A 65,976-nucleotide genomic window follows, 5' to 3' on the forward strand; every position below is an offset into this window, starting at 1 on the left:
ATGAGGTCTTCATATTTCTGTCACAAACAAAGCATACACTTTTCATTATGTAGTAGTATATACTTTGCTTTGCATTAGCAGACACAAATGCTGATGTTGCATTTTCATGTGTGTTCACCCTATAATATCCCACTTCAGCTTTACTGCTTTTATTTGTATCATGCTACTATAATATAAATAGCTATATGATACAAGATTAGTACTGTTTGTCACTTTGCTTTTAGATTAATCTGATTAGTCTTCACGGTGAGCTAATAATACTAATCAGTTAATCATATATTATTATACACATCTGATACTCTAAAATCATACAAAATAAATGATAAATGATATTGTTCTCTGGACAGGTTCGCCAAGTACTTACCATTAACTTAACCTTGGAGTTAGTTATGAGATTAACTCGATTAATTCAACATTAATTTGAAATAATCGCTTAATCTTTATTACTTGTGTTAAAAACAAACACTTTCACATGTCAACTTGTTACTATGAGTGCCTTTCAAATTACTTGGATTAGTATAATAAACTCTTTATTTTATTGGTATTTTATTTGGCAATTTACACATCCTTTTTCATTAACCCGATAGCTCCTAAAACGCCCTCAGCCGCCTTGACATAGGCGATTTTCCAAGCTTTGTAGCTCTCATAATATTTGAGTTACAATCTTAAAAGCTAGCTCAGTTTGTAGGCAAATCTCTATTCTAAAAGATACAATTTTAGATTTATGTCCCACTTACAGTGAATTATGTTTTATAAGTAAAAAGGCAGAGGTATGTTTGATCTTTGAGAAAATTTTTAGGAGCTAATGGGTTAAAATGTTGAACATTTTAATCATAAATTGGCCCAAATTCAATGATTTATCATGATAAAGCATCTACCGAGTCACAAATTTACAAGGGGTGTGACTTTTTTATTAAGCGTCTCAGCTAAAGTGAAAATTCGCATAAAAAAGAAAAGATGTTGTACATTAATGAGCTGTAATCACACTTGCCTCCCAAACATGTTTGCTTTCTATACACATGAGAGTGCCATTGGCATGTATACTGCATATAATAGTGTGGCATGCATACTGCATATAATAGTGTGGCATGCATACTGCATATAATAGTGTGGCATGCATACTGCATATAATAGTGTGGCATGCATACTGCATACAATAGTGTGGCATGCATACTGCATATAATAGTGTGACATGCATACTGCATATAATAGTGTGGCATGCATACTGCATATAATAGTGTGGCATGCATACTGCATATAATAGTGTGGCATGCATACTGCATATAATAGTGTGGCATGCATACTGCATATAATAGTGTGGCATGCATACTGCATATAATAGTGTGGCATGCATACTGCATATAATAGTGTGGCATGCATACTGCATATAATAGTGTGGCATGCATACTGCATATAATAGTGTGGCATGCATACTGCATATAATAGTGTGGCATGCATACTGCATATAATAGTGTGGTATGCATACTGCATATAATAGTGTGGCATGCATACTGCATATAATAGTGTGGCATGCATATTGCCATTGGTATCAGCTAGAGCTACCATATAATTATAATATAGCCTACCTATTTCCACACTCTTATACTAAGATAGAAACAATGCACATGTATACTGCCTGCATTCAGCTGCTTACAATACACTATTTTAATATAATATACATGTAACATTTAGAATAAGCAAAGTTTCAAGCTTTACTTTTTACAAATCATTTGTTAACCAAATTCAGTTCTATATTTCTCACTGGCCCTCACCTATGCTAATATTTTTGCAAAGACATTTATGACATAGAGATATATACTACAGTAAGCTAGTTATACGTATCTTAGATAAAATAAATTTACTGCAACGTTGTGATTGAAGAAGAAAGCGTGAATCTGGTTAAAAAATGATATTAGCAGAAGGGATTGTGAAATTGGTTAAATATGATTCGCAGAAATTTTTTAACTTTCCTGTTACAAATCATGACAAATTAAGGCCAATCATATTTAACCAAATTCTCTCTTCCTTTTGATATATTTTTATGATTGAATTGTACAGCACACTGATCACGCAGCAGATATTTGCGAGCAATACACGTGTACTACTATGCTGTACGTGCGCCCAACATCCAGTTGTTATCAAGTAACATTCTTCCTTTAAAGGGTGCATATCAGTGTGCTGTACATTTTAAATGCAGAAAAATACACATCGGAAGCAGTAAATGCATAAAATGAAACCTTAATTTTGTGTTCTATTTACACTGTGCTTTATACTAATGTATGTAGATGGTACAAGCCTAGTGAAAAATTCCCAGTGAGTTTGTTTTTATGTATCATGTCTACTTGTATGACTTTAATAAAAGAAGTAAATTCATGATCTAGTTTCTTGGTCTTACCATTCCAGAGAAGTATAAGGTAATTAGTTTAGTTTGTTATTGTGTTGAATAATGAATTATTTATCAGTTGAACCTTTAGCTAGTTAATACAGGATCATCAGCTTCTGAGCTCTCCCCAAGTTTTCTTGATGTGTATTAATGGTTGGTATGAGAAAGTCAATATTGTCCTATCGACTTTACTCATGGATATAATATTTCACTAGCTTATCCTGGGAAGCTTTGTTTCTCACCCAAGAAACAAAGCTTTTCACGATAGGCCAAATTTCTCCATGTATGTATTTAATTAATATATCATAATGATGTTGATCTACATTAACACTGACACATTATTTTCCGTTGACATCAAGACAATTATAATCTGTATATATACATGTATATATTATAATATATACATGTATATATTATAATATATACATGTATATATTATAATATATACATGTATATATTATAATATATACATGTATTATATATATATATATATAATGTATATATATGTATATGTATATATATATACATATATATATATACATATATATATATATGTATATATATTATAATATATACATATATATATTATAATATATACATGTATATATTATAATATATACATGTATATATTATAATATATACATGTATATATTATAATATATATATATTATAATATATATATTATAATATATATATATTATAATATATATATTATAATATATATATATAATCTTTACTGTAAGCAGTTAAGCCTGATTAATTTTACGAAACAAAAATTTATTAAATAAAACAGTGCCTTGCTTCGTGTCCAGCTTTTTATCACTTCCTATTCATGCTCTTAGCAGCATTGCAATTGTTAAGCAGAGAAAGCTGGTACAGTTGCCTAACAGGCTAATCAATGAGTTCTCGTATTTAACTGCTTGGGCTAATACACTTTTGCTCTCTTGTCACAATAAATGTAACCGCTACTCTTGGCAGCTTTGATCTAAAAAGACATGTATGCCTACTCGGTTCTCAAAATACTAACACTCCTTATAGACTTGTACCTGTTTCGGGAAATTTGCAGTCGAATGCAGCTCTGATATTAATAAAGCTAATCTTCAATATGTGATGCGTAAGTAAATATGATAAAATCCACATACATGTATGTTTTTATGCCCAAATGAGTTATATTATAATCAGCTCATCAAATTGAACATTTAGCCAACTGACTGAACTGCTAACAGCATGTATAACATTAGAGAAAGAAATGAATAACCATTACGAAACTAGTATATCATATCACAAACATGATTTTAATCCCTTCAAAGAATAATCTTCGATTAGAAGACAGCACTAACAAAAAAATGTTTTAAATTGACTGAATTGGCATGAGTATTTTACCACTTGCAAATATAAAACTAATACCAAAAATATGTACATATAGTCCTTGTACTATGTAATGTATAATAGCCAAAGATCTCACGATATAAAACCATATAAAAACTATATTAAAAATCAACCTAATGAGTAAGATGTGTTTACAGTCCAGAGTTCAGTCCCACGTCCAACCTACTCTATAACTGCACGGGATTGCAGCCAATGAAGCCAGTATTTCCTGGATAAAATTATGTTTAAGCTGCTTGCAGGTATTTCTTTTGTGCATAACACATCTTTTGGGCCCCTCTACAAATACATATGCATTATAATTAGTGACTGTGGCTGCAATAGAATGAACTATTAAATTAATGGTGGTAAGTCATCTAGCTTACTATTCTTGGCTCGCGAAATGCCACATAAGGATGTCTCCAATTTTTACTTCAAACCAATAATACTCTAAAGCTCTGGATTCCATGTCGCGCGGGCAACATGAATATTAATAATACCTAATAATGTAATCAATATTCGGGAGAAGTAAGAGCAGCAGCAATTGTTACAAAATAAATTAGATTAAACATGTTCATCATAATACAGGATTTGGTAACATAACATGTTGTCAAGACAGGCTAATCTTACGTGGGAGATCCATTTACTAAATGCCATGGCATACACCCCACAGTCAAACCCGTTTGGCTGTGTTGGTACCTGAAAGTAATAAATGCAATATTTTCCACTGGGCGGATTGAATAGGAAAAAGTGATATGTTGAGGGATGGACACAAAATATTATTTTATTGTCTAAATGTATATTGTGAATGATATACGGTAGAAAATTAAGGCAAGCATAGTAATGATAACATTAAGCGAGACAACCAAAAAACACTCATTTAATATTAATGCATTAGAAACATTGCATTTTTCATTTATCAACTTGTAGAATGTATTTGTAGAGTGCAAACTTGATTTATTGATACAGCTAGTATAATATAAAAATAACTAATGATTACCTTCTTATTGATCAGTGAATTGGCCTTGCTTCATAGCCAAGTTTAGTGTATATACTGAAATAATTATAAAATATACATTTGATAACCATAAAATAGAGAGAGACGGCACACTTTGAACAATGTATTTATACTATCCTAAAAAGTTCTCAATTTTATTGCAGTTATCGGTCCCAAAAATAGAAAGCAAAAAATTCAATGATCGGAGACGAATACTAATGGCATGAACTTGTCGCAGAAATAAAAAAGAAAATATTAGAGCGATAGAGGAGATGAGGGTGCAGGAGGAAAATAGAAGGATACCCAGGCAAAAAGGTTGTGATACAGTTTAGAGAAAAGGCGAAGTGTAGCCTGAAAGAGGAAGACACTGACAGAATAAGATGGCAATAGATAACAGGAATGCCACCAATCTCAAATCATGGCAGACTAGATGAGAAAAGTTAAAAAGATGCTCCTGCCGAATTGAGGCATTTTCAAGACAAAGAAGACGGGCCATACATAATTTGGGGCCACTAGACATACACAAATACTTCAATATATAATAACTGCAGTAACAGTTCACAAACAAACATTTAAACTCTCACCTCATTAGTTTGGTAGACTTCTCCCGTTCAGGATTTAAGCTATCGAAAATGACTACTGTGCCTTCCATGAGAACAGCAACAAACCAGTAAAACCTAAAATCGTAGCATGTAATTGCTTTAAATCATGTTTACCTAGTTTACAGCAAAATAATACACTAAAGCCATAACTTAAAACAAACAAATAGGTCAATCTGTAAATACTAAATAGTGACTGTTTCACTTTTACAAGCAAGAAGCAATCACTATAACGGCTCAGTAGCATAGCTCACACTGGAGTGTGTCTAAGCCTGATCAAAATGCTACAAGAGGAATGCACTTGGCACAAAGCGGCAGTGGTCTAGGTACGGACTAGCAGACTAGCAGTCTTGCGCCAAGCGGAGTTTTGTTTAGTTTACTATACGTGGCACAAGCCTGATGGACGCACCTAAATTTAAAATTATTTTTGCAGATCAGAAGTTAGTTAATGAAAAACGATAAACAAATATTGTAGTATATTCATCTTTACCCTGGATTGCAGATTATCACTGCTCCTACTCCTTCACAGGTCAGATCTGGAATTGCATCACTGCTGCAAACACAAACATACAGCTATCCTATGCGTCTGAGGAAACATTGTCAAGATACTAACATATAGGTTTATTTTATTGTGTATTTAGGACTATCAAAGCCTCATACTCAACCTCACCCATACCCGAGAGACTAAAACCAAAATTCTGGAACAGGACCAAATCCTGACCCATGCCTAATAATGATGTACTAGTCTAGTAGCACACATGGTAAATGATTATACACCATACTGCTGTATTCCTTCCATATACTTGCATTGACTACAAAAGGAGAAAACAACGTCATCATACCACTACAATAAGATAGCCACAAAGGTTATTACAATGTCAACTTTGGTTTGATTACTTACTTCTCATAGTTATATATATATAGGGCGATAGAAATTTCCACTGGCAACTCCTTTGACCTTGCAGCAGACTACAACCCACACTCACAAGTCACACAGCTATTTATGATAATTAACCAAAGTGAAAAAAGAGGTTATTTTGTCATCGTAAAGTCATATACAACAAGTAAATACATACACAAAACTTTGATTGCAAATAACAGCGAACATCACCTATGTGTCACAGAGATTCCTACATTCTCTATAATAATTTAGTAAATCATTCAAGATAGTTTTCGTCATTTTACCGAAATAGAAACTAATAATGTCATAAGATACTGACTGTCATTGTTGCAATTTAGGATAGCAATAAGCTTTGTTTATTCAGTCTAACGTTGATGTCAGATCCATGAGGTCACTGTCAAGCCACTCATCAGTGTCCAGCAAAGCCAGTGACTTGCTAGGAATGGAGAAGCTTCCGGGAAACCTGATATTATTGGATCAGAAAAGTAGTGTACGTCCAATGCGACCATAGAATGATAAGCTATACCTAAGGATTTCTATGATCATGCACTAAAGGATATCGGGGTCACCAGGATAATGGCACTAAACTAGTGGATTGTATCATAAGTCGTTCAAGGACAGTAACGAGAACAGTAAACATCAATAGAAATGTAAAGCAACTATATGAAGTAGCATAATGAGAATGTTAACATTCAAATATTCTAAACTTCAAAATGATACTCAGTAGAAGCAATAGCAACTTAGGTAATGCATGCATACATACCTTACATAACTAGTACTACAAGTTGTGAGCTTAAAGCAGACAAAAGCACAAGTAGTACATCTTACCATACAATTCTATTCGGAGTATAAGACAGAACATCATAACTCTTTGGTCCAATTTCATTTTTGTATTATTCTTGGTGATTGGTTACCTAGAACTGTTTCCATAATTCTTGTAGTTAAATAAAAGTAATCGCGACGGAACTTGACTAAATTTCGGATTGATTGACGTAGCATGACATAGTTTCAAATATCAAAACTTTCAGTTGCAACACACATTCAAATAAAGCTGCCAATCATCACCAAAGTGTGCTAATTAGACACACTCCGTCAAGATTAACAGCGTTACAGGAAGCAAATACAGCTGAAGACATCAAGTGTACAGGTGTCCCAAAGTCTGAAGCCTGAAAATCAATGCGCAGTGCCCACTACCTGTCAACAAAGAACAAAAACAAGAAAATATGGCATTAATTACAAGAAAGTGTCGTACCATTAGATCCTTCTGGTCAGTATCAGCAATAACCTCAATTGGCTCATCCAAAACAACTTTAGGAGTTTCTAACTTCTCCTATAAAATATGACAGACAAAACGATACCATTAATTGTCCCCTGAATGCACGTATCTGTATTCAGACTACAACATTATATATCACATGTAGGCCTATTAGGAATTACTTATATCTAGATATATAAAATAAACTATAAATAACTATGGATTTGTATTACTAAAATTAGAGTGCTCAACAATATGAATAATACTGGGGCAAGCTATATACTAATAATGTATTTTATTAGTATAAAGTAAAATATATTATTAGTATATACATATCAAATATATATTTATATATATACAACTTGTTTCCTTCAATGTCAAATGTCATGAGATAAATTGTCGGATTTCACCTTAGTTAGACTAAATATATGAAAGTCTTGTAACTCGCTGGTTTTGTAATTCGTTATGGAACAAAGAAAACCTTTGCAAAAGTCCTATATTATATACTAATATTTCGACTATTGACTGTAACTGTACTAGTCATCATCATTTGGATTCTCTTGATGACTAGTAGTATCTCACTAGTCAAAATATTAGCATAGAGTATATATACATGTATAAATACAAAAACAAAAATGCTTCTAATTAAACTTGTTATCTATTTGATACGAACCTTTCTGTAAGTGGAGTAAGCTTTGAGCACCATAGCCAGAGTTTCTGCATTATGCACATATTTACCATCTAGAAACATGTCAATTCAAATACATTATTTGTTGAAAATATTATTTGTTGACCATTGTAAGCTAAGAAATAAGAAAAGTATTTGTTTGAAACACAATATTCTTTCAGAAAATCTTAAAAGGCTAGTAACTTTTTATCTAAAAACATTATAGAATTTGTTTACCTATCTTCTCTTTAGGTTGAACAAAGGGAATGATAACAGGCCACCAAAATGGCCTACACTCCTCCATTCCCCAGATGCTCTTAGCTTTCTCTGTAAAGTAAACAGAAAAAAATTACTACCATCTTAATGAAAGGCCGAAGCTTTACAAATGGATCACCTTGCATAATTATATATGTCTATGTATTGATCGTAATGTATCCATTGTTATAAAATAATTATCCCACGACCAAACGAGCTGATGCGAAGTTTGGGAGTTTTTATGATAAATGCATGTGCACACAACTTACGAAAATTATTCATCAACAATGAGACGAACCCTTGTAATAAAATTTCATCAACAAATTTAACCATCGTTTTGTAGATTAGTTAAAGTATAATAACGATACAAAACACATATAGGCCTATTTAAATATGTTACCAAGTATTTGTATATTCTCGAAAATCTCTTAAAACTTACTCATCTGATCGGATTATACACAAATAGACAGATTTATTAAGACGAAAATCGTCACAAAACTCTTGAAAAGCTTGGTTTAATAAAAGTTGAGACAGGAAATTGAAACGGCGGGTGACAGAGAATAGAACGATTAAGTCGTGCGCATTTCGCGAAAAAATAACGTGCACATTTCACCAGCCTATGGCATTGTTTACTTGTAATCGGATTTATTCGAAGGTTTCTGTAATAAACGTGGACCGTTTGAGGCATTGACCGATTTATAGGTACGAAATTGTGGTACACAGTTTATCAGCCTATGTTTTTTTGTCCAATCACCGAAGGTTTCATTTTTTAAAACGTTAGCCAAAATTCTTGACAACCTATGTACAAGCTAGGGCCGAACTACAATGCCCCTTTATGACGAGGACATTTTTTATTTTGCTGCAGTTTGCATGAAACTTTCAGACGTGTGAATGCTCATACTCGCTTTCTGTTAAAGATCGCTATCAAAACCATTCTACATTCAACGCAACCAACCTTCAAACTGTGCATAGTACACAGTAGCTTGCCATTTTACTTCTAATTTTGCATTTCAGAGTTATAATAAACATATTTCTTTATTGTTGTTGAATTACATACATTACAGCAGATTAGGCCTACAGCTTTATAACAGCTTTTATTTTGCTGCAGTTTGCAGAAATCTTCCAGACGCATGAACGCTTGTAGGTTTTCTATTATTGCTGTATTACTATATTAATAAGATTGGTTATTCTAATAATATCAGTGCATTTTACTTCTAATATTGGCCAATATTGCATTTCTCCTATTGCAGGGGAGAGATTATAATAGACATATAATATTTTCCTTTCATTATTGCTGTTTGTCATGACCAAGCACTTTTTTAAATAAATTTTCTAAAAATCTATATAAATACCACAACTTCTCGATATTGTTAGCTATGACGTTTTTAAATGTAAACAAAATTGTGCATTGGTTTTCTATTATTACTATATTAATAATATTGATTATTCTAATAATATCAGTGCATTTTACTTCTAATATTGGCCAATATTGCATTTTTCCTATTGCAGGGGAGAGATTATAATAGACATATAATATTTTCCTTTCATTATTGCTGTTTGTCATGACCAAACACTTTTTTAAATAAATTTTCTAAAAATCTATGTAAATACCACAACTTCTCGATATTGTTAGCTATGACGTTTTTAAATGTAAACAAAATTGTGCATTGGTTTTCTATTATTACTATATTAATAAAATTGATTATTCTAATAATATCAGTGCATTTTACTTCTAATATTGGCCAATATTGCATTTCTCCTATTGCAGGGGGAAAATATAAACATCTTTTCCTTTCATTATTGCTGTTTGTTGTGTATAATAACACCCACACCCAGTACATCACAGCTACCATTGCAGTTATCCTGTTGCGCTGCAGTGCCATTTGACTGCTAATATTGCATTTCTCAACCATCAGTACCCTTTCTTTTTTTCTAATATCACTTTGGTCGTGGGCTGTATGACAGTGAAATTTCTAGTAAAATAAAATAATAATTATATTCAATATATAGAAAAGAGACATAATGGATTGTAAAATATAACAATGTGGCCGTACTTGGATTTACTGCCTGGCTGACCAAATGCCTCTTTGTGTCCAGGGATAAAACATCAACCTCATGATTAGAATATATGTGTGGATGCTGCTCGGCTCTGCCCGCTCCATCATCACCACAGGTTGAAACAGCTGATGCAGGTTTTGACAGATGTACCTGATATGCTGATGCAGGTTTTGACAGAACCTGCATCAGCATATCACTTTGTGTGAGAAACTCCTCACTGCCTGTAAAACAGTACAAAACAGTTAGCTTATACAAAGATTAGAGTGATATTTTGAAGAACTCATAATTGGCCAAACACAATGTAAACTAGATATAATTAGCTTCCGGATTAATTCCTAGAAAAAAATAAAATGATTGCTGATAATGAAAATTTAATTGACAAGAAAATCATGCAAAATTTAAAACGACATTTTTTCACAACAAAATTGAGAGCCATGAGAAAGAAAATATGACAATACCAAGGATTGAATGCCAAACATTTAACTTCAGTGGCAAACCCATTTAGCCAGGGTCTGGCTATCCGGAGCCAGAGAGCCAGACCCTTGCTAAAACCCATTACTAATTGCCAGAATGGGCCCAAAATAAATGTAATTGGATTATTTTCAAATCAAATCACCCAAATCACGATTTGATTGATTTGGTGAGTTGATTTGGACGTAAAAAACCATCGGCTTGATTTGATTTGTGAATAAATCAATGATTAATCAATGATTTTAAAATGGTTTGATATTTTGTCCAAATGATGTTTCATACAAACTATACTTTTTTAAGCTGCTAATAGCAAGCAAGCATGGCAGACTTAGGTTATTATTACTCAACAAGAGGCGAACGTTTTATGAAATAAAAATAAAAGCATTTTTGTTGCTTTGTATCTGCCTAACCACTTAGCTACAATGTTTTATTTTTGTCAGTATTCTTTCTAAGTGGTTAGGCAGATATAAAGCAACAAAAATGCTTGAGGTACCAAAACTGTTTCTCAAAGAGTAACCGTAGTTTAATAAGAAAATAGCCTTGAATAATCTTCAGCATAGATAAACTCTTACCAGACATCATAATTTGGCCGCCTAATCTGACAATAGCTAGACAAGGCAAGTTCCTCCCTAGCACCTGAAACTATAATAGCAATAAGATCAAGAAATGTATTTTACTTTTTAACTCTCTACAGAGGAGAAATGAACAGTTACAATAACATTTACATGCATATGAAAAAGATTACCTGTTACTAAATTGTACAGCAAATTTATCATACATAGTTGTCGTTAAAATGGTAATGGCGTAGCCTATAGAGGCTAGGCCTGTAACGATTTTTTGACAAACCGATCTGATTCGATACGATTCAATTCGATATTTGTCCACTAGAAATAGAGAATCGAATCGAATTAACAAACCTCAATAACACAACTGTTTTTGTATAGTTATTGAAAAATGGGCTATATATTTTACGTTATCTACAACAAACTGCCACGCATGACATACATAATGCAATTTTTGTTATAAAATTGAATTGGTTTTTGAATCGAATCGATAAGATTTTCTCTTTATCGAATCAGATTGAATCGTTTTCAAATTTGGTGAATCGTTGCAGCCCTAATAGGGGCCTATAAACTCTGAAACAGAAATACATGTATAATAGGTTTCCATTAAATGGCACCAATGGTGTAACGAATAGCCCACCGGGGCAAAGTACTGTGAAATACCCCTGACAGTTCTAATCTTCTGCTGCCCATAGAAAAGCTAAAAATATAATTCCATTTTGCCATTTTATACAGCAAAAAGACGTTATGTGGCTTGCCATATTTTTGTAATATGATTAATGATTGATGATTAATGGTGAGCAAAATGAACTTTTCTATTATTATTATTACCTGTGCAGTTTTCAATGAATATGAAACATTTTCTAGGAGATCGTTGCTGCAAGTGGTGTGCTCCAGAGTGAAAATCGTCATTGGAAAACCACATAGTTACAAAAAACTTACACTAATCGCTTTATTAACTTCAATTTTTTCACTTTAACCATGTTAAGACCAAATGTTAGACCGTTACTATGCTGTTTCCAATGCACATACCGTAGCCTCCAAAAACTATCTTCACTTTTTAAGCAGAATAAAAAATTGGGGCGAATATTCCGGAGACCATTCCGGAATGGTGGAGACATGTCTATATAGCATTCTGGTTTATGCTCCCAACTGGGCATGTTCCGGCCTGTGAGAAACATAGTCCTGGTCAAGATAATTGCATTTCCATACGTACCCGCTCTAAAACAGCTTTCAATGTCCGTTTTTCTTTCTTTGACTGCTTGTTCTACCATGAAAAAAAAGAAATATATAATTGTAAGATTTCCATTAATTCGAATATGTTACTGTGAAAAATGTTATATCAAATGACCTATATTTTGACCAGCAGGGTGTTGGTCAAAATATTAGTCTTTTAATATAATAACCTCGTGACTATAAATATACATCACAAACTAGCAATGCTTCCATCTATATTCATATTTATTTGTAATAAAAAAGAAGATTAACAGTGAGGTCAATATACTGTTAACATACCTGGGTGCCAATAGATGCAGAAGAGGCAGCCAATCTCTTGCGGTACCTATTTTCAGTAGCCATATTTCTGTCAAAAGAAAGTTTGCCACAGTTAACAATGAACACAAATCCAACACTGGATAGGTTTTATGTTTTATATAAACAGCATATAGCTAAGGGCTCACCAACCAGAAAATTACCAAATATATGCCAAGATCCTGATGAGTATAATCTCCCTATAGAGAAGGATTTAAACACTAAAACTGAACCAAATAAGTGTTAAAACCTGAGAAATAAAAACTGCACACAGCCAAAGACCATACAACCAGAAAAGTACCAAAAATGTCCCAAGATCCTGATGAGTATAATCTCCATATGGAAAAGGATTTAAACACTAAAACTAAACCAAATAAGTGCTAAAATCCTTATAAATATTAACTGCATAGGGTCTATAGCCAAGGAAGGACTTTACAACCAGAAAAGTACCAAATATGTCCCAAGATCCTGATGAGTATAATTTCCATATGGAAAAGGATTTAAACACTAAAACTAAACCAAATAAGTGCTAAAATCCTTATAAATATTAACTGCATAGGGTCTATAGCCAAGGAAGGACTTTACAACCAGAAAAGTACCAAATATGTCCCAAGATCCTGATGAGTATAATATCCATATGGAAAAGGATTTAAACACTATAACTGAACCAAGTAAGTGCTAAAATCCTTATAAATATTAACTGCATAGGGTCTATAGCCAAGGAAGGACTTTACAACCAGAAAAGTACCAAATATGTCCCAAGATCCTGATGAGTATAATCTCCATATGGAAAAGGATTTAAACACTAAAACTGAACCAAATAAGTGCTAAATCCTTATAAATATTAACTGCATAGGATCTATAGCCAAGGAAGGATTTTACAACAAAAAAAGTACTAAATATGTGTTAAGATCCTTATGAGTATAAGCTTTATATGGAAAAGGATTTAAACAATAATAAAAAACCAAATAAGTGCTAAAATCCTGAAAAACATAAACTGCACATAGCGAAGGACTCTGCCAACCAGAAAAGTGCTAAATGTGGGCTAAGATTCTGATGAGTGTAAACGCCATATAGAGAAGGATTTAAACACTAAAACAGAACCAAATAAGTGCTAAAATCCTGAGATAAGAGTATAAGCTCCATATCGAGGAAAAGTTAAACACTAAAACATAGGCTAGGCCTAACAACCCGAGAACAAGACTGATATGATAACACAACAACAGGCCTACGGCCCTTACAACGAGGCGAAGGTAACAGCTAGCCACTGACACCTAAGCGCAACTATTAATTTGAGAGCCCTAATTACTACTAGTTGTTGCGCTTAGTTGACTGTGGTACCAACAACTGCTGTGCGACAACTGCTTGGACCAAGGGAGTGGATCCTGAGTGTCTAGCTACGTAGTAGGCCTACCTTGTTAGTTACTAGACCATTATTATGCTATAACCACGGGCATCCAGCAGTTATCCCCGGCAAGAGAGAAAGTAACTATTGGGTGCCCGTGTCTAGAAGAATACCCATTCCATTTCAAGAACTGCTGGATACCAAACTAGCGAGAATATCCCGGCAATATTATAATGTTAAACCGATAATAAAATTTTAAATCTAAAAACGTATATTTTTCAACATGTTTCCAATTGCATGACTCATGTTGTTATAAGTTGTGATAATTACCTAAATGTTGTCTGGTTAGTTGATGATGAAACCTAATGGCTGGCCAGCCCTAAACTATCTAGATGATGTCAATCGTTAAAGATTAAAGTTACAGTCGTAATTTATTTAGCGTTCTAGCATTTTATCAGATCCTCAGGAAGTGCTGTTCTTGGTTGCATCATGGGAAGGTCTTGTAGCATCATGGGAAGAAAGGTAGACAACTCTTATCCAAACTGATTATCAATTACTAATTAATAAAGATATAATAACTCTAACAATATACAACATCCTTCCTTTCCTCGGAAGTTTAGATCCAAAACATAAAGTCTTTAAACGATTAACAATTAATACAAAGAACATATATACAGTTAAAGTAGCAGCCGGGACAGCTGCTAATACATTTTGTAGGAGTCGTACTTTGAAGGAAGCTTGCCACAATTGCTACGTGCACTTGTTCGTTGCGTTGACTTTGGAGTGTCTTGCTTCTTCGGTGTGCTACCGGGAGCTAAGTCTTGTGATTCATCAGGAATAGCTCGTTCATTCATGGTTGTCATTTCATCTGTTTCATCGGGTATACTTTGGACTGGCTTGATATGGGTTCTAGTTCTACGAAGGTGTGATGTGCCAGTGTCTACCATATAAGACCGTGGATGTGGTGTTTTACTTAACACTTGTCCTCTGCTCCATTCATTTTCGTCATCTGTTCTGATGACTACCTCTTCTCCTTTATGTAAAGGAAGCAAGTCTCTAGCCTGTCTATCACTGCTCAACTTTTGACTTCTTTGTCTCTCTGATAGCAAGGGATATGCGTCAGGAATCAATGGTTTTAAGGTCCTTCTAGTGTAAGGCAATGGACCGCGAATACATCTGTTAAAGAGCATTTCAGATGGACTGAAAGGTAGACCTTGGACTGGAGTTTGTCGGTAGGCTAACAATGATTGATAAATGTCCGACTTAAATTCATCAGCAGCTGCCTTTTTCAAGAACTGCTTAAATGTTTGAACGTATCTTTCGGCCATACCGTTGGATTTGGGATAACGTGGACTAGAAGTTGTAATGTTAAAGCCCCATTCGGATGCAAACTGACGTAGAGCCATACTACCAAAAGGCATGTTGTCTGCAACTACATCAATAGGTACCCCATGAACAGCAAATATACTTTTTAATGCTAGTGTGACATCTTTGGCAGTCTTCCCTTTGATGATCCTTAGTTCTGGATAATGAGAATAAAAGTCCACCACTAGTAAGTAGCTGTTGTTTTTAAACTCTAGTATGTCCATTCCAACTTTATTCCATGGTAACTTAGGTACTTCATGTGGTAGCAACGGCATTTTCTGTTGTCTATTAGAAAATCTCAGGCATATAGGACACTCAGCTACAAGTTGCTTAATCTGTTGATTCATGCCAGGCCAGTACATGCTTTGTTTCGCTCTCTCGATGCATTTATCCATTCCCAAGTGTCCTGAGTGAAGCTTCGTGAGGTATGGGCGTTGCTGAGACTTAGGGATCACTAGACGCTCACCTCGGTAAATCAATCCATCACTGAGATATAACTCATCACGTACACCCCAATATGGCTGTAACTCAATTGGAACCTGTTTTTTTACAGCCCAACACCAACCACTTAGAATTGCCGATGTTAGGAGTTTCATGGTATCATCCATGGCATAATGCATCTTTATTTCTTCTTTGGCGGACTCTTCTAACTGAAGTGAGTGAATCATGACAACATCATCTTCAATGTTATCGCTGATGCCCTCGAGATATGCCCGTGACAGAGTGTCAGCTAAGTATAGATATTTGCCAGGCACATAGTGGATCTTTTCAACTCTGTATCTTTGTAATCTTACAAGAAGTCTCTGTAGTCTAGGTGATGCTTTGCAAAGTGGTTTCTGAACAATGGAGACCAGAGGTTGGTGATCTGTCTGAACATCAATTCCACGTCCATAAGTATAAGTGTTAAATTTTTCACACCCATATACTATAGCTAGCAACTCTTTATCAATTTGTGGATAGCCCTCTTCAGTCTTAGTTAGAGCCCGTGAGGCATAAGCTACTGGTTGATTCGCTTGAAGCAAAACTGCTCCTAGACCACCCTGAGAAGCATCAACTTGCAAAACAATGTCTTTTTCTGTGTCAAAATACTTCAGAACTGGTTCATTAGTTAGAACAGCTTTTATTTTAGTCATAGCCTCTTCTTGTTGATTGCCCCATACCCATGGAGTGTCTTTCTTTAGTAGGTCTCTAATTGGTTGAGTTTCCTTTGATATATTTGGAATATATCCTCTCAGAAAATTAAGTGATCCCATGAGCCTTTGAATTCCTTGTCGGTCTACTGGGTTTGGCATCTGCTTGATTGCTCTGACCTTTTCTGGATCAGGTTTTAGCCCATGCTTGGACACAATGTGGCCCAAATAGTTAACTTCCGACTGATTATGTTGAATTTTGTCCTTGTTAAATTTAATGTTGTTCTCTCTTGCCCGTTGTAGCAATCTTCTGAGTTTTCTATCATGATCTTCTTGGTCTGTACCAGCAATAATCAAGTCATCAAAATAGATGCAAACATCAAGGTCACCAAATACTTCTTCGACTCTCTTTTCAAATACCTCTGCACTAGAGTTAATCCCAAAGGGTAGACGCTTGTAGCAGTACCTGCCAAATGGCGTATTGAAAGTTGTAAGTATCTGTGATTGGCGATCGATTGGAACATGCCAGTATCCTGCTTTCATGTCTACAATGGTGAAAACAGATTTTCCTGTGAACTTGAATGATATGTTTTCTAGCGTTGGAATATGATGATGCTCACGAAGAATCGCTTTATTTAACTCTTTTGGATCTAGACATATTCGGACACTGCCATCTCGTTTCTCTACCACCACCATACTGTTTACCCATGGTGTTGGTTGGTCAACTTTGGCAATTATGTCATTGGCTTCCATTTTGTCTAGCTCAGCTTTCACTTTGTCTACCATACTCAGAGGTATGCGTCTTGCTCTGTTGATAACTGGTTTCACTTCAGAATTTACCCTAATAGTATGTTCTTTTTCGAGACAGCCCATTCCCTGAAAACAATTTGCATACTCCTCTAAAATGGCTTGATTGTTAACACTGTCAATTCTCTTGACTATATTCAGTTCCACACATGCTTGAAGGCCTAATATTGGTACAACATCCTCGTCAACGAGCTCAAATACGAGTTCATCTTCTGTTTTGTCAGTATTTAGCTTTAGCGTGGTTTTGCCAGCATTTGGTAGGACATCATTGGAATATGTTATAAGTCTTGCAGTGCTTTTTTGTATGATAGCCTTCAGATCTTTGGCATACTTCAATGGTAAAACATTTGCCTGTGCACCAGTATCTACTTTAAAAGTGATTTGTTTTGAAACAGAATCATGTGAAAGTTTGTATGATTTATACCATCCTTTTTTCGAATCTATATCGTTGGCTATCATTCCAATGAATAGGTCACTAACCCCAATATCCGATCTTTTTACCGTGACTGAATTTACTTCCTTCTTGGTACCAGTACACTTTTTTCTAAAATGATTTTTCAAGCCACATTTATTGCATGTCTCTCCATAGGCAGGACATTTCCCTTTAAAGTGGTCATAACCACAAAATTTGCAGTCAATAATTTTCCTAGGCGCTGGTATAGGAGGTCCTTTACTTGTTCCGTTGCTTCTGTTTACAACTGCCACCACTTTTTCACTAGCCATTTCAGCTAACTGATTTTTTGTGACTTCTGATGCTCGGATCATATCAATGGCATTGTTCAGGTTTACGTCTCTATTTTGCAACAATTTTTCCTTGAGCCTCTGATCTTTTATTCCAAACACACAGCGTACTAATATCATCATGTCTCGTTGCTCAGCAAATTCACATTTATTAGCTTGAGTTTTTAGCCTTTTAACAAACATATCAATAGGTTCACCTTCGGTTTGAGTCAAAGACATAAAAACATACCATTCATACAGTAGGTTTCTCCTCGGGTTGAAGTAACCTTCAAATTTTGCCAAGACATCAGGAAGGCGAGTCCTAACTTCAGGTGGCTCTGCCTCCTCATCAAATTCAAATTGATCTAATATTTCCACAGCATCTTCGCCAATGCAATGTCGTAGTATAGCTATTTGTCTCCTCCATATTGCATTATTTGCCGGCGGCCAAGCCCCATTTTCATCAGCAGGCCCAGCAATGAGGTTTATTGCATCCAAATAATTTTCAAAATTCCTCCTCCATTTCCTCCAGTTTTCCGCCAAATTTCCATCCATGCACAGCTCAGCCGGTGAGGTTAATCCAAAACCATCCATAGCAACACACAAGCAGTACACAGAAATTGGAAAACAAATAAGAAGCAGGCCTAATCAGCTGATATTCAAAATATATTACTTGGCTGGGTTCTCATCAATCAGCAAATCTTGATGTATTTTGCTGCCACCATGTTATAAGTTGTGATAATTACCTAAATGTTGTCTGGTTAGTTGATGATGAAACCTAATGGCTGGCCAGCCCTAAACTATCTAGATGATGTCAATCGTTAAAGATTAAAGTTACAGTCGTAATTTATTTAGCGTTCTAGCATTTCATCAGATCCTCAGGAAGTGCTGTTCTTGGTTGCATCATGGGAAGGTCTTGTAGCATCATGGGAAGAAGGGTAGACAACTCTTATCCAGACTGATTATCAATTACTAATTAATAAAGATATAATAACTCTAACAATATACAACGCATGTCATATATGGCCATATAGTAGAACAATGTTATCATCAAACAATTTATTAATTGGCACAGAGGGTTATTAGTTGGCAGCCGGAACGCCCACGGTCGGACTGACAAGCATACCCCGACCGTGGGCGTTCCGGCTGCCAACTAATAGTCCTCTGTGTTAATTGGCAAAGTAGAAATTTACCAAAAGCAAGGAATCACAAGTGTGGAAAATCACAGTGATGAAAGAAGAAATACGGAATTAATAACAAAAATGCTCAAAATCCGTGCATGCACAAAATGCAAATAAATACTTTTACTTTGAGTCGCTGTACTTAGGTTGCTAGGCAACGGGTAGTCAACAATTTTTGTTTTTGGGTAAAAAGTACTGTTTTTGAGAAGAAATCAGTTAAATATTTAATTTTATTTTTTTTAATCAAATAACATTTTAATTATAAATTTACTACTTTGTTCATTAAAAATCGAATTGAGTTTTATTATTGTGCTAGAGCTATATACATGTATATATATAATTCGAAACCGCGTACACTGAGATAACTCTAGAAGGATCTTACCAAGGATCAGCACGAAAATTGTTACCTTATATAACTCTCCAATGGTAATCATAACGAATTTCGCGCAAAAACTTATGTAGAAAAAATAAGATTACAACGTTTAACCAGCGACGAGCCTCTGCGGTAAACTTTAGTAGAACTTGAGAACTTAAGCAACAACAGCGACTAAACATGTTGTTATTTGTGCGCTCTGTCAGTAGGATCGACTCGTGGCGGGTTTGGGGCGCTGCTCGCTGTCCTTTGCGGTTGGACTGTGACCGGGGAATGACGGGGGCGTGCAAATGCTACTTGGTGCTCCCAAAATACTCCTTTAACAAGGATGGCCTTCCCGGGCAAAACCAAATCTTGAGTACTCAACATGAAATAACATAAAATAAAATAATGTACATGTCCTATCAGTAGAGACAAGTGTAGAGTAACTCTTTACACAATCATTATTACAGGTTAATATGATTTCTCAAATCATACTATATAAGATCATTTACTCAAGTAAAGTATCGAGTTTTCGCGCTCGCATGGATGTGTAACAGGGATATAACTTGTGCCAGACATCCAGGCACACATGGAGTCAGTGCAATGGTTCGACCCTCGTCGTTTGTTGGTCTCGTGTCCTCCCGTATTGGACCTTGCTGCGCTGCAGGCTTGTCTCGGGTGGGTCTTGGGGCTGGGCACCGCAATCTACACTGACGCGCAAATTCAAGGATATTTTAAGAAGACAATCTGTCATTATCATTTATCCCTTTATTGCATTTATATCTATATTTTTAAATACTGTTAAGGTCTTTCCTCTGCCTGCAAAAAGAGGCTCTTTGTTTAATTCAATAAAGAAATATATATATATATATATCAGTCAGTTTTATTTGTGAGAGAGAGAGAAATCTTTATTTTATGTATAGAATTAAGAAAACAACAACGCCTCTATTTGCAGGCAAGATAAAAAGAAACTGTTATATTATATTATAATATATATGAGTATTTGTACTGTAATGTATTACTCTATGTGGCATTTGATAAAAATGCGCTAAGTGATTGTCAGATAATATGCTAATAAAAATGAATATATTGTTGCACTAAAGCTATATAATGAAATTGTTCGGTTTGAGTATCTATATATATTACTACTATGTTGAGTATTCGGGTCTTTGATGAGATTTCAGGTCCTTCTTATTGGTCTGTGTCCGCGGCCGTAGTCACCGCATACCCAAACCTCAAGCACCCGTTCATGACTATGTAGCTGATTTCACTGATAGCCAATCCAGGGTGGAGGTAATAGTCCATTTTTTGCCTGACCAGGGCACATCTATGTGGGGTTAGTCAAGGTGATAATCTTTTAGTAAGACTTATGTATTCAATAACTGTTTGCCAGTTGTTTACATCTGGACTTATGCGAGTTCTGACTACTTTGTAGTCCTTACAGTGATAGAGGAAGTGTAATACTGTTTCCTCATCTTCTAAACATGTGCCGACTGGGCTGAACGTTAGTTTAGCTCTGTATTGAAACAGTTGTAGGGCACAGTGACCTGTCAATAGGTCACATAGTGTTCCTAGTTCTTCTCTTGTTAATTGGAAGTGGCTGTAATGTCAAGTGATCAATGGGTAGATGTGAAATAAGCCCGTAAGGACAGAGTCCGTTTGCCATTTGTGTTTTATGTCGGCGTGTCCATTCCCGTTGAATGCATTTTTTAATGTTATTTTTTGAAAAAAATTTCGAATTGATGTCATCCGAAAAATTTTTCTTGTTTTTTCAGTTTAATTTGTATTTTTGTATCAGTTAGTTTTATTTGTTCGTATGGATTTTATTTACAATTTATTTTATTTTTAAATTTTAATAAAGTTTACAACAAAAACTGGTTTTTGGTTAAACACTGTAATCTTTTTTTTTTACAAAATTTTTTGCCCGAAGTTCGTTATGATTACCAATGGAGCGACAGTCATAACATCGCAGCCGAGCCGCATAGACGGAAGAGAACAACTCCCTTTCAGTGCAGCTGATGCATCAGGTGCAGTACGTCTTGTGACAAGCTGTTGTGTTGCTCGCCCGTTCGACGGGGAACAACTCTGCAAAAACAACAGTTTGTCAAGACAGGCTATGCACAAGCTCATCTCCTCAACAAACTCTTTTCAGTAATCATCACCATGCTTGCAACAAACAAGCTTCAGATAATAAAACTCCATTACTACTAGCTACACTGAATCACTTCAAGGCACTGCATAACTCATTTCACGACTTTCATTCAACTATTTTTTAGTTCTCACCTTCTCCACCTCTTCAGCAAGAATAAATAAACTTCAATACTCCAATGCTTATCCACAACATCTATACAGATTCTTGTCTACACTAGCATTTATCCTACTCTAACACCTGTCCTTTACCTCATCTGTCTGGTAAAGGGTACCATGAAACACTAATCCTTATAGTCTACCAGCATCCATAAGCCTACTCATTAATTAACACTCACAACAACAATTCCTGTTAGGTCAGCTGCACCGTGTTAGATAACTCGGTTAAATTGCTTTTCCAGTTGTGGAATTCAAATACCTAAATGGAGTCATTGTTCATTTAGCTACATGTAAGTTATTTATATTGTTTGCCCACTAATCTCCATGACATCACGCAACTTCCATGACTTTCAAAAGTTTCTTATAGCTGACTTGGCCTCAGGTGTCAATGTAGTCAAAGTTCACCCTACTCAGATTATACAAGTAGCAAGTTTTAAATAAGGAAGATAGCATTGTAGTGCAGATAAATATGAATATAGTGCTAGAGAAAATGGAATTCTTCCCAACTTTGGGTTAATTCTAAGGTCATTTATTTGGTTAGAATGGAATTTGCTTATTTTATCTAAATTGATTATCTCTATTAGCAAGCATTAGCTGGCGTGCAACTCTTATTGCTTGGTGAATTAGCAGTCAGGTTCTATTGATGTTTTTCGATCAAAGAAACTAGTCTACAACAGGCCCGAATTCCCTGGAGTGGCTGGCCGGCTGAGCCGCCCCAACTTTTTAGGAATTTTCTGCGGCTAAGTACAGTCAAACTCGAATAACTCACCCTCGGATAAAATGTAACATTTCATCTTGAACGCCAGGTTAACACAAACAGATTTGTTTGATCCGTTCCCACGCAATGATAAATTGCTTTAGATAGCATGACCTCAACTTCGTTAACTCGAACAGTTATTTTCCCAACGGCTATGGAAACGGTTTTCATCGCTGTAGAATATCACTTTATTCCAAGCCACAGAGACAAACATCAACTGTAGTAGTTCTAGGCGTCATTATTATCGTCATCAGTAGTAAAATATTCTTATTAACGACTTTTATAAAGGTTTGCAAAAGGTCAAAGTTTTACCAAACATCTGCTTTGCCATGTCCCATCGAAAGCGTGGAAACCTCCGGATTAACTTAAAATAAAATCGGCAAAATTGATCTTTGTTAAAACACCAAAAAAGTCTTTTTTCTGAGCGTTTTAACCGCGGTCAAGTTTTGCCTATTTTAATCTAAAAACGTCTCAGCAGTCACATCAACTAAAACAAAACAAATCTCAAAAAATAGAAAAATGTTTATGCTTTCCAATTAATTTTTTAAAGACTTTACATGAGAGGCCCGGCTGAGACCTACATGAGAGAAACCTGTTGGGGGCTTACCTTGCCCCGCCTCCACACCCCCAGGTGTTTATAACTAGTCGCCTAACATTAGCCGCCCCAACTTGCAATCAGTGAATACAGGCCTGGTCTACAGTCATGACTCAACAAGGCGTTTTCTCTGTATCTAAGAGTTGAGTGAAACGGCTGATGACTAATCAGCTTCTTTTATCCACCTTTCCATGTTAAAGCATGAGTTAAGTTGTTCAACATCGCAAACCAAAAATAAAAAAGAGGCAAAATATAAATGAAACTATTTATTTTTTTAATCTCGATGTATCTTAGACAAAGTGTTCAAAGTGCAAAGTTTCGTGTCAATAATTTCACTCTTGAAATTTAAGTTTTGTATTGCTATGCTGATCGATTAGCATCTTATATGATTGAATGTAAAGTCACAAATAGTTCATTCAATGTTTTTTATATTCTTACGAAGATTAGAAAGAGATGTACACTATGTACTTAACTTTTTGTTAGAGTAAATTTAGTTAGAAGCCTGATTAGTAGAGGAGCATTTATTTTGTTAGGATGCCATTTTGTGTTATTATCGTCATTGTGCAAACAAATTTTCTATCATTATATGACCTTTCGTTTTAGGATATGAGTTGTTACAATTTTGTCTCGTTTACCTTCATAACCTTGGTCACATGACTACTAAACTAACACGAAATACCGTAATGAGCTCGAAGAGTCACAGAATAAGACAGTTTTAGTATATCAAACGATCGATCTTTCGTCAAGTTATTTTTTGTCTTTCAACATCTAAGGTAACAAAAAAAATGGTATTACATTTAGTTGTACATATTGTTAGGTGAAATTGGCACATAGCACTGTAAAGAGTTGACACGCCGTTATTATTAAGAGGATGTGTTAATACAAGGTAGGGACTCACAAAGATTAAGGCAGAAAAGAGAAAAAAGTAGAACAAAGGGATGGAGAGACGCGAAGGTAAGATTGAACAACAAGGGAGTGACAAACAATAGGATACATGGATGCGGACTGTGAAATGGTTACAGAAAAACGAAATTGATAGCCAATACTACTCAGAGTCCAGCTATAGGAAATGCAGGCAGCTCCTCATTGACAAACGAGACTAACCCATATATTTGCATGATGGTGTTTCACCACAATCACATATAATGCATTGGTATACTACATAAACTCACAGACTGTAGGTATTTTCAAGGAAAAAGATTATTTTACACACGAGGGTTTCTAGCAATCTCTTTTTTAAGTTTCTCTTTGTGTTTTATTGATGAATAAATAATTTTGACTTAACTTCTCATGCAGTAAGGAAAACTAAAAACATATTTAATAATCAAAGCCAAGCTACAATTTGTTGTGCTGATTGATTGTTCTATTTGCTGCACCACGCTCAGTTTTTTTTTACTAGGGTTCGCCTAAGCCCGTATCGATTGTAAACATTGTGAAAACTACAATGAGACAATACAACAACTCTGAATAGCACAATTTAGACCACCCTGGCCAAAAGCCAAACTAAATACCTATTAAAAATGTGGCAAAGCTCCAACCATAAAACCTACAGAGACTATTTTCTCTTAGTCAAGCCAGTCAAGACTGTCTAAGTTTGTGGTTTTATTGTAAAAAATGTCATTCATTGCCTAGGACTGCCTGCAAGTGTTGCGGTGATTTCTGGTTTCTGCTGAACTAGATTTACTCTCTTGACTGGAAGGAAATGACATTGAGCCGGCAAAAACTGGTGACGACAGAGTAGCCTTTTTATAGCGTGATGGCTGATCAATAAATAGATTTGTTAACCCTCACTCTCTAGATGCTGCCATGGTATATCACTGGTATGCTGCAATGGTTTACAGTTGTTTTTGGTTCTGTAAGGGTATCCAGTTCACCATTATCTTTATCAACTTTTCACCCCTTCTGAAAACACTTTGAACTAATAGTTTCCGCTAAGAGACAAATCAATGAGGAAAAAGCTGTTCATTTTGGCAATGCTAGCACAGAGTCTGTTCATGCTAAAAAATAAGCATTTCTGGATGTCTTGAAGTAAGCATCTTGATAAAGTATACTCGATTTTCAAAATAATACCTGAACATCAATCATGTAACATTGTTATGTACGTGCTATAACAATTTCTAAGACGGAAAGTCAACAAAATTTAGGTGCCCTATCCTATAGCTCACAATACTGTGATTAGACAGCTGGCACACTCCAAATGTGAATAAACAGAAATCCAGAAGAAGATAGCACAAGTTTCGCAGTATGTTGGGAAAATACAGGTGATGTGAATCATAGGAAAGATAGCATCTTTGATGAGACAAAAACTGCCCACAAAGGCCCAGATAGTGTTGCTAGGCATGGAACCTAAAAATAATCAGTGTAAAACTTGAGAAGGCAGTAGATTATAAAAATAGATAGAGATTATTCATCAAATCGGTATTAGCCCTTAACCTGTGCTGGATGTGAGCCAACACTATAATGCCTACGATCTTACAAAATCAATTGTTGGATAAAAATTGAGCAAGGTGGAAATTTGAAAGCAAATTCTGTTTCCACAAGTACGTAAACTGGTTTAGACGCTAGCTGGTTAACAGTTGGAATAAAAGGAATTCATCTAATATGATGACTTTGCAGATTCTGACTGTCTATTCACAAGCTTTAAGCACCACAGTCCAGCATCTAGCATGTAACGACAGTTTTGTAGAGTTGCCCTACCATAAATATGCATTTAAGTGTAAAACCTCTATTTGCGCTAGAAAGTTCAATCTTTCATCTACACAGTGGTACAAGATCTGATTGGTTTACAGCATGTCATGTGACATAGCGGCCGTTTTTATTTAGTTCCCTTCAAATTAGAACTTCTTAAGCATACCAGAGCTAGCAATCGCAAAACATCATAAGAGATGATGTGATGTGAAAATGCAATTTTTATTTTCATAGTACATAATATAAGTAAAAATTGTTGCAAATTGAGGTGAAACATTAAATATGGCAAAATATCTTGATTTTTTGCCTGGATACCACGGGGTTAAGGTCTGGAAACAAACTTGTGAAGCTAGATATGTTCTAAGACTACATGAGGTGAGGTACTTGAACGTTATTCTCCACCATGTTTGTGTGAAAGAACCAATAAAAATCTCTAAATTGTTGTTTTAGTCACTAAGATGATAATACACTTTTTATATTACATTTATGCGAGAGCGTATAATAAATGATGAACAATATTATTTTGGTATTGTAAAGGAAACTGCCGGTTCCCTTTACTCTCCACAAGACAGCCAAACAACAACACTGAGTGTTAAGAGCCAATGAAATATAGTTACTGAATAAATATACAAGTATGCATGCATGACAGGCAATCAACAAAGAACATACATGCAGAGAGCATGTGCGCAGTACAACTCTGCTTCAAAGAACGATTCCTCTTTCTTTTATATTTTTATGGAGTCTAGGCTCTATTTTTCTCAGTCCCTTGGCTTTCTTCTCGGTTCCTCGACTGTTCTCTCAGTCATTCAGTTTTCCTCTCGGTAGTCCGAGTTCTTACCAGAAGCTGGGCCCTCCTCAGTATCTCAAAGACTCGATCCAACGACCATGGTGGCCAGGAGGTCTCGTGCTATGTCCCTGGTCAAGGTGCTCTGCTGTTAGTGTACACATACAAAAAATTGTTGTGGATTTTTTGTTTTACGTTTCTAAAAACTATATCAAAATATATTTTTTTGTTTGCAAATGAATAAAAGTAGTCTGTAATTACAAGTAGCGATCTTTAAACTATAACTATGTGACGGCAATTCTAGTTAGGATAGTTTAATAGTTCCCATGCCTTCAGTCTATGCATCTCAGTATGCAGACATGTTCGCTACAAAAGCAAATTACAGTATTAGGAAAACGGGTGAGATGTACATTACCAATTCTCATGATTTCTATCAGTAGTCTGGTAATACTGCTCCCCAAAATGCAATAAAGAGTTTTACACAGTGAACTATTTTCCTCTTGTTGCTTTGTAATCTGTCATACTTGCAACAACTCTTGTAAAAGGTATGATGTCAAGTATTGCCCTATCATTACTAATTAAAAGCATTAGAATCTTTATATGAGATGATCTTGGACGAGTTGATAAAGCAATGCTGAAATACCTCTATGAACCCAGCTAATCCTTTTTTGAAATCATACCTTTCAGCTGGTGAACGGTAATTTCAATGTGCATAACACAATTAACAAGCACGCGTAGGAAGGGTTAGATGCCGACTTCATAGACAACTCCTTACATGTGTAAGATGCAAAGTGGATGTGAACAAGAGGAATAAAAAACTTGCTGCATCATACAGATCTAAACCAAATTATCCTTTCTCCTATGTCTGCTGAGATCTCCTGTTGCATGCAATCTGTCATACAAATTTTTTAGGATAAGATATTATTGCGTTTAAGAAAATAATTATTTGATAATTAAAACTTTTGCCAGTTAAACACAGTTAAAAGAGGAATGATGGTGAGTTCTACGTAGCTCCTCCCAGTAAGCCGGAATGTACCAAGATTGTATAAAAAACCAAACAATTGGTTTGACAACATAAATCGATTGACATAACGTCTTGGAATGTAGAAAATGAAAAGCGTAAAAAGTTGCCATCACAAGAAAAATAGTATAATGCAAGGATCAACCTGAGTAGCAAATCCAATTATAAATAAAGCGGCAAACCCAGGGTGCGTGTGCACGGCCACGCCTTCACTCAGGTGCATTAGCTGAAGGGCTAATGGCTTCCGCAGAAACATTCCGCATGGTAAAAAAATAATCAGGTCAGTTATATAAGCCATATGTCTAAAAAGGGCTGCCTAAGCATTACACAAAAGCCAAAAGAGACTATTTCAATCTCTAAAATATCAGCTCAGACATTTGTGTCAGTTACTAAAGAAGGTCAACTAGCGAGATGAAAAGCGTAGTAGAGATATATAGGTCACGTCTATGAAGTACCAAGAAATGTTTTCAGGTTAAGACGGACTCAGTAGCGTAGGAGCTATTAAACTGTCGTCTGCTGGTAATAATATTATCCATTTCAGTGTTGTCTTGTTCGAGGGCATCTCTGTAGTCAGAGAGCTCTTTGGAGGTCTTGATACGCTGGTAGTTGGCACTGACAATCATCAAGAATGAGACCTACATGGTAAAAAGAGTTGGAAATTATCAGAATAAAGTTTAATTATAGAAAACTCAAAATCCCGAAAAAGGGTAAGGAGCAGACAACCATAGCTTTGATCATCTTCATGAGTCATATCATTCAGCTACCTGTTCTTTAGATATGGGAATGCACAAGTGTGGTATGCAAGTGTGTATATAAAGTATCAATGCTATAAACATACATACTGTGTACATTCACTATAAAATTATTCGAATAACTAAATTCCCTACTTACTGCATCTTTAACGATGAATGTCATATTTAAAAATTCATAGTTTTAGTAGATTATATCAGAAAGTATCACAGTATTCTTCTATCGTATGCGATTGTTTTTGATGTTTGGGGTGATCTAACCGCCAGGATGTTTATAGATTAAAATTTACAAACTTGATTACAGTTTACAATGCTTAAATTTTTGCAAAACAGACAGCTTGAACTCAAACATACCATAGAGATACTGACGCACCATAGAGATACCAAGATACCATAGAGATACCGACATACCATAGAGATACCGGCATACCATAGAGATACTGACATACCATAGAGATACCGAGATACCATAGAGATACCGACATACCATAGAGATACCGACATACCATAGAGATACCGACATACCATAGAGATGACAATGAGGAATGAGCCAGCAAAAGCGGCGCTCATCAAGGGAATTTCTCGAGCAACGAGGTCACACATGTCTGTCAGTTGAGACTGTCGGCAAAGGTGTGGGCCGTATATGAACAAGTCAGGGAACTCCTTGTTGTATCCCGGATAGTATATGCCTAAATCACCAAAGGTAAGATACAACACAAGAAGGAATAAATGACCTCCTTTAATACACACCGGGTGGTAAAGCCGTAGTCCTTCCTGACTCAGCTACAGCAGTTTGTTTGTAGTTAGTACTAGTACTAACTAGTACTAGTACTAACTACAACTAGTACTAGTACTAACTACAACTAGTACTAACTAGTACTAGTTAGTACTAGCTTGAAAAAGAACAAAACGTAAAACACTGGCTTACAATAAGGTCCATTAAGATTATTTGATGAACACTATTTTGGGTTACAAACCAAAACTCAAAAGACACTTATATATAGGTCAGAATTTTTATATTGAAACACGACAATTTTACAGTTTGAACAACATGTTATAACATGATAGTCTATATCATGACATAACATTTTATACATGACATATCAACTTGTCTAAAGCCCTTAAAAATGTAGTTTCTTTTCTCAATTATCTAAATTTTTGTGCATTTAACTCGCATTTGTCAATCTAAAAAAGCAAGATTTAGATAGCTGGGGAAGAAATAAAAAAAACTGAATATTTTTATAGCTATTTCATACCATATATCTGCAGCCACTTGTTAATATGCAAAACAAAATTATTACACTAAATACTAAAACAAGTCTGTTTGCATTTCCGATATTTTACCCTCGAAATAAAATAGATAAATATACAGTCAAACCTCAACTTACCCTAGGACACTTATGTATTCGCGTCATCTAACTTTAGCATTTTTGCGGAGTCATCCTTTCACGAAAATTTCATGAGCGAAACTAAGCTATCATAACGAACGAGCGAAAACGGCAAAGTTAAATGGCTTTATTTATTGATATCCACAATAAAATCGTCATAATAGAAATGCAGGTAACTGTCGTGTGTGGTGGGCTCAATGGGAAATTTCTGGTAAACTCATTATAGCTAATACACCGACTGAGCCGCATGGCAAAGCAAATTAAGATGATGATATCAGTTTAGTCACCGAATTTGTAACTGATGAAGATGAAAGTCTGGTAGGTGAAGTCATAAAATTGAATAATAATTATTGTAGTGATGAATTTTATTATCAACCAAAACAATATCAACCCTCACCAGGTCCAACCACGTTATACAGTTTTGGTTGTGAAGTTGGTTGTTATCTATTTTCTTCTTCTTGGAACTTGAGTGTGAAAGACATGTGAAATTCACGGCAGGAGGGACCTAGACGTCATTGATAGTCCAAGAAACAAATGGCAGCAAGTGATCAAATTGAATTATCGATCTCACCCGCACATTTTAACCTGCGATTTAAAAATACAAACTAGCCCCAAATTGAAAATTTTTTCTTATTAGTGAACTGGACCTGAGGAATGTAATCTGTGTTTTCCACTGCATTTATTTTCACATCACTATATTTTCGCACTCATCAGAGCAGCGAAATTAAGTTGCAGCGAAATTTTACTCTGTGTGCTATTCACGAAACTAAATACTAGCAAAATAAAAGTGTCCCAGGGTACAGTCACCTCGACATACGAGTTTTTTCCCCATGCGATGTAAACTTTGAGCAAATGCTTTCACGAGATAAAAAAATGTTTAACAGATGATGGCTGAAGTTCTTGATTAATGTTGAACATTGCTTTATACCTGTCTCTTTTAGTTTTAAACTAATGTGAGTAGCAGGAGTCATGACAGAAGGAAAAAAGTACAGTAACGCTTTTATTAAAATTAAAACAAAGATAATAGAGAAATCATTGAAAAATGGTTTCCGATCATTTTTTAAACCAAATCTTCAACATCTAATGGATAGGAAGAAAAAAAAGTGTAAGCAATACAAATAAAATACCAACACAAATGAAATTAAAAAAGCAAACCTCAAATGTTAAATGTTTGAGGTTAATAAAATATAATCAAAATATAGAAATAACTTCTTTTTATTGAATACTACTTAATTTATTTGGTTTTTTAAATGCAGTTTATTTTTACTCCGTTTTATATAAGGAACTCGCTTTAAATACATGATTATTGTAAAACTTCTATTTGAATGACATGGGGCTCTATTTTTTAAACCTTCTCTTATTAATAGTGGCGCTCAAATAGAGATGACATTCAAATAGAGGTGAGGTTCAAATAGAGGTGGAATTCAAATGAAGGTGGTGTTCAAATAGAGGTTTTACGGTATCTGAAAGATATATTGTTAAGTTACAGATCATAGAACGAATAAAATTAAATGAATGCAACACTATAAGAATCTTTGCTCTAACATATGATGTTAGTAACAAACAGAGCACATATTGGACTAAATTAACCATAGGTCAGTGTTTGACTGTTAATCCTTGGCAACATGTCAAGGGTACTATTTTTAAGGCTTATACGCTCTAAAATACTTGAGACAAATCCTAAAGATGACTTTACACAAAATATTAGAACATCTTATGAGAAAGTATCGATATTTTTCTATTATTTGCTATTGTTTTTGATGTTTTAGGTTATCTGACTGCCAGAATGTTTTAAGATTAAAATCGACAAAACTTGATCACGATTAAATTGCTCAGAAGAAAAATACATGCGAAATAATGCCACTAGTTGCTATCGTTGCTATAGTTGATGTCGGCTATCGTATTCAAATTGCAGCGTATTCGGTATATCTTTTTGCAATTATAGACGTCATCGTTACACTTTCACTCGATCTGAGCATTTTAGTTTTAGTGATTTTAATCTAGAAACACCCTGGCAGTCAGATCACCTCAAACATCAAAAACAATAGCAAATAATAGAAAAATTCCAATAGTTTTTGCTAAAATCTACTAAGACTTCGCGCAAGTTTATCTTTAATTGTCGAAGTGCAAGTTACTTGGCGTCACTAGGATTCTTTAACCTACTCGAGATCTTACCGACAAGTCCTGAAATCTCACCTATTCGGGAGAGGTTGAAACAATGGAGAGCAACGCCTGAGCCTCCTGGTTGTGTTCCCTTATAGCGGAACTCCATCTCGCATATGCTCCTCATCATCACAAAGAATATGATTGGAATTGATATACCGGAGGTAATGAGCATCCAAGCGAAGTTGACCACATAGGTTACCACCAGACACTACAATTTATCAATTAGGCGGCTTGACAACCACAAATCCAAAAACAATAAAAAACTCTTGCTGAATACATATCTATTTATTTAAATACATAATTTATATATTTTAACAATTTGAAATACAGAAAAATAATGTAAAAAAAGGTCACTGTAGGAAAATCTCCCTACGCAAGCAAAATTATAGGGGATTATTTTTTCTTACCGGTATTTGTTCAAAGCTGCACCTTTAATAGAAAAGTCAAAAACACAAAATCAAGCCAATATTTTTATTATATGTTTAATAATTAAATTTATGAGACTGATAAAGAACACAGAGACAAATATTAGCTAAATAGTGTAGGTAAAATATTTGAATGTGTTTCATATTTGAAGTATTTGGAAAGTTGCTTTTCCCTGTATACAGCTTGCAGTGCATAAGAGGACAACTCCGACTAAACAGATTCTATGTCCACAAAATATTAGCAGGTTTGATTAGCTAATAAATGATCTAAGAGCTTTCAACTTCATTAAATTCTGGCAAGTGTGAACTGCTGCAGCTCAAGTGCACAAGTAGTAATATTTTTAGATTTAAGAAATTAATACTAAAATTATTCAGTTTTACGATCGTACTGAAATTGAAAACCAATTTACGTAAGAATTCGATATAATTGGTAACAACAACAGACTAGAGCTTCCCGATGTAGCTAATAAATCGTTTGGTGGCGATTTTGAAGGTAGGCAATGTGAAACTGCCACCTTTTAAAGAAATATGGCCAATCATATAAACAATATAATCGTGTAATATCGATTTCTCATGTCTGATGACTTTCAGGGCAAATGATATTGAAACTACAATGCACGGGCCTTCTAGCCTTATAATAACCTCATTCCATGGCCTTAGACACACACATTGGGGCATTCATGAAATACATGCTTCTAATCATCACAAATACAACACAGTTTCCTTTTGAATTAAAATATACGTAAAATACTTACAAAATTTACAAGTTTATTACCAAATAATATTGTGATATATCCCTATTTGCAATCTCTATCTGCAATATCAACTATTTGCAATATCAGGTCGGGTGATTTTTCGAAACTGTGAAGCCCTACAGCAGACAACTGAATGAAACTTTTGTGAATGTTTCACACATTGATTCTTTCAAAGCTTTAGGTAGTTTGCTATAAAGGAGTAGTGGCTGTTATTAAAGGTTGACTTGCAACAAATTTCAAGTTACAGTTATTTGGTATCAAAAGAATCACCATGTTTTACTCTGCTGTGTTGTAGGTGCAAAATATGTGGAATGTGATTACAAGCTCTTAAAAACTCAAAAACGAACAGTTAGTCATAGCCATCACGAAAACGCCGTAGATTGGAATCCCTTACCAAAATGGTACAAATAGCACAAAACACGATGGCTTCTGTTTAAACTTTCATGCAACCTTATTCGTCGAGATATTTTCACAAATATACTTCACACATTCAATAAAACTGCGTCTATTGTCCTTACGCGTCTATTTCATCATTATTGTAATGCTGTCACTTTGAGCACTGATTTTTAAAATCTACCGTAAAAATTCATTTAATTTTTCAACCTCAACTCGAAGAAGTGCATATCATTTTCTGATAAACATGACGAGCCTGTTGGTAACCTGTGATAGTCGAAACATGGTGCGGAAATTGTCTGCGCTATTTGACAATAAGTATGGGTCACATGATCAGATTACAACTAATGATTAGACCAAGCCGAAGCAAAACTGTAACATAGCAAGCATCTATATTTGATACGAGCATTTCGGTAAAACCCGAAGTGTTTGTCATAAACTAGTGCTACGAGACGCTTTCTATTTAGCTTTTTATTGGCCTTTCATTTTACGTGATAATATCACATGTCAAAACGATAACCAAAAGGTTTGAGAATGTCATCAAAAGAAAGAGATTCCAACTTACGGCCGTTTTTTTATCTATTTGTTTTTGAGCTTTTAAGAGCTTGTAATCACATTTCCACATATTTTGTACCTACTACACTGCAGAACCAGACATGGTGAATCTTTTGATATCAAATAGCTGTAATGTGAATTTTGTTGCAAGTCAATCTTTAACTAATCATAAAAATTAGAAGACCTTCTCAATTTTCTTGATCTATCAAGAATGCTCTTTTGTGATGTTTTTCATTTATTAAAATTGTCACATGACCATTTTATTTGAATTTATTTAAACTCGCTAATTTTTAAAATTAAACTGATCATCTATCGTTTCATAAGAAGTGTAATTGGCGAAAGAGCACACACATGGGTGTTACACATGCCTGGTGTAAACAGAAGAAATGAGTGCAAACTTACGCAGTAATTTTTGACCACATTACCGCAGAAGACCCAATTGATGAAAATGGCTAAGATTAAATGCATTTGACTGAATGGAGGTAGCAATGATAACGAACTGCTAGCTATGAAAAACCAAAAAATTTTCAGAAATTAATAAACAACGACATAAAAAGATGTTTTATTTTATCAAAATCAGCTAATGATGAGAATATCAAATCAACATAGTTAGCAAATCATCTTATCACAGGAAACTATCTTCAATAAGTTAAGTATGGAATATTGATTCAACAAATTGTATGTAACTCTTATGAATATATGACTTTTATGACAATACTAACTGAATGTCCAGCTGAATACTAGCTGCAATATATACAATTGCATACAACCACTAACAATTATTTTGAAAATATCATTGCTAGCTGCTTTAACAATCTTCCACCTAATATCCATTCTCTGAACAGAGAAAGGCGTTTTAAACACTATTTGTCAAACTAATTATTCGATTTTAATGGCAAACTTTTTACTATTGTTGTATGGCCTAATTTGAAAAACATTTCTATTTTTGAAATGAAATTATTGCCAATAAAGTACTATATATATACAAAAAAATCCAAAAAGCTTTTATTTATTTTACATGAATAAATTGTCAAAAATAATAAAGATGATTGAACAGAGGTACCATACTGACGAAACTTACAAAAGCTGCTGAACATCGGCCTCCCATAATGCATTTAGCTCCGGAGAAAACATTTCTTCTAGTAGCGCCTGTAGCCAGAGCTCCGAAGATCAACAACACGATACCGATGCAACCGGTTAGAGCTCCAATTGTTGTCAGCACAACCCGTAGCTCACCCAACCTACCATAATAAATGAGTAATAAGCAATAGGTGGGTGAGGGACTGGATGGCACAAACATGTTCTATACAGACCATAGATGGTTTAAGGATTTAGGGCTAATAAGATAAAGACCACAATGAATCTACAAATTATATGAGTACTAGCTGTGCCACCCGGCTGTGCCACCCGGCGTTGCCCGTGTAATAGAAGTCTTTGGACAGATAATTGATTTGTATTTAACATATAACAACATTTGCCATTATAACTTTCAAACTACATGAGAAAAGTGTGTCGTGTAGTTAAAATAAATTAAGAGAAAAATCAAAACAACTGTAAAGGTTTTAAAACTTTGTCAAACAACTGTACCTTTCAAGCTAGTAGCCTGGCATATTGCCAATGGAAAACTCCACTAAGCTAGTTAAGAAGGTTAGGCTTCCAACGACGGTAAGCCATGACTTTGAGCCTGTATTGTTGTCCAGCTCAGCTGTTCTAATAATAGCTATAGCCGGATTTCCAACAGACGGAATTCCAACACATGGACTTTGAGAAATATATATATAGATTAACAGTACCCTCTAAGCACTAAACTGCGCATAAAATTTACATTAAAAAAGATGAACCCAAAAGTAGCTGGGCTATGTTCTTTCAACTTCCTAAATCTCAGAACTTTTAATAATAATTGCTCACTGACGATTAGGAGTAGATCATTCAGTCAAAATTTACCAAAAAAAGGTCATGGCCTTTTATGATGCACCTAACGAATGATGACCTAACGAATGCATTCATTCCGAGCTTTGTATCGCATGTCGACGCAAATATTCATATAAGAGTACATAGTGTTTGGTTAAATTCGCTTTTGAGCCCAAAAGCTTTAAGTAAATACCATAAACAATAAATTAAAAACAGAGCTAAAACAGATGCACAAAAGAAAAATCAAATAACAAAACTTACTCATATGAGAAACTAAATTAATAAAATAATAACCAATTGTATTGTTAGCACACCATAGCGAAACACGAACAGAAATTTAGACTTAGCAATGCGTAAGTGGTGATACGGATACATAGGAAATCTTTCTTTGACTTACACCGAGTCAAGCATAAACTAAATACACTAATATACTTTTGTTATTATCATATTATTTATATGTTATTTTTATTGTTTTACCAGCCTCGCCATTTTCACTTATCAAACTACAATGTTTCCGGAAACTTTGAAAGTTGTTCATCGAAAATTACTTTTGGCGTAAAATCAAAAATTAGCTCAAAATTTTATATCACAAGTTGGAAAATCTGTATGTTGAGAGGACCCTGATTGTATAATTAATAGTCGAACAGAGAGTTAATTTAATACCACGCATAACGACAAGTTTAGTTTTACGGCAAATGAAGATCTCAACAACGAGAGAATTCGTATCAGATAGGAGCCACTGCGGACAAAGCGAATAAGCTCAAATCCACATACAGCCACTCAAACTGAAATTATGCTGAATAACCTTCATGTTGGAGTGGAGGCAAATTAATTTTATTTATCTTATTGAAGTGCTAAATTTTGTTTATTTGCTAGAAATAAAATCACCTGAAAATAGCTCAAATAATAGCTGAGCAACACAAAACTTCCTGACATGGTAACGCTTTTTGAGGAGCTTGGTTTATGGTTTATTACGGCCTCACAACTTGCAGAACATTTTTTTCTTATCATTTATTCCCAATGTTTACTAGATTGAAATATTCTTTAGTCTAAATACACTTGACTACTCATAACAAACTATGTTTGAGTCGACCGTATGTAGAGCTCAGTCTAATCATGATTTCAGTCAGTCAAGTGGTTAGTCATTTGAGATGTTACACATTGTACCTGACTAGCAGCCCGCAGCAACTGATATCTTATGTAGAAGAATGGAAAGTGACAAAATAAATCTGTTGCAGTAATTGTCAAAGACTTTGGCCCTCAGGCTAAACAAATTTTTATATCATGCTAAACAAATTGGCCAACCAAAGAAGGTCATAGAAAACTCGTTAAAAGATTGCACAAATTAGGAGCACCTTCAAATCCTTGGCACAAACCAAAATAATCTGTGGAAATGACACAAACATGAAGGAGACTGATGAAGGTTTTTAAACCAATGGGTCAGATTATCAGATTAAATATTTAATAAATTCTATGCAAGACATGACTGAATATAATGTGTGACCACAAGTTATTTCCATAGACTGTGGTCACCATTAGTGGCTAGCAAAATGATGATAGGGAAACTTCATCCAGTTTGAGACACTCTTCGTGTAAGACAAACTCACCACAGGATGTCATTGGCTTCATTCAAGTTGAATCCATCAGACTGGCGCAGAAAGAATTCCAGTTGATCAAGACCCATGTAGAATGGCCCACAAAAGGAACCGATGCCAGCGAGCAGAAGGAGAAAAGAAAATACAGAGGCATAAGGGACTTGTGTCCAGCAGGAATCTCCTGTGAGGTAACAAGCATCACATTAAAAAATGACAGGAATATAGGAGGAAAGATCAATTTAACCTGCCAGTTTACCAGACATTGCCTAGTAACGTTTACAATTTGCGTGTAAATATCTGTTCCTTACCTAATACCCTGTCCAACGAGTAATTCAAGATCTATCATGAGAAAAATCATATCAAACAGTACTAAAAACTGTAAGACAAGTTATATGAACCAGGCAGTGCAAGACAAGTTGTGTAAACCCAATATCAAACACGGCAAGTTAATTTTAACAACAAATACTAAACACTGTTAGATTAGTATGCACCAATATGTAGCCCTGAAAGATGATTTTTATCCATCAATACCATGTACTGTACCACAACTTGGATCGACTCAAAGTTACCAGCGTAAGACAAGTGGTACAGTCAACTCTCGACGCAATACAATACAGTTATACATAATGTATATATTTAATTCGTTTCACAACTCAAAAGAAAAGCATTTAAACAGAAACGAATTTAAACGAAAATATTATATATAAAGCATGCAAAAAGAATGTGTAAAAACAAATCCAATGTGTAAACAAAATTAATACAGTAACAATAAATAAAATGAGGTCATTTACTGTCACTTAAGCTTAGAGACATTAGAGACACGTAAACAGAAGTAATACTTGACAATGCATAGCCTACTCCATAGAGCGATGATAGAAATAAACAGCAAAATTTGTATTAATATAAGCTAGAAGAGTTTTAACTAATTCAGCTTATATATTTTTAAAATTTAACACTTTATTTCTAATTTCTACCAGCTTTTTAAAAGACCGTAATGTTTTGAGAAACATCAGATGCCAAATATTGCAATTACTTCGAAGGTCAAGACAAATATCTACTTAGCATGTCCAAAACTAGAATAGAATTGACTATAAACCAGGACATGACCGTGAAAACATAACACTAATGTTGACCTAATAATCGCTGTACTGACCCCTGGCAGACAACCAATCAGCTATAATGGAAACTGAAAGATGGAAAAAAGCCTGAATGAGAGACTGCTTCGATAACTGATATAGGTTAACGAAATTTTGAGTAGCCAAAGATGAACCTGTCAGAGCACACCTAGAGCTCATACAATTAATTTTTTGTTCCTTCCTTTATGCTATAGTGCTTGAAAATGCTTACCGACTGAGCCCATAGACAAGCAGTTGACTGTACTTGGCAGAATAAAATATGTCAAAGGTATACAGTTTGTGTCTTTTTTCTACAACAAACACTGATCAGCTTTTATCTTCAACATAAATAGCGACAGAAGCAATAGCCTTTTGATGTCAAACTACTACATCGGCCTACATAATGTACGTATGTATATGTACTACTATATTGACATGCATAATGTACGTATGTACGTATGTACACATGTACATATTAATTGTTTGTCTGGCTGATGCCACATTCAGCATTTTACTTAGCTTCAAAATGAAGCGGTATGGAATTCGAGCGGTGTAGTAGTAGCGTACTTGCCTTTAAATTTGATGCCCTGGGTTCGATTGCCATGTGAGGTGATTTTTTTCTAAAGCTCTTTGCGTAGCACTCTTATTATCCATCGTTTTTTTGATGTCATCAAGCCGTTTGCACATGCACTCGTTCATGAAAAATCCCCCATATTTGTAAAAAACGATCGTTTTTCTTTTGTTTACTAGTACTTTTTCATTTTGTTTTGATAAAATGCAAACAAAAGCATCATTTTCAAAAGATCATTGCAAAAGGTTTGTGTTTTTAACGATAAAATTGTCTATAAAGATGGCCGACAATGATGCAATGACGTCACGCAAAAACGAAGGATAGTAGATTTTTAAAATTCTTACAAGATTTTCCCGCGCAAAAATTTTTTTTCTCTATTTTTTATTCATTAAGTTTGAATTATTTAAACACCGAGTTCAATATTAACAATCTGCAAAACTTTCTAAAAGTAACTCATAAAACCAATCGTTTTATAGATGATAGAGTTTGCTGCTGATCTTTTTTCTTAGTTCAACTATCATAAACTAAAACTCATCCTAGCTTATTTTCCTTAGAACATTAAGACTGACAAGTAAATAATTTTCATGTAATGGAAAACCATTTTTGACCATATAATATGTAGAATTTCTGCACACCTTTGTGCTAAGAAAGCAGCGCTTTACTAAAGTGTAAAAAATCTTTCGCTTCTGGATTTCATACATGCTGTTGCACAGTAATGAAAATGGGTTTTATTCTTTGACACAAACTTTCAGTTGTTTGTAAGAACAATACACAAGAGTCTTTCACGATCATAACACAGAGGAAGCTTTTGTGAAACCAATTTTATATTTTCACTTGTTAATAGATACTTGATTAATGCTACCTTCAATGAATATGTTTAAATAATGCGAATACATTTTATATCAGAATAAATGTTGTTGGTCAGTATTGTCTAAATAACTCAAATTGATAATCCAGAGATACATAAGATAAATAATGGCAAGACAAAGGCGTGATTCAAGGACAGCTTCCTCAGAAAACCATTAGCCTAGTTGCTCGTAACCACTACATGCAAATAGGGTTAGGCAAATGGGGAGCATTGTGCTCACTCGCGTACTGACATAGTAAGTGGCCACAGGAAGCAACATGCAAAGGTGCGAATTTCAGCCAATTAGTTATAAAAAAACATACAATGGGCTATTAATGTACTTGTCTAGTGTATTTATTTAGTCCAACATGTAAATCTCAGAAGGTACAGCAGACAGCAACTGGGTTTTAGCCCTAACACTACATGGCTTTCTAGATATTGTAAACTGTGCTCACTTGGCTACTCACTCCAAAAGTAATCTAATTAACTGGTTGTTCATTAGCTACTAGGCCTATACAAAAACAAAATATATTAAGCTTTACAACTAGTTATTGGTCAGTATCAGTGATACGCTCTTAGTAATTGGAGTGACCTACTTATATGGAAGTACATGTACATGAAATCAGAACTGGAGAGTAAAAAAGCTCCTAGAGCACATACATGGTTAAAAAGATGCTTTACACACAAATCTTAGATATACATTAGCTAAAAACCTTTATGCTAAAACTCAACCTGTACATAGTGAACTGGCATTGAGCATCAAACTGAAACTGGTGTGAATACTTTTTTGGAGACTAAGTTACTAAACGGTTAACGAGCACGTAATTAAATGATCATAAAAGTTTGTTTTTAAATAACTACAAAAACACAATAACAAACCAGCCCTAACGAAAAACAGTGAATAATAAACAACGTTCAGGTCAAAATAATAAAGCTAACTGTTAGACGTTTGATATGCATTGCCGAGGACAATGACGACTAGTTTCAAATAAAAAATAACACCACTAAAGTAACTGTAGGAGTTATCATACAAGCAAACACTGATATGGGAAAAAAAGGTCAATAAATCTAACTGTCATGGCAAATAACATATAAAAACGTTAAACGACATATTATATTATTTAAAACGGCCAATATAGGAGGAAAATATAAACACGAATCGCTAAACCTGAAGCGACTAGTAGGCCTCAGAGCCGTACAGCTTCACAAGTGAAGCTCTGAAGCTATACGGCTGCGGTAGGCCATTGAACTAAAAACCCCTTTTTAAGGCAACCTGACACCTTAAGACTTAGGGGTTTTAAGTTCAATGCGGTAGGCCTTATGCAGCGTCCAAATGGAAAGTCTATGGTTTAAGGTTATATTGGGTAGTGGTCGGAATAGTCATAACACAAGCTTTGCAGTATGCTGAAAAGAACAGAGAACGATAATAGCGACGAGCAAAACGAATGTACAGTAGAGATTTGAAGTTTGCATATACATCGTATGGGAAATAGAGATTTAGTCGAAAAACTAATGGTCGAAACCGCTGTTGCCGACAGGCTATTTGTCGAATTCGTAGACTATTAGTCGAAATTTAAGACTATTTGTCGAATTCATAGACTATTTGTCGAATTCATAGACTATTTGTCGAAATTGAAGACTATTGGTCGAAGTATTCAAATATTTTCGCAGAAAATGTTATTTTATTAAGAGAGCACAACTCTAAGTACAAACAAGCCGCTTGCAGTTACAGTACTGCCATATCTTCTGATTTTGATAGTTGCTAGTTAATATGATTATTAGGGTTGTGGCTCATTAAAATAGTGTTGAGTAAATGTGTACTAGCAACAATCTTATTGCATCTACAGCTGCACAATTTGCAGTAGGCGATTCTCCCTTACATCAATACTACTTATTGAACATAAGGAAATACCAGCAGCTGTACTCCATGTATGCTGTGATAGTAAAAGTACCGAATGCATATACACTGCATGGTTGTGAAATGCTCACTACTGCACTGCTGCAAAATTATTGCAACTTATTTTACATCTTGTCATTTATAAGGACTTATCCATCTACTGTAATAGTTTTTTGTCATGGCCACAACCTTAATTATTGTATACGTGTCATTTGACTTCACAGTACAAGATTATATTATCACAACATAAATATATATACAAATATATTTTAGTATGTATACATTGTAAATTAAAACATCTTATACAATGTATGGGATGTTATGTCATGTCGCATGTTATGTCATGCTGCACCCACATGTCATTTGGGTGCGGCATCGAGGCTTTAAGGTAGTCATGACTGTAGCCTTGAGCAGAAAATCTTTGAGACTTTATATGCTGATTTACCATAAACATAAACACTGCAAAAATAATGTATTACAATGGTAGCTCACAAAATTTGAGATAGATTCAGTTAAAGTTACAGCCAAACAATAGAACATATGTTATGTTTCATTTAAGGCTGATGTACTGAAAATCACTAAAACTGAGTAACTTGATAGTATCTATCATTTTTATTCAGAATTTTCAAGCAGATTAAACATGCCAATAAAACTTTATATATTTCAACTCTATTGCTTTCATTTAACAAAAACCTAACACATGTTTATAGTTCGTGAAAAAGATAAATATAGAGAAAGTGTTAAGAGTTGTTGAGCATTGATTTCAAATGCTCAACAAACTCAAACAAGGAAAAGTGTAAACCCTGAGATGACTTCCCAGTGGTTTGAGCCAAAATCTATTTATAGCTGGCTCTTTGCTTTGAGCTATTCTTGCATTGTTTCTCAGATGTTTCCCAAATGTGTTGCACAACAAGACTGAGATCAGATATTAAACTTCAATGAACATTTTGGAGACATGCAATGATTGACAAGTCTACTTCGAGTTTTGGGATTAGAGCTAAGTTAGCTAGTAACTCTTTGTAATCATAGAACAAAGAGAACTTTCATTTAAGTGTGTGTGTGTGTGTGTGTGTGTGTGTGTGTGTGTGTGTGTGTGTTTTATTTCACCTTTAAAGATTACACAATTGAATTAATACTCGAGACAAAATATAATTAACCAATGCGTGAAAAAAATAACAATAAGTAAGAAATGATGATGGGGCCCATTGCAAAATGGCAAAGCCAGTGGTACGCGAGCCCGAGTCAGCAGCACAAAAACCAGACCGTAACACTCACTCTCCAGACTGGAGATGGTGCCTCAGTTCCACCTTATATTTACCGAGACATTTTATTGATCTTATTGAATTAGGTAGTCGATTCCACAGCGCAGGTGTTGCAAAGTTTGAGGATCGTTGACCGGCTAAAGTTAGATGATTAGGTACGGGAAGAGAAAGTAATTGATGACGAGTATTATAAAATGGTAGTGCTGGATCACATTTTGAGTAAAATAATTTATGGGCTTGAATAAGCAACTTATATTTATGCAATTTATCAATAGTTAAAATATCAGAGGTTTTAAATAAATCGTTTGTTGGAAATCCAAATGGCTTACGGTTAATGATTCTGACAATTTTCTTTTGAAACTGTATTATTTTGCTAAGATGAATTTTGGATGCATTGCCATAAGTTTCTATTGAATAGCATAATTTGGAGTGAATAAGTGTGTAATAAAGCATAATCAGCAATTTTTTTGGAATGAAAGCACTTATGCGGTAAAAGATGCCTGATATAGGCCGTAAATCTAATAAAAGCTTACGAGCGTGGGAAGACCAGTTCAAATTTTTATCAATTGACACTCCAAGAAATTTGACTTCATCAATTGCTTTAATAAAAGTGTTATTAAAAAGAATAGGCTGATCAAATTTAATTTTGCTCTGGTAATTTTTAAAAACAGTAAAACAGGTTTTGTCAAAGTTAATGGTTAATTTGTTCGTTTGACACCAATCAGCTAGTTTTTCAAGATCAGATTGGACTTTAGGTAAATCGTCGTTTAGGTTCTTTGAACTCATAAACAAATTGGTATCATCAGCATACAATATAGGAGTTAGATGAGTTAAACAATCACAAAGATCATTTATGTAAATTAAGAATAAAGTCGGGCCTAGCACCGAGCCCTGAGGTACGCCACAAGTCAAATTGTCAGCGTTAGAAAAAGTATCATTAATTTTTGTTGTTTGGGTTCGGCGGGTTAAATAGCTTTGTATCCATCTGATGGTTAACTCACTAAAATTAAATTGCTCTAGTTTTTTAAATAATATTGCGTGATCGATCGTATCAAAGGCCTTCCTGAAATCTATAAAAATTCCTATAACACATTCACTTCGGTCAAACGATTCTAGAATTTGGTTAGTAAAAGTTGAGATGGCATCAGATGTGCCTCTAGCTCTTCTGAATCCAAATTGGTTTTTATATAAAAGTGATTTATTTTCTAAATAATCAACAATTTGTTGATTAACAAGTTTTTCCAATATTTTACTAAAGACTGGTAGAATTGAAATTGGACGAAAATTACCGCATTCATTTAAAGAACCCCCTTTGTGCAAAGGTAATATTTTAGCTTTTTTAAGTGCATCAGGTACCTTCCCAGTCTCTAGTGATTTGTTAAAAATCTTACATAAAGGGTAAGCAATACTCTGTGAAACCGATTTCATAAATTTAGCAGAAATTTGATCTAGGCCAGAGGCCTTGTTTGAATTTATTGTATCTACAATTTTTAATAAACCAGTTATATCGATGTATTGGAATTCAAAAGCTACACCAGCATTATTTTCAAGCCACAATGCTTGATTTTGGATAGGGGGTTGAGGTACTAAGTTTACAAATTTCAAGGCCAGTCTTTTACCAATATTACTAAAAAAGGAATTGAGCTCATTAGCTTTTTCAACATCCGTTATGGCTAGTTCATCAGGATTAAGATAACAACTCAGTTTAGAAGGCTGTTTATGGCTATTTGTCTTTTGTTTTCCTAGAAGCTCATAGTTTACAAGCTGCCAAATCTGCTTTGAGCTGGTGCAGCTATTGAAAGCTTGCGAAAAATAATTATATTTGGAGTCCCTCAAATTCCTGCTAACATCGTTTCTAAGTTTGTTATATTGGCACTTCAATTTTAAATTAAGTGGGTTAGATTGAAGTTTTCTATGAAGACGATATTTCTTTTTAATGCTCAACAAAAGGTTTTCAGTCATCCATGGCTTTAAGAAAGTTTGATTAGATTTAGTGTTTACTGATTTTTGGTATTTACATTTCTGGGAAGTAGTTAAAAAGAGTTGCCATAATTTTACTCACAGCTGTACACAATCTGACCAGCTTAATATTTATGAAAAGAGAAGAAGTAGAAGATTTTGAGTGGATGTATTACACCAACTTTGTACTGTTTCAAAGACAAAGCAAATTAATTAAGTTGCAATAATGAAGAAAGATTGGCCATTTATCGAGATATAAATTCAAGCGGCAATATCCTATAGTGTAACAGTTTAACAGTAGCAGAATGGCAAGGAAGATGGCAAGTAAGAAAGATTTTTGTGCACATTGTGAAGGACTTGTTACAAAGAGAAACAGAGCTTTTGCTTGTGATAATTGTAATTTATGGGTACATCTAAAGTGTACTGCCTTCACGTTGAAAGTCTATCAGGAAGTTGTGAAAGGAGATAGTGAAGTAGACTTTGTTTGCAATAGATGTGTGGTAAGCGTTCCTGACTTGTCATTACCTGTAATAGGTGTACTTATACTTGCTTGCACTTGTAACGCAGACCTTCCTAAGGTACATGTTCTTTTTAAATTAATAAAAGTTTTAAATTTCCATAAAGTTATCAAAAATGTATAAACATAAATTAGGGAAACAAATCTTCACGAGCCAAATGTCGTTAAAAACATTGTGTCGCAAAAGGCATGACTTTTCGTTATTAGCTACATCTGGTATACATTTCAAACAAACTTATTACAGCAAAAAGTAAATAGTGTCAAAAATTCAATTTTTACAAGTGATGGAAAAACTTGGTTTTGCCATCTACGACCACCACTGGTAAAATAAAACGTAGATTCATTATCACTTTACAAAAGTTCATGGAGTTGCCATTTGTAAAGTTTAAATCACAGAGTATGATTTACCAGACAAAATATAGACCAGACTATTTACCTGTGAGTAACCTAGACTGTAAATTGATTTGCTGATATCAACCTTGCTAATCTTTGCTAAGCGTATGTTAACATATTAACATACGCTTGAACTAAAGGTTATTTATTGTGATTTATTTACTTAGAAAACTGTGAAAATGTCAATTAACCAACAAAAGACATAAATCAGAGCAAAGCAAATTATATAATTATTATGTTTATGGCAAGTATGTTATATACATGTACACACATACAAAAATCATCAGGGAAATTGCATGATAGATCGAGATTTTCTAGGTTTATCTGAAAAACTGAATTTATTGCCCAATATCTTTGCTTTTTCAGACTGCTGGTGAAGAAACATCTGAATCGGTAGTAAAAAGTAAACTGAAGCACTTATGCAGTTCAGCACGATCAAGTCGTACTAATGAAGAATTACGGTAAATTGTTAATATTATTATTATTCATTTAAAGTTTTAGCACTACTCATTTTAAGTGCTTGTGTATGAAATTATATTTCCATTAAACTCAACCGTCTAGTACTTATAATTATTGTAGCCATTAGCCAAGTTTAGATTTTTTCTTCAACAGGTTAACATGCCCAGATGTAAGCTCATTGCATCATCAGACATTCAATTTTGACCCACCACCTAACTTTGAGGAATTGTAAGTATAATTGAAATGTTTTAACCTAAACTGTACATCAGGTTAACATTTTGGTTACCTACATTCAACTGTAGGTAACCAAAATAATATTCAACCAAATTCATCTGAACTTCAAAACAATTGCCTAATTTATCAAAAGGATTTCTATAATTAATATAATATGTTATTAGTATATCTTATTATAACAAAATAAAATTGAAGCGCACACATATATAAATGATAATGAGCATGATCCGGTAAATCTTTGGTTTGGTACTATATACATAAAAAAATAAAATATCACACTGTAGCTTATTGAAATTATAGTTATTGAACTTGTTATAAAAAACCTTAAAGGATTACACGTTTTTCACTGTAAGTTCAAATGTGGGAAATTGAATTGCTCAGAACTAATCAAAATAAGATTCTTATTACCTTTGATTTCTTTAGAAAGCAGAAAATGTGGTATACGCCTCCCCCAGCAAACTGGATAAGTGATGACATACCAGCTTCATGCAGGTCTAATGTAATTAGTGAAACGCAAAGTCAACCTTATACAAGTGTGGAAAAAGAGTAAGTTGAAAAATAACTTATTAAATTTTTTTTAAACTTGTTTTTAGTAATATATTATTTTGTGTTGCAACTGTTTTATCTGTTTGTCAAATAGCTCTAATATTTTTATATATAGTATCCCAGTAACATCCACAACCGGTGATGGGCAGATAAATGTGTGTTCTCGTGGTACATCGGCATCTACTCCACAGTCACAAGGTAAAATAAGACAAGTACATCATTTTAATCATTATACAAACCTATGTAATTAAATGTTAACCTAAATGTACATGTTTGTTGGACACTACATAGTAAATATCTAATGTAGCTATGCTTACTATACATATAGACCCTGTCATTTTGTGTGTGCACGCAGTTACTCTCAAATGTGCTTTTATCAGTTTGTTAGCTGCTATCAATTCACTTCAATCTGATTCAGTTTGAACACATTATGCGCTGCATGTTTACCAATTGCATCTTGCAAATGAAGTTTGTAGAATAGCCCATCCCACTTCTACAAAATAGCATTTCTGTACTTATATTGTAATCACGTTGAAAATATTTTTGTTGATTTTTTGGAAGTCACCTTCGCTATCCTAATAAGATTCTAGCACACTGGAGGGTAACCACAGTACCTAATGTTATCACACTCAAGCAAGATATTTTTTTCTTGTGACGATTACTCTAGTTTTATTTGTAGAAAGCAATGCAACAGCAGAATCCATGACACCGTCATTGATATTAACACAATCACTAAATCCTCCATCCGCAAGAGATGAAGAGTAAGTATAATATAAAACAATATTATAATTGAATTTAGGATGCTTGACTTACTAAATCTACACTCCGCAGTTTTGTACTCATATGACGTCAAAATTGTAAAAGCTGATTCCTATGCAGACCACATCTTGATATCAAGTCATTTGTTAAAACATTTTTTATAAAATTCGACATGTATATGCTATGAGACAAGATCATCTAATTTATATTTTACTTGCTATCACAAAGTTTGTTGTCTTTCAATTATCCTACCGTATAATTTTAGTCCATGTTGACCATAATGACAATTTATTACAGATCCTTAAGACAGCATACGTCATTATCACTAGCCAACAAAACACAGAATGACCACTTGAATTTAATAGATAGCAACCAGTCACAGCCACATCCTCGATCAGAGAGAAAAAGGTGAGATTGAGAAGTTAATGAACTAAAACATTCTGCAATGTTTTTTTATTTTTAGAATTGATTAATAACTTTGGGTTATCATCTTGATGCTTACTAAAATTCACATGATCAATTTATTCAAAATTGAGTACTATTTGAACTAAAAAGGAAATTATGTATGATGTGCAGGCAATAATATAATAGTTTGCAGAAAAATTAAATCATAATGATGACTCATTTACATGTATTTCATGGTAGAGCAAGTGCCAGATGGTAACTTAAACTATTGTATGACGGTTAATTGTCATCTGCACTTCATACAGGTCATATACAGTTTTAAATGCCCGCTATAAACACGGTGAACACTATAAACCTAGAAGCAGATTCAGGACAGATCAACGTGAGAGATCAAGGAGCAGAACTAGGGCTGGTGAATGCTATAAATCTAGGAGCAGATTCAGGACAGATCAACGTGAGAGATCAAGGAGCAGAACTAGGGCTGGTGAATGCTATAAATCTAGGAGCAGATTCAGGACAGATCAAAGTGAGAGATCAAGGAGCAGATTCAGGAATGATCAACGTGAGAGATCAAGGAGCAGAACTAGGGCTGGTGAACGCTATAAAATTAGGAGCAGATTCAGGACAGATCAACGTGAGAGATCAAGGAGCAGATTCAGGACAGATCAACATGAGAGATCAAGGAGCAGAACTAGGGCTGGTGAACGCTATAAAATTAGGAGCAGATTCAGGAATGATCAACGTGAGAGATCAAGGAGCAGAACTAGGGCTGGTGATCACTATAAATCTAGGAGCAGATTCAGGACAGATCAACGTGAGAGATCAAGGAGCAGATTCAGGACAGATCAACGTGAGAGATCAAGGAGCAGATTCAGGACAGATCAACGTGAGAGATCCAGAAGCAGAACCAGGGCAACTAAACTCTATAGAACAGTGAGCAGATCGAGGGCAGACCAGCGCTATAGATCTTGGAGTGGAAGTAGCCCACCTAGAAGGTATATCTTCTCTTATGACATATGACATAAACATAGACCTTCAGCTCAAGTTACACATTAATTTTCAACTTGAAGATAACAATTTATTAATAAAATTATTAAGCGAACCTCTTTCATAATTATTAATACATGTTTTGATAGCGCAGCATACAATATAATATTATTTGTTTATAGCGGGTCAAACTCCTCATCATCAATTATGCATATTGATCCAGGACCTAATGACTTTAACAACAGTGACATTGATGATACGTAAGTCTAAATAAATATAATTATTATTAGTACTAACCATGAAATAAATATGACCAAAAAAATCTATCACTTCTTTAATAAATCATCAATACGACAATGAGTGGTTTTCATATACTAACTACACAATAATATATGTGGGATTCACTTATCAATTATATATAAAAGAAAAATTTCTAAAGGCACAAAATTTCTATATCGATTCAAATTGTGGAATTATTTTCCAGCATCGATTAAGATGAACATCTACGTAGTCGTGCTATCAGGTGGTACCAGAAACATCCGAGAAATCGACGAAGAGCAGAACTGAAACAGAAATAAAAACACCATGTACCATTCACATGTGTTATATGTTCATGGCGGTAATGCAATGCAGTTATCTCGTCTCACATGTTTGCGATTCTGGTGTTGGTTTATAGAAAGATAACCATAACTAACATTTATTTCTCTAGTGTGGTGACATATGAGATTTATCCAGCCGGGAGCAAGCAGCAAGGAGATATGCTTGTGTCATCAAATGGGTACAGCTACGTCGTCAATAAAATTTATAAAAAGATGGATGGTAGAAAGACAGTCTATTGGATTTGTAGCAAACGAAAAGAATGCAGAGCCAAAGTGACCCAGAGTGACAGCTTTGAATCCGCATACAATGCATCCGGCTTACACAAGTGTCTATCGCAAGAATATCTTCAAGAGCGAACTGCTTTAATAACTCAGGTAAGAGAAGTAATGTTAGAAGCACCCAATCTCATTAATAATCCTCAAAACTAATTTAATGTAAAGTTTGGCTGAAGCTTTTCATACTAAATATTAGCATATGAAAAAGCTGTACATGACTCTGACTGATATTATAGATTAAAGAAGAAGCAAAACTGAAACCTTTCTCAAGTGCTACCTCGATAGTAGACTACAACTTGAAAGAATTTATGACAGAATGTGCAACCAGCAGTAGTCTTTCAAGACAAAATTTAATCAGGATGGCCAATAAAATAAGAGAGAGAAACAGACCAAAACATCCGAAGTCAAAAGATTTCGAGGTGAGTCAGCCTAAAATTTTATCATACATAATTTTAAATTATGTATTTAAATGTAATATTGAATTAAGATAAACAGGCTTAATTAAAAGAATTGATTATAATCTTATTGAGTTTACTGCTGCTTGGAAAACCTAACTTCACTTGTGCTTTAACTTTGCAATAGAGGTTGGTAATCTAAACATCTGATACGGTAATCTAACTGTGACACAAATATCAAAACAGTATCTAAAATATTTTTTAGCTTATACTTGATGCCATACCAAAAAACTTCTTGCGGGCAGACATTCAAACTGATGGCGAAAGGCACTTAGTATTTTCCACTGACACTCAGCTAGATCAACTAAAGAAATCTAGAACTCTGTATTTGGATGGAACCTTCAAGTGCATGAAAAGGCCTTTTGAGCAGCTGTTAACGATAAACGCCTTCATAAGACAGGGATGCTTCAGCAAACAAGTGCCACTTTTATATGTATTAATGTCAAAAAGAAGAAAGCTGGATTATGTTCAGGTACAAATCTTTATAGAATATTTGTATTACAAGAGCCAATTTTCACCCAACCCTCCCTCTTTAAATGCTATCTCATTGTGTTATTAGTGCCATAATTTCTTTTCAGGTATTGAAAGACATTAAAGAACGGCTAGCACCTGGTTTGAATGCAAAATATGCAATGGCTGACTATGAATTAGGTAAGTAAGTATTTGTTAACACTAATATCTGGAATGTACATTTAATTACACAGGCGTTCACATTGAAATGTTTCATGATGTAAAATAGGTTTGCTATGTCCATTCCAAATTAAATTTGTCATAAAAATTAAGCGGTTATATGTCCCACTTGAAAATATTATGGACACATTTTCAAACATTAAAGAAAATGTTTAATTTTGTAAAACGTTAGGCTGTCTCAGTATCACCATGTTGCGTAACTGGACGCATCTGTGATTAGTACAACGATTTGGGTTTAGTCAATGGTAACAATGGTGATTCTCAATACAATGCCAATGAATATTGTATAAATAGAATCTTTTTCTCCATTTTAGCACTGTGGAAAGCAGTCCATGAAGTGTTTGGGAAAGAGCTAGAGATGAGAGGTTGTCATTTTCACTTTTGTCAATCGATCCACCGGAATATGAAAAACTATGGACTATCAAAGAGTTATCGCAATAAGAATGGTAAAGTGAGAGAACTGGTCACTATGTTGTATGCCCTAGCGCTGGTACCAGCCAACAGTGTAAAAGAGGTGTTTAATTATATATGTAATAGAGCAGAAAGAGACATAGAGGAACAGGACTACAGAATGTTTAGCTTGCTGGACTACTTTGAAAGATTTTGGTTAAGTGACAATAATCAAGGGTGGAGCCCAAAAGACTGGTGTGTTTTTGGTTTAGAAATTAGAACCAACAACGACTTAGAAGGATGGCACAGAAAACTAAATGGGCTGCTACCGCATCCACACCCTAATATGTATTTACTTTTGTCCATCCTACATAGTGAAGCGGAAAATATAAACTATGTAGCACAAATGTTAGACAATGAGCAGCAACTGAGAAAACAGACAAAAAGCACACAATATAGAAATAAAGATTTAGAAAATTTATGGAACAGCTTGAAAAACAGAACAATTTCACTTTCAAAGTTTATCAAGGCAGCCAAAAATCTAACACCAACATTTGATAGATTTTGAGTGCTCTACTTTTACTACCTATATTTTGTTTTATTTTCCAACATAGCATTTGATGATGTATTATGGCATTATATCAATAATTGCTATTTTTAGCTATCTGTCATTGCTGTTCTTAATAATATTATGAATTATGTCATATATTAATTTTAGCAGGTCATTCATTACTGAATAAACTATTTAATAAATCAATTTTATTGATTTATATTTATTTTTTAATGCTGTTACTACAAGTTTAATCTAAAATTTTGAGAGTTGAATCTCAACAATTATATGAACAAATATTCCAATAGCTCTTACGAAAGATGCCAAAACGCTACTCTGTAAAATTGCAACATTAACTTTTTGGAGAAATAGCTACAATGAATCAATGCACTTCTATGAATATTACTTATGCAGTTACAAGCATACTTGTACAATATGCATATAGGCATATCTTATACACATGCATGTATGCAATTGATTGGGGTGGTTGCACAGCTATACTGAAGAATAAATTCACAAGCTTAGAAAGTATACATGATTATAACACAGTTGCATATAAAAAGACTTGTATTATACCACTACCAATGCGCTCTAATTCTGAAAAAATATATAGCCATTACTCCAAAATTAGGATACAATTTCAAAATACTTCACTGTGAAACAAATGAACTTCCGTGTCGATAAAGTAGTGATAGCTTTTAACAAACTCTCACAAATTTGATCATGTAGTAAAGAAGCATGCAATACGTTGTACATGTATAAATTATTACACCCAAACGTCACAGAACTCCATAAAAAATCAGTTGCATGCATATCACAAGTGTGTATGCGAAGTATTTTCTGATACAGCAGTTATAGCATAGCATATGTTTAGCTGATGGAGCTAGTACACAAATTCTAAAACTAAACTAACATTAGGTTGAAAATAAACTTAACTAACAGGTAAAAACTTACTAATAATATTAGAATTATTATTGTTTTTGTCCAATAGTATTATTTTCGACTAAACCACCTGAGTTTTCGACCAATAGCCTAAGTTTTCGACCAAAACTACACTTTTCGACGAAAGGCTTCAATTTCGACAAATGGCCTATCGGCAAATGCGTATTTCGACTAATAGAATTTCGGCGAAATCACCATAAACCAGGGGTCTCAAACACGCGGCCCGCGGGCCGCATGCGGCCCGCAAAGGCATTTCATGCGGCCCGCGACACATTTCTATTGTCGGTGTTTGAACTTTTGCAAAAGCGCCATCTTAACCAGGAGAAATCTTGGTTAGATCTAAAAAAAGATAACGATTTGTGAGTTTCTAGCCGCAATTCCTAAATCGGTTGCGGAATGTACACGTAAATTGATTTCGGCGCCTACAATATAACTGCGCGTTAATAAGGTCGTTTCTATGCTACTACAAAACCGCTAATGCTAGTTGCACTGAGTAGTTGTAGTAGGCTGTTGTTGTAAATGGTTTTTAGTATACTTTTGAATAGAGCTTGTACATTGATAATATTATTACGAACTATTACGTATGTACTACATTGCAAAACGGTTATTTTGTATGACTACGGCAGGTTTTGGCTTGCCCACAAAACCGTTTTACTTTTTCTTCTAATTACAATACAAATTTGAACCTGACTTTTCAGCAATTATTAGCCTAGCTACAAAACAGTTATATTTCTATTAAATAAATCCATTACGTCCATGGTACTACTGATTACATATAATCGCCAACACAGTTACACAGTTTTCAAACCGAGTTAGGAACTGCGAGCTAGAAACTCACAAATCGTTATCTTTTTTAGATCTGACCGAAAATCTTACCTACTTATTTATTCGTAGTCTTTCCATTGATTTCCGTGTAGCGCTCAAAGCATACATCCGGTTTATTATCGCTCACTGTTGATTGCATTGTATAAATTTGATTTTACTATATTTTTTAAAACAAGTGCCCATGTCTTCTGTTTCGAAAAAAAGAAAACTCGCAGATGAAAAGAGAGTTTTTCAAGTCAGATGGGAGGATTTATATTTTGTGACTGAAGTCAGCGATAAAATTCATTGTCTCGTTTGTCAGCAAACGATAGCGGTTCCGAAGGAGTTCAATGTGCGTCGACACTATGAAACAATGCACCGTGTGAAATATGACGCGTACACCGGCAAAGTCAGACAGGATAAAGTTATTCAACTTAAATCAGCATTATGCAAACAAAGAAGTTTCTTCACCAAAATTAACCAGTCCAACAAGGATTCTGTGAGAGTAAGTTTTGTATTAAGTGAGATGATAGCGAAGTCATCACGACCCTTTACAGAGGGTTCTTTTATAAAAGAATGTCTTTTAACTGCAAGTGACATTTTATGTCCGAATCAAAAGAAACTGTTTGAAGGCATAAGCTTGTCAGCCAATACAGTAGCCAGCAGGATTACAGATTTAGCAGCAAATGTGGAGATGCAATTAACTGAGACAGCTATGGACTTTGAAGCATTTTCAATTGCTCTCGACGAAAGCACAGATGCTTCAGATATCGCACAATGTGCTGTGTTTATCAGAGGTGTGGACCGCAATTTAAATGTGACAGAAGAATTCCTGGAACTATTACCATTGAAGGGTACTACAACTGGACGTGATTTATTTCAAGCCCTGGAAAAATGCATTGAGAAGTATAACTTGCCATGGGATAAACTTGTATCTTTGGCCACAGATGGTGCACCGTCAATGTGTTCTCAAAATGTAGGTGTTGTTGGATTGGTGAAAAACAAATTAAACAGCCTTGAAACAGCAGGAATCAATTTCACTAGTATACACTGCATTTTGCATCAAGAAGCCCTTTGTAGTAAAAGCCTACAGATGAAAGAGGTGATGGATGTAGTAGTTAAAACAGTCAACTATATACGTTCTCGGGGGCTGAATCACAGGCAGTTCACTTCATTTCTTGCAGATATGGAATCTGAGTATGGTGAACTTATTTATCACACTGAAGTAAGATGGCTAAGTCGTGGAAAAGTTTTGAGGCGTTTCTTTGCACTTAGACATGAAATCGCTTCATTCATGACAATGAAAAATAAGGCAGTTCCTTTACTGACTGATTCTACATTTCAATGCAACCTTGCTTTTCTAACTGATATTACGGATCACTTGAATACACTGAACATAAAGCTTCAAGGTAAACAACAGATTATTACACAGATGTACGACAGTGTGAAATCCTTCAGAGTTAAACTACGTTTGTGGATGAAGCAACTTGGTGAGGGCAATTTGGCCCATTTCTCAACTCTGAATTCCTTAGGCAATGTTGAGACCAAATGCTTAAAAGAATATGCAGATTTGATGTCTGAGTTACTTCAACAGTTTGATGTGCGTTTTGCAGACTTTAAGTTACTGGAGCCACAATTTCAACTTTTTTCGACGCCGTTTGCTGTAGAAATTGACGCTATTGCAGAGGAATTGCAAATGGAGTTGGTGGAACTCCAGTGTGATACTATCTTGAAGCAAAAATATGCAGAAGTAGGGATACCCGAATTCTACACATTTCTTTCACGAGAAAGATTTCCAAGGTTACTCTCTGCTACTGCAAGGATTCTTCCAATGTTTGGCAGTACGTTTGCATGTGAACAATTTTTCTCATCCATGAAAGTTAACAAGTCTGTACTGAGGTCACAGCTCACTAATGAACATTTGCAAGCAACACTGAGATTGGTTTCTTCTCATAAAATCAAGCCTAATATTGATGCCCTTGTTGACGCAAAACGCTGCCAGGTCAGCAGTCAGTACAGAAAGTGACTGAAACCTAAGTTAACCAAATACAGATACGCCAAATACGGTACTTAAATTGACTACATTACATTTGCAATAAATGGATTTTAGAAAGTTTGTAAAGCACTACGTTCTTATTATGTTGTCTTTTTTATTAACTTTTTATAATTTTAAACAATTTCTGGCTATGCGGCCCTCGAGGTACTTTAGAAGTCATCACTTGGCCCTCAGAGCAATTTGAGTTTGAGACCCCTGCCATAAACCCATCGTATGGTCATATTGATTACTGTCGTTATCGACATAAATCATCCAGTTTCGCCTTCGCAAAGGAATTCGTTTTAAAAATGGCGCGTTTGTAATGCAACAAATTTGTTTTCGATGACTTAGTTTAAATGTAATGTGTTTTTGTTTGATAACTGTGTATACAGTACGAAAGTTTGAGCTACTTTTAGCCAACTCAAACCATAAGGAAAATCACTCACAATAAAGATTAAAATCTTTTGAGTCGTCATAAAACTGATTATCATTTTTATCTGTTCTGATGATCTGATCTGGTCATACCGGTCGTGCAACTACATGTATATATTCCACATATAATTATATATAGTCCATCCATATTGATTGGGGCATCTTAGGGAGGACAGTGTATGGGCACGATAAGTGACTTTGATATTATTCATTGGCCTGGCAGTCTTGCTTGCTCTTGTTTGTTATCTACAAGTATCCATTTGCAAGCTGAATTTTTACCGCTGTGTGATATATTTACGATTCATCATAAAATGTTTTCGTAGTATCAAAAATATTACGTAGATATTTTGGCTGGTTCGCTTAAAATAGCAGAGTTGTGGTTAATCAGAGACTAATTAAATTCAAGAATGTAAATGGTTGTATTTGTGCTTTACCATGGCACGAGCACCGAGTATTCTGGCTGTACGGCCACAAATTAGTGGCATGCATTATAAGCCAAGCGATTGCATAACAGGCGGTTCGGCTAGCATGATCAAGTCGGCACTGCCAGGGCCGTCCCAACTATTAAGGACAAAGAAGTCTGCTCGACTATCTGGGCTATGCTTGGCTAAATCGAACACGTGACTTACATACTAGAGGCGAGTTTCGTACGTAAAACCAACCTAGCGTAAAAGAGGTGGAGCCGAGCGTAAAAGAGATGGAGCCGAGCGTAAAAGAGGTGGAGCCGAGCGTAAAAGAGGTGGAGCCGAGCGTAAAAGAGGTGGAACCGAGCGTAAAAAGAAGGTGGAACCGAGCGTAAAAAAAAGTGGAGCCGAACGTAAAAGATGTGGAGCCGAGCGTTAAAGAGGTGGAGCTGAGCAAAAAAGAGATGGAGCCAAGCAAAAAGGCGGTGGAGCAGAGCATAAAAGGTGGAGCCGAGCGTAAAAGAAGTGGGGCCGAGCGTAAAAGGGGTGGAGTTGAGCGTAAAAGAGGTGTAGCCAAGCGTAAAAGAGGTGGAGCCGATGCAATGCAATGTGCAATGCAGACAATTGCTAGCTAGCCAATGCTTATAAGAGGATCCAGAGAAGGTTGTAGTTTGGCTTGTATGAAATGTGCTTGAGAATTAATGTAACCATACATACAGAAGTTTGTACGTATTTGTACCTTAGAGGGCAGGGCTTCAGCAAGTTCTAGAAGGTTATGTGGATGTGTCAACTATCTGGAGTGGTTAGTTATATATGATTTACATACATACAATGATCTGTATTTATGTAGTAAAAAATAGGCCCACCTGCAAAAACATGATTAAACAAGAAATAACATGAAACGGAAAATTAAATAATTAAACATGATTAAACAGGAAATAAAATAAAACATAAAACTGAATGAATAAAACATGAAAAACATGACACACAAAGAGGATAAATAAGGATATAGGCCTACATTATACATGCATTGAAAGTATTGTTTTTATGTACCAGTCCACATCAGTAAATTAAACACTTAAAATTAAAAATTCTTTTTAAAAAAACTTAATCTAATAGCACTTCTTCAGATGCGCTTTCATCTCTAGCTTTTTTGTTAAATTCACTGTTATCATGTGCTTTTCGAAAAAATATTTTGAAAAAAATCTATCCTCTACAAGTTATGTCTGAAAACTCCACAAAATTTATTTAAAATAGCTCACGCACCTTCCATTAACATTGTCCGTAATACAGCCGGTGAGAACCTTTTCTGTATGTTTATTTTTAATGAACCTAGTAAGGTTTTCATACCAACTGTCGACATATGTAATAAGCACACCGACTGCCAAATATGAAGGTGAAAATTTTCTTGAATTCGTATGGTGAAATGAAATTCGTATGGTGAGGTGAAAACCTCACCATTTTCAACTTCATCAGATGAAAGAAATTGTATATCAGGGTAATCGTATACTGAGGGTGCTCTATAATTTATGCAAAATATATATCCATTCTATTACCGTAAAGGTTGACTTGCAACAAAATTTACATTACAATTATTTGTTATCAAAATATTCACCATGTTTTACTCTGCTGTGTTGCAGGTTTAAAATTTGTGGAAATGTGATTGCAAGCTCTTGAAAGCTAAAAAATGATTAGTTGAAAAAAAAACGCCGTAAGTTGGAATTCCTTATGTTGATGACGTATTCAATTTGACGTGGTTATGCTTTTGGCACATGATGTTATCATGTGAAATGAAAGGCTGATAAAAGGCTCAATAGGGAACGTCTCGTAGCATTAGTTTATGACACACACTTCGGGTTCTACCGGAAAGCCCTTATCAAATATAGATGCTCGCTACTTTACAGATTCGTTTCAGCTTGGTCTAATCATCTAGTCATAATATGATCATGTGACCCATATTTACCTCAAAATGGCATGAACAGTTTTTGCAGCAGTTTTCGCCCATCACAGTTGACCAACAGGCTCTTCATGTTTATCGGAGGATGATATGCTCCCTCTCGAGCTAAGGTTGAAAAATTAAGCTGATTTTTAGGCTAGGTTTTGTGATATCAGTGCTTGGAGTGGCAGCATTACAATGATAATGAAATAGATGTGTAAGGACAATATACATGGTTTTATTGAATGTGTGAACTATATCTGTGAAAATATTTCAATGAATGAGGTTGCATGAAAATGTAAACAAGCACATCGTGTTCAACCATGTCACACTTGAGCCGTTTTGGAGAGGGGTTCCAACCTACGGCTATTTTCGTGATGGCCTCGATTAACTGTTGGTTTTTAGATTCTTAAAAGCTTGTAATCACATTTCCGCCTATTTTAAACCTACAACACAGCAGAGTAAGACATAGTAAACCTTTTGATACCAAATAACTGTAAGGTGAATTTTGTTGCAAGTCGACCTTTAACACTCGATTTGTTTGTTCGTCTTATCAATCTTGTGGAAGGTAGAGGGTCGTGCAGAGTCATTTACAAGACGAGATATGCGGGCATGAACGTGAATGTCATTACAAGCAACTGGTTCATGCCTTCATCACATATGAAGCAGTATCGATAACTTCTTATATCAGAGGGTTGCACCTTGTTGGGGCTGTCAAATGACCAGAGGGTGCCATGGACTTAGTTTATGATTTTGTTCACAAGGTATAAACTACCCCACGCGAACAGGAAGCAATGAAAATGCTTACATGCAATGAGTTTCACTGTAGACATGGTTTTATCTATGCAGAAGTTAATGAGTTGGAGTACATAAAAGTTGTTTCCACAATAACGCGAATGATAGTGTACAGGGTAAGGCAATTCTGCAATAAAACACATGTATAAGTTGATTGGTTGGCTCACTTGATTATTTTAGTGTACTCAACACGCAACCTCAATTGAAAAATCTCAACTGTTTCAGCGCAATGTTATGTTTGATCTTATCCAGTGACTTAATCATTAGGAAAAGGTGGTGCAAGTTTTGCCATGAGGCAAGTTAGGCAAGGCCGCACATGTGGAGTTGCCTGTTATGCTTGTTTTCTTTGCTTAGGTCAAAGATGTGATTGCGTCAAATTTGAGTTGATCTTAAAAGAAAGCATTTTTGTCTCTATCAGTTGATATGTTGTTTGTTGTGTTAGGCGATCTCATTGCCAAGATAATTGAAGATTAAAATCGAACAAATCTGATCGTGGTAAAAACTCTCAGGCCAAAAAACCATGCCCAGACTTGCCCAAAATGATGTCATGTGTGATATATCTGTCAATATATATCGTATTCACATCGGCTATTTGCGATAAAAGTCTAGTCCTACGCGGCTCTATTGGCATATTTTTTATTTTGTATGTGCTCATGTTGGCTAAAATAAAATTTGAAATCCAGCTACAGATACATTATTATAAATGTTTCAAAGGCCTCAAATAACGAAAATTGAAAATTTGTTTTACTCACTTTCTCCAAATGCTGTGTAAACATTTGAGTACCGACTACCAATTCTACCGGTCTACGGTAATTTTGTCAAGCAAACTATGTAGAATAAGGTCTTTGTATCGGCACAGTTCCGTCGCTAGCCACACTAACGATATACAGCCTCCCAAAAGCCCCGCCCACAATATGCCCGTCGCCTATCCTGGGGGTGGGGATGTATATCATTGCCTACACCAAAAACTAGTTTCTTACTACCATAAGTAAAATAAGCAAGCTGCGTCTTTGAAAAGAATATGCATAAGGATAGAGTTTTAAGGATGAGAAATCTGCTGCAAACTGGATTTGAACTCACATTCTCCAGTTCTGCGGACATCCATATACCGTATCCAATTCACTAGAATATTCTTCAAATCATGTTTTGCATTATCTTCAACAATATTATTTTATTATATAATTTTTACAAGCAAAAAAATTTCATTTCGGCATAAAGCTTTATTAAAAATATTCATCAAGTCGTGGCCACTCACATAGTTTTAGCTGGTACAATAAGACAAATTCATCTACTGCAGTAAACTCAAACAAAATATCATGGTTTATGCAGCACACATTCAAGTCTCTCTTTCCCATTTATGGCAGTTTCCACACTGACAAAGCTGCTTCGGCGGGTGGGACTACATAAACATCTTGTTATCAGTAAAACAAATGCAATAAATATATGTCATTCATAGATATGTCATTCTAACGCGTATCTACTGAAAGCTTTCAAATTGGGAGTTAGATAGATTGCGAGTGTAATTTTAAAAAACGAATAAATGTTCAACAAAGGCATAAGTACGCCAAGCCAACGATTCGAAGCTTTGGTTCTGGAAGTTAAAGATTTGCATTGATCAATCGATATTCTTCACTTTCTACATGTTAGAAGTGAACATCTGAAGTCAAATCATAAGTCTAATTTACTTGATAAAATTGCCACAGAAAATTTGAAGCAAATGTAGCTAGGTGAACCGATAAAAAATTATAAAACGATGATTAGTGATGGCAAAAAGTCATAATTTTATTAATTAGTACATGTATTAATGAGTACTAAAATATTACCTTTAGTATATAAATCAATCTAAGCCATTGTATTGTTAGATGCTATGGATTAAAAAGAAGCCGTCAAGAGCTCACTGTACATACGTATCTCGCACGCGCAGGAAATTACATTTTAGCCTCAAACAGGGAAATATAATCTGAATGTAAACTCAACAGTATATCTATAGGAGACTCAAAGTAAAAGATAAATTTACCTCCATTCTCCGATCTTCCTCCGTAGCACTTTAACCACCTGATGCCCAGAAAACTCAGAGTCACCTTCGCAGTAACTTCAGAGCAATTTTTACAATTATGTTCGCCAATAAAACGTGTCGATCGAGTAATTCATTAAAGTAACGATGTTAGTTAATTTAGTAAATATTGATGTCTATGCGATGGAATAACCGTAAAATCCCTAAATTTGAGATCACAGACAACGCGTTTTACGAGTAATAACATTTATTACGACCTATATAAAGGTTTCGCGCTGATGATTGGCTGATGGAGCGACCTTATATTTATCGATCGTGGTTTCTTTTCAGATGTATTACTAGTGACGTCCCGAAAGAAGCACCCGCTGGAATGTGAGCTTTTTAAAAGAAGGCCTCATTCAAACGCATATATCTCTGGACAGGGTTGGTCTACAAAGACAAAAATGGCATCAAATTGTAGCTGATGTTTTAGCCTTTTATGGGTCTTAATTTCTTTAAATCGACCTTTTTGATGCAACCACATCTTTAGGTCATTGATGATATCTTATTTCAAAGTCATTTTCTGTTATTACTTAGTAAGAAACATTTAGCAGGTGATAGTTTTATTCGACATTTACTATTTTATATCAAATGTATACTTTACCTGCCATATTGTACTATATGCTTTTGGTAGAAAAAATAGCGGTATTTTTACGTAATTCAGAATGACGAATGGCTAACACACCTTTAATTGAGTACATAAATATTTGCTGCTGCTAGAGCCAATATTGAGAAAAGTTCATTTTGCACGAAAAAACAGTTAGGGCAAGTAAGGCAACTTTGGCAGGACAACACGAGTCACTGGCCGAACTTACCCCATAAGCTTTTGTTGATCTTGGACTTGTGATTACATTTCTAAAAGGTAATAAACTGTATTCTTAACAAATATCGTATAGATGAAAAGGTTTATTTCAGTCAATATTGTCTTGACACTCAGCCGGTGAAGTCTTTAAAACTATTACCAAAGGCATGACCTATAAAAGCTACTGTAAAAACGTGAAAGAGAGCCAGGACTGTAATACCAGCTGATAATGCAGAAAAGCAGCGACTAAACAAATCCCGAGCAAAACAAATGAAAATGAAAAATCTGAAGCAACTTCGTCTTTAAGTTCAGATGCAGAAACCTTGATAGCAGACAGCTTGATTGGTTCCGACAGTCATTTATTAGTGACAGAGACTAATAATGAAGAAGGGAAAAATCAGTTTAGATAAGAAAGTTTGTTTTGGTGAGGTTTTCTGGAAAACTCAAGGTTTCTGTTTATGTTGGAACGGTAACACAATGTGAGAGATTGGATTGACTGGTAGATTTTTACAAAACGACCCTCCTGTATGTTTTGTACAGCAAACCCGAACCAGAAGACATGTTTCCGGTAGATCTCAACCAATCATTAAAGTACTAGTTGCCCCACTATCTACTAGAACAACTACCAGAACGTTAGGAAGTGTCAGCTTTGGTGACAAAATACATGTAGATATTAAAGACATTGTGTAGAATTACGTTCATGTTTTCACAGTAATAGAGATACAGTGCACCTTTGGGTTACGATGTCTCTGTTGTACGGTTTTTTCGTCTTATGAAGTGGAACACGGATGATTTTTTGTCTTCTTATCCTATTTTGCCACACAAATTCAACAAAAATTATCTTGATATTCGAACTTGGCTGTCGGTATGCTTATTATGTTGAAATAACAAAGATGCCGATATTCTGTTCGCAAAAACCTTCTCGCCATGCCTGACAAAGATACAATGAATAATTTCTCTCCATTCTGCATTCCTTGTGTGAAGAAAAGTGGTACGTAATATTTCTCTTCAAAACTAGTAGCAAAGCTGAAGTTTTGATCCCTTCGAACAAAGGGTCAGGGATCAGACAACTTCCTTTAATTTTCTAACAAAAGTATATTTTATCACGAGAACAGCATCGTTCAAGCTTTTTTGTCAAATTAAGTTGAAAAGGTTTTAATGAGGTCGGTTAAAAGCTTAAAAACTGAGTGTTCAAATTTTCCAGAAATGTAGCAAATCAACATTCTAGCAAAATCTTGGGAAAGTCACTTTCAAGCATGGGGAGTGGAGCATATCTTTAGTGACATCCAAAATGAACAGTAATAATTGTTGCCCAAATGATTCCGCTGTCGACCACATTTGAACAATAGTGTGGCCTTTACCTTGTAGCCTCCTATTCATATTGCTTAGATGGGCGAAACAATCAACAAGAAAAGCTAGATTGCAACTGTTGGTACTTTCGGGCAGAGTGTTTTGGCCTTTTTTATTCAAAAACCAAAACCAACACCCTGCATAGGTCCCACAGCCTTCTCAATGCTTCACCTCTACTCAATAATCTCACATTATTATGTGTGAATAAATCATCGTATTCTGCATCAAAAAATTCTCTCAGTTGGCGTTGTTTTAGCGACAAGTCTGCTTCTAATCCTCTGAAACCATTAGTTGTCCTATATTGTCTATATTAACTTTACTTCATAGCAGACGTTTGATACAGCTAAAGTGTTTGTCTTATTTACCGACCCGGATAGTGTAGTCCACCCTGAACACTTTGAGGACACAGTCGTTGCCTGTGCAGCTCGAGTGTCATAAACACGGATCATGCGTGTTAGCCTCAACTTTTTTTGAAGAATTTGGTTAGACGTTCTAACCACATTCGTTTGTTTTTAGTCCATTGAGTGATTTGTTTTGTCGCCATGTTAGATTTTCACCATTTGGATCATGTTTTAGGTTCCATTTATGGTTAGTTGTTCTAACTATATTTGTTTGTCTATAGGGCATTTAAATAGGCTTCTTTTATGCTTTGCTGGTGCATAATGTGGTTCTCTTTTGTAACCTTTTGTGATAAGGACGAATGGTAGCAAACCGATTAATAGACAAAAAGGTTTTTCAGTAGTCAATGGCATGCATTTGTGTAAAACCTCTGTGGAATTAATTTGTCAGTTTACAGGATTCTTTGATTGTGATTTGTTTGATTGTGTATTCAACAGAGGGGGTTGCATCCATAACATCATGTGCATATATGTGTTTAGTCGATATGCCATCCCAAACTGCATCTTCACACTTTTTAGGGGAGTGCGTAAAAAGAAAAACCCATATGATGTAACGAGACATCAATTTTCACTGCAAGTTTTGAAATGAGGCTCTATCCCGTGCTAATTGAGTAAACCCATGCTAGAGTATCAAGAAGACAACTATCGGTCTTTAGGACACCAACCTTCATGTTTACCTCTATAATATTCATTCAAACTTGGAATGCAGATACAATGACATTGCAAACCCATAAAGCAAATGAAGTGCCTGAATTACTATGGCTACAACGGCCTGTGATCATTATGCTATAAAATATCGCCTTTTGTTTGTGATATTGCTATATTCTGCCCACATTAGCTTTGATGCCTGTCGCAGATGCTGTTACTCATACCATGGCAGCATAATAAACTCAGCTTCACTAGGGAAATATGTTTCGAACTGTACTCTGTAATGGAGAGTGAGGTTTTCCTTACAAGCGCTCTTGATGTTTATAAGATAATTACCCATGACTCAGGTTAGCGATTGCTCTAATTCTTACGTGTCAGATATTATATTGTCAAATATGTGTCCATGACAATAGAATATCAGAGCCACCAA

The 65,976-nt window shown here is 35.0% G+C and overlaps 4 protein-coding genes and 1 long non-coding RNA gene across 5 annotated transcripts; 2 read left to right on the forward strand and 3 right to left on the reverse strand.

The window, feature by feature from the left end:
- Positions 1-4,769: 4,769 nt before the first annotated feature.
- Positions 4,770-5,889, reverse strand: LOC137406469 (uncharacterized). Its single transcript, XR_010979878.1, has 3 exons — positions 5,835-5,889; positions 5,330-5,422; positions 4,770-4,802 (listed from the first exon to the last, which is right to left on the reverse strand). It is a non-coding gene; the product is annotated as an uncharacterized lncRNA (long non-coding RNA).
- Positions 5,890-6,257: 368 nt separating this feature from the next.
- Positions 6,258-19,689, reverse strand: LOC137406496 (uncharacterized). Its single transcript, XM_068093076.1, has 9 exons — positions 19,605-19,689; positions 13,030-13,096; positions 12,731-12,781; positions 11,524-11,593; positions 10,477-10,701; positions 8,174-8,241; positions 7,498-7,575; positions 6,616-6,708; positions 6,258-6,313 (listed from the first exon to the last, which is right to left on the reverse strand). The coding sequence occupies exons 2-8, from the start codon at positions 13,090-13,092 to the stop codon at positions 6,682-6,684; spliced, it is 582 nt and encodes a 193-aa protein (XP_067949177.1). The 5' UTR covers positions 13,093-13,096; positions 19,605-19,689; the 3' UTR covers positions 6,258-6,313; positions 6,616-6,681.
- An 8,263-nt stretch (positions 19,690-27,952) lies between these two features.
- On the reverse strand, positions 27,953-38,211 carry LOC137406380 (neuronal membrane glycoprotein M6-a-like). Its single transcript, XM_068092956.1, has 5 exons — positions 38,049-38,211; positions 35,612-35,771; positions 32,433-32,610; positions 29,374-29,537; positions 27,953-28,734 (listed from the first exon to the last, which is right to left on the reverse strand). Exons 1-5 carry the CDS (start codon positions 38,123-38,125, stop codon positions 28,567-28,569), a joined length of 747 nt encoding a protein of 248 aa, XP_067949057.1. The 5' UTR covers positions 38,126-38,211; the 3' UTR covers positions 27,953-28,566.
- Positions 38,212-49,322: 11,111 nt separating this feature from the next.
- LOC137407157 (circumsporozoite protein-like) lies at positions 49,323-49,937 on the forward strand. Its single transcript, XM_068093758.1, has one exon. It carries the CDS (start codon positions 49,323-49,325, stop codon positions 49,935-49,937), a length of 615 nt encoding a protein of 204 aa, XP_067949859.1.
- Positions 49,938-54,895: 4,958 nt separating this feature from the next.
- On the forward strand, positions 54,896-56,719 carry LOC137407158 (general transcription factor II-I repeat domain-containing protein 2-like). Its single transcript, XM_068093759.1, has one exon. It carries the CDS (start codon positions 54,896-54,898, stop codon positions 56,717-56,719), a length of 1,824 nt encoding a protein of 607 aa, XP_067949860.1.
- Positions 56,720-65,976: the final 9,257 nt, after the last annotated feature.

The sequence above is a fragment of the Watersipora subatra genome, chromosome 10 (assembly GCF_963576615.1).
Source record: "Watersipora subatra chromosome 10, tzWatSuba1.1, whole genome shotgun sequence".
In the NCBI taxonomy this organism is placed as follows: domain Eukaryota; kingdom Metazoa; phylum Bryozoa; class Gymnolaemata; order Cheilostomatida; family Watersiporidae; genus Watersipora; species Watersipora subatra.

Bases quoted from the DNA above. Each gene is read 5' to 3' on its own strand.
- LOC137407158 (XM_068093759.1), top strand. From the start codon at position 54,896: ATGTCTTCTGTTTCGAAAAAAAGAAAACTCGCAGATGAAAAGAGAGTT.
- LOC137406380 (XM_068092956.1), bottom strand. From the start codon at position 38,125: ATGGGTCTTGATCAACTGGAATTCTTTCTGCGCCAGTCTGATGGATTC. The intron at 35,772-38,048 runs GTGAGTTTGTCT...TTATTATGGTAG, and splicing joins GAAGCCAATGACATCCTGTG to GTTGGGTGAGCTACGGGTTG. The intron at 29,538-32,432 runs GTGAGATTTCAG...TTGGTGATTTAG, and splicing joins TTTCAACCTCTCCCGAATAG to GCATATACTATCCGGGATAC.
- LOC137406496 (XM_068093076.1), bottom strand. From the start codon at position 13,092: ATGGCTACTGAAAATAGGTACCGCAAGAGATTGGCTGCCTCTTCTGCA. The intron at 10,702-11,523 runs GTAAGAGTTTAT...ACTGTTTTACAG, and splicing joins CGGCCAAATTATGATGTCTG to GCAGTGAGGAGTTTCTCACA. The intron at 8,242-10,476 runs GTACGGCCACAT...ACATGTTTCTAG, and splicing joins CAGCCAGGCAGTAAATCCAA to ATGGTAAATATGTGCATAAT.
- LOC137407157 (XM_068093758.1), top strand. From the start codon at position 49,323: ATGCCCGCTATAAACACGGTGAACACTATAAACCTAGAAGCAGATTCA.